The 70,784-nt window shown below is 49.1% G+C and overlaps 2 protein-coding genes across 4 annotated transcripts; one reads left to right on the top strand and one right to left on the bottom strand.

The window, feature by feature from the left end:
- Window positions 1-14,497: 14,497 nt before the first annotated feature.
- On the top strand, window positions 14,498-15,631 carry LOC133095331 (neuropeptide Y receptor type 4-2). Its single transcript, XM_061196542.1, has one exon. It carries the CDS (start codon window positions 14,498-14,500, stop codon window positions 15,629-15,631), a length of 1,134 nt encoding a protein of 377 aa, XP_061052525.1.
- A 39,779-nt stretch (window positions 15,632-55,410) lies between these two features.
- Window positions 55,411-65,129, bottom strand: LOC133095319 (annexin A8). 3 transcript variants are annotated; one of them, XM_061196520.1, is made up of 10 exons: window positions 64,960-65,129; window positions 62,824-62,914; window positions 61,970-62,049; window positions 61,466-61,525; window positions 60,812-60,905; window positions 60,460-60,555; window positions 58,465-58,523; window positions 57,162-57,284; window positions 56,134-56,226; window positions 55,411-55,709 (listed from the first exon to the last, which is right to left on the bottom strand). In XM_061196520.1, exons 1-9 carry the CDS (start codon window positions 65,008-65,010, stop codon window positions 56,167-56,169), a joined length of 714 nt encoding a protein of 237 aa, XP_061052503.1. In that variant the 5' UTR covers window positions 65,011-65,129; the 3' UTR covers window positions 55,411-55,709; window positions 56,134-56,166. The 3 variants fall into 3 exon arrangements, with proteins under 3 accessions (XP_061052503.1, XP_061052495.1, XP_061052513.1); XM_061196512.1 differs by having other exon boundaries at window positions 55,411-56,226; XM_061196530.1 differs by lacking the exon at window positions 57,162-57,284 and having other exon boundaries at window positions 55,411-56,226.
- Window positions 65,130-70,784: the final 5,655 nt, after the last annotated feature.

Raw genomic sequence — 70,784 nt, 5'->3', positions numbered from 1 at the left:
TTTAATTAACAATAATCTTTTGGGGCTTCCCTGGTGGCGCAGTGGTTGAGAATCTGCCTGCCAATGCAGGGGACACGGGTTCGAGCCCTGGTCTGGGAAGATCCCACATGCCGCGGAGCAACTGGGCCCGGGAGCCACAACTACTGAGCCTGCGCGTCTGGAGCCTGTTCTCCGCAACAACAGAGGCCGCGATGGTGAGAGGCCCGCGCACCGCGATGAAGAGTGGCCCCCGCTCGCCGCAACTAGAGAAAGCCCTCACACAGAAACGAAGACCCAACACAGCAAAAATAAATAAATTTATAAATTTATAAAGTTCCTACCAAAATTCTTTAAAAAAAAAACAAACCAATAATCTTTTGACGTTCTGACTACCTGCCCTTTGTTATAAAACTTCTACATAACCTGGCTCCGCTCCTCGCCTCCTCGGAGCAGTTTCTCAGAGTTCACTGAAACGCTGTCTACTGGGCTGCAGTCCTCATTTTGCCCCAAATAAAACTTAACTCGCAACTCTTACGTTGTGCTTTGTTTTTTTTTTTTAAGTCAACACCGCCATTTCTTGATTACAGATAATAGGCTTCATTCAGCCTCCATTACTTTCCCTGAGCTCCAACCAGCAGGTTCAAACAGTTGCTAATTAGGGAAGGGAGGGGGATGCGGAGACTAGGGAGGAACTGCCAAAAGAAACAATAGTGCAGCCTTGGGGTAGGGTCCTGGTTCCCCCTCAAGGGACACGCAAAACCATACCTTTGAGCTGTTTTGCAGAGACTGAAACCCCAACCAGGTGGGAGAAGTTAACTGCATGCTGCCCACAAGCACATAGACCTCAGGCCACCAGGTGGAACCAGAAGGTTGATGATGCTGACTCCCACTTACCTCACCACCAACCCAATCAGAAAAATGTCCACAAGCTGATCACGTCCTCTTCGAACCATTACTATAAAACTCTTCACTACCCCCTCCCTGTTGGGACGCACAGTTTTTGAGGGCATTAGGCGGCTCTGGCCCCCTTTGCCTGGCAAAGCAATAAAGCTATTCTTTTGTACTTCACCCAAAACTTTGTCTCCAAGATTTAATTCGGTGTCGGGGTACAGAGGCCGGATTCAGCTTCACTTACAGGGCACCCAGCACCTAGTTCCAGGCTGCCTGATTCACCTGCATAAAGATGTGCGTGAACCACCTCCAAGGCCAGTTTGCTTCACTGGTCAGCACCCACCATCTCCTTCGAGTGCCCCTGGTCCAGGGACGCCGGCTCCCACAAAGCTACGCCTCATGACCCAGGGCTTGGAGCTCTGGGGGACGTCTGGGCAAAAGCCTGGGCATTCCTGGTGCAGCGGGAGGCCATCACCTCTTACTTGTGACAAGGCAGCACATGACGCAGCCCACTGGCTTCCTGGGCAGCCCATTAGGGAATCAGGGATCCTGGGCTCCGAGGGGTCAGGGCGGGACACGCACTGGCGCGCATGCAATGCCTCCCTCACTGCCAACCACCGACCCCCCTGCAGCCCTCGCCCCCCCTGCACCCCCTCCTCCATGCACCCCCAAGGACCTGGAAGGCGGGAGCAAGGGGTGGGGGCAACTAGAGCCTTCAAGGGGAGGGAGGAACACATCTTCCTAACAGTACTTCTTTCAGGGATCAGCCTGAAAGCAAGGACCCTGTGGGGCCCTCCTGGACACAAAAGCCTTTCTGTGTCCCCCGTTTCTGGTTTCTAGGAAATAGGCGTCATTCAGCCTCCAAGACCTTCCCTGAGTTCCAAACAGCAGGTTCAAACCTTTGCAAATCAGGGAAGGGAGGGGGGGATGCGCAAACAAGGGAGAGGCAATCCAGAAACAATGTGCAGCCTTGGGGCAGGGTCCAGGTTCCTCCTCAAGGAAAATACAAACCAAGATCTTTGAGCTCTTCAAGGGACCTACGAGCCAATGGATGAGTTTCGAGCCCGTGGATGAGTTGTAAACCCGAGAGCCCAAGATTCAATTAAATACTGGAACCTACTGTAAGAGTGGGGGGGATGGTTAGGAGGCTGAGTCCCACTGCAGCGGCTCCAGCCCTGGGACACCGCACATCCCCTCGCTCAGGAGGTGGGGCGCTGCGACTGCAGCTGGGACGCTGAGACTCTGCGCCTCCCCCTCCCCATTCCTCTCAGGAGGCGCAGCTTGGACCTCTCCCCGCTCCCGCCGGCCCCGGTGAACCGGGTGGATGGCAGGAGCTAGACGGCGCACCAAAGTTCCCCTGGACCAAGACGCTGCCCCCAGCTAGCTCTTCCTAAACAGCAGGGGCGGCTCCGAGCGAACGCGAACACGTGGGACTCAAAAGTTGGTCTCCCGCAGCAGCCCGGGGACGCGCTACTGGGTCCGCCCCTACTTACCAGGCGCGGGGCTCCGAGGGCGGACTGGGCTTCGGCTGGCGGGGTCCAGCCCGAGTGCGGCGGCGGTGCGGCCGTGGGCGAGGTCGAGGGTCGCGCCGCCCTCCCGTCGGGCTCCGGGGCAGCGCATTGGCGGCAGAGAAAAGAGACGCCAAGCCGGGAGTTCGGGCTCCGCGGGGACCCGGGCTCCACTCCAGGCGTCGGGGGTGGGTCCGCTCGGCCCTAAGTCTCTAGGGGAGGGGGGCGGGGGCGGCGGAGAGTATGGGGAGCTGGAGGGAGGAAGCGGGGCCCGAGCGGGCAGCGAGGCACCAGGCCTCCGCAAAGACTTCCCATCTTCTGAAGATCCGCTGGCCACGCAGCCCACGCGTCGCCCACGCGCTGCCTGCTCCTATGCCTTGGCGCGAGCGCCCCCTGGGGGCCGGGAGGAGGGCGGGCCGGGAGCGGAGTGCACCGCCCTGCCCCTCCGTGCCCCGCCCCGCCGGGTGTCCCGAAGGGGGCGGTCCGGACTGGGGAAGGCTCGCCTTGGCAGCAGCCCTGGCTCCTGGCTAGGCCCCATCGCTCACCTCCAGCTCCTGGGGACACGTCTCCTCTCCACATCGGGGTAAAGCGGGGATATCTGGAAGCGGGTAGGAGTGATGCTTCTTTTCGCACGCATTCCAGGAAACTTCTTGGATGGATGTTCAACTGCCACAAAAAACGGTGAGGCTATCGCTCACCTCTGCATCCTCAAGGTCTACAGGAGCGCCTGGCCTATGGTAGGAGCCTGGTAATTATTTTTTAGTAAATAAGTGCATGAATAAATGAATGGACCATGAGGCTTTTTTTCATCCCATAATGTCTTCTGGAATACATCCACTTCACAAATAAGTAGAAGATAAAGAAATGCTTGGCGAGCACCAATGTTTAAAAATAAATATAAACAGGCTGTCTTATGTAAGGGGTAACCACTGCCACATGTTCTGAAGCACTTTAGAAAGGAAATGTGGCTTTCCTGTTCCAAACTTATTAAAAGTTGAATTCAGACAAATGAGCGCTGGAGGTGTATACTGTGCCTTAACGTCTGATTCTTTCTGCAACAACAGATAAACTAGACAGCTACAGTAATCAAAGAGGATTATTCCACATCCAGAAACGGAGCCAGCTGTCAGGTGGAGGAACACACAAGCCAAAGGAGGCCTGTTGGCGTTTTTGAGAGTGTCTGCTTCCAGCATAAGGTTTACTTTATTTATTTACATTTTGTTTTATTTTTTTTAATTTTATTTTTAAAAATCCATTAATTATGAAACCGTTCTCTTTGGTCAGATATATCCTGGTGTTGAAAACAGTTAAAACATGTAATGGTTATCTACAAAAAAATCATTTCTGATTGTTGTATTCCCTCAATAGCATATGCATCTACACAGGTGCAAGGATATTATATTCCCCAAATATTTTATATTCAGAATTAAATTTTAAAGGACCATGTTTTCCATAGTTTTGGTCTGGTGAACAAGTTATTTAAAAAAACCCATTAAAAGGGGCACAAGTCATCAGAATAGGCACCCAATATCACAATAGGCACCAACCATCAGAATAGGTGCCAACTGTCAGAACAAGGCATCAGCCATCAGAACAAGCACCAATGACCAGAAGAGGCATCAACCATCAGAATGCGTGACATACTGTGTATTCCCCGTTGAACTTTCACTTCACTTATTCATTTATTTATATTGGAAAGGACTCATAGCTTTCTGTTTGATTCAGTGGGTTATTATCCATTACTCTCATTGTTTATTTTAATCCTCACATTGTCCCAGATTTGACCAGTGAGGACCTCTTCAAACTGGATTCTGGGTCTTTTTAACATGCTCCATCATTCTTAGAGCACTTTGTTACTTCGTAGCCCCAAAGATCTTACAGGCTCATCTTGTATTTTCCCTGCCCCTTGGATTCTTTTAATGGAGAATGGCTTTGAGAAGTCAGACATGGGTGCTAGGTGTGCTCATTGCTATTGGGGTGTTCATTGCTCCTAGGCTGTCTCAGTGGACAGAACAAAAAGTGTGTGTGTGTATGTGTGTGTGTCTCACAATTACATTAATATTTATCTCTGTATATTGAAAACCATTAATTTACATAATACCTCTAACTCTAATTCAAAGCCACAGGGCTCATTCTGGTTTTCTCCCCTTCTGTATTTGTAACTGCCTTCTTAATCAGTGAGAAAACTGGCTCCCATCATTCTTAATATATTTGCTTTGCTTGCTTGATCCCCCTGCATGGAGCCAACTTCCCATAGTAGGACACCCTCCCACCAGCACCTCATTCTGCTTGGGCTTTGGCATTCCACCTTGGCTGTTCCCTTTTCTTGTGTGGACACCCTCTTCATTGTATTTGGGCTCTGACACTGTGCGTTGGGCTACTAAATCCCTGCTCCCCTGTATGGATACTCTCTTTGTCCTGTTCTGGCTCTGACATCCCATGCCAGACCCTCCCCACCATGGGGTGCTCTGCTCTCACAGTGCTGGGCTGCTCCAGTAGCTGCCCTACCCTGTGCAGATGTACTCCTCCCTACTCAGCTCCAACACCCACCTGGTCTGCCCCTTATGGGGACATCCTCTCATTCCACTTGGGCTCCAACACCCTGCTCTTAGCCTCTGAGACTCCCTAACCCTGGCCCATCGTCATGAATGCTGAGTCTCTGGTGATGGTGCCATGCCTCTAGACTATAGCAGCTAATCAGGTAGCCCTTCCTCCACAGTCCCCTGGTTCTGTGACTCGATTGTCTCCCCTGATTCCATTAGCTGTAGGGTGGTAACTTCTTTTGCTAGTCTTTGACTGCCTCACCATATCCTGTATTTTCCCTTAACTCTGCCCACACCTCTCTGTTACCTTCCCATTAAGATCTCTTCATGTGACTATCCGGGGGTGAACTCTCCTGCTTAGAGTACGACTGATATGCTACCTTTCATTTTCTTGGTTCTCCCTTCCTGGAAATTTTATTAATTGGATAATGGATCATTTGCATTAATCATCTATGCCTCTTATTTTTGCATAGGGTTTCCATCTTTTTGTGTTTTTGCTCTACATTATGAGACATTTCTTTACCTTCCCAATATTCCCATCCCTCCCAATAAAATATTTTTCAGTTTCAGCAATCATACGTTTAATTTTCAAGGGTTCTTTCTTGCTTTCTTGGTCTCATGTTTTCATAGCAATCTGCTCTTATTTGCTGGATTCAGCAACTTTGTTAATCTCCCTAAGGAATAATGGAAGTTTCTGGTCTCTTAACATTCTTTTCTATTTCCTGAGGTATTTCAGCTTCTTTTGAGGGCAATTATTTTGTTTATTTATCTTGACGTTTTTTTCTTTTGTGCTGTTGATTTTCTGAATGTTTGGCACTCTTTGGTTCTCTGTTCATAAGAATGGGAAAATAAATGGATTTTCCTGGATAGCTGATGAGGCTTTCCTTTGCTATGGGTTTTCCAGGGAAAAAGCAAGACAGCTACCCGGGAGCTCTCTGTATGGGCGACATACTTGTCAGCTTCCCTTTAGAATGAGCAGGTGGAAGGTCAGGGACATTTCGCAGAGGGCTATGTCTCCAAGAATGAGTAGGAGTTTTCCAAGTGCAAAATGAGCTCAATGAGTCCAGGTTGTGGAAGCAACATCTACACAAGCCTGGATGTGTAAAACACAATGATATTCCCTAAAAATGAAGAGTTTATGTGGAGAAGGAGTCTGGGGGAGGCACCTTACGAAACCTTAAGGAGAAATAGTGTCAGACTGATTCTATTTATTTATTTATTTATTTAATCATTTAGAATTTGTTTTTAAATTTTTACTAGGGTATAATTTATATATAGCCCAGTGCAGATATCTTAATTGATGAAGTTATGTGTATTTATACACTCAAGTGACAACCACCCAGATGGCGATATAAAACATTTCCATCACCCCAGAAAGAGTGTCAGGCTGACTTTACAGGCTCCCATGGCTGAGCACGTAGAGCCTGTTAGGACCCTGTTGGACTAATTCAGGAGAGAGGTGTGGATCGTGCTGTGTGGCTGGAGAGGTTTTCAACTAGAATTGGTAGGGACTGCTCATTAGCTGTGCGTAGGGAGCTCAGGGAGATGGACAGGCACATAGGACACAGGAATGATAACAGCAGCCACAGATCTCCAGGATGTGTTTCCTGCCAGGGACTGTACTAGGAGCTGTTTACATCTCATCTCATTTTTTCTCAAGCAAGATTTTATTACTGGCTCCATTTTACAAAAGAGAATCTGAGGCTTGGCGAGTTGGCTCCCACGCCCAGCTCCTGACCACTCACCACACTGGTTCTCAGGATGCTCAAAGTAACAGCAAATTGCCAGCAAGGAAGTGGATTGGGTCCATCTTCGCTTCCTGACCCTCAGCTTTCTCCATCAGACCAAGGACAGCATTGATTGACCTTGCAGTGGACTGAGAGTTCAAACTTTGAGCTGTCGAGGGCCAAACACACCTGTTTGACTCCAAGGTGATGCACGTGGAACATTCCTAAGGGGGCAAGAAGTGAGGTCTGTCACTAAGCTATTAAGGAAGGACAATGTCTAGGAGGTTGGACAAAGCCAGACACTTTTATGGTGCAGGGAAAACCCTACTGAGCCCCTTCCCCAGAGACTGCAGAATGCAGCCTGGCCACTGGCAGGACCTCCCAGACTGGGGTCCTGGCCCCAGATGCCAGCGAGTGGGGAAGTACAGCTCCCGGTTTCTTGCTCATGGGCTTTGCTTTCTTGGGGAGCTCCAGATATTCTTGCTCTGCTCTGTTCAGGGCTCAGCTGCCACCAGGGGTTGCTGTTTCCTTCCCCGGCTGAGCAAAGGGTCTGATAGTTAGCTCCTGCTGTGTTGGTTTAACTAGGAATGTCTGCTATCAGGCACTCCTTCCCCTTCTCGGGGGCTCTCCGGTGCTGAAGAAGGAGTTCGGACTTTGGGTTCAAACCCCAACCCAACCATCTACAATTTGGATGACTGAGACAAGTCATTCCACTTCTTCGAGCCTCAGTTTTCTCACCTGTGAAATGGGATGATCATACTTCACAAGGTGGGAGTGAGGATGGAATAAGAGAAAGTGCTGCTGCCTGGCGCGGAAGCTGGTCACTATTTTCACTGCTCCCTCAGCTGCTCTCTGATCCATGGGGGCTCGGGCTCAGGCCTGGGAGCCCTGGGCAGTTGCTCAAAGGGCTCACCTGTAAGACCTCAGCCCTCGGCCCCAAACAGCTTCCCCACGAGGAGGAGGTGTCAGTGTCTGAGTTCTTGCCCACACAGAGAACAGGTGTCTATAGGTGAATGGTTTCTGGACAGGAAAGACTCTTCACTTTATTATTTTTTTATTTTTTACTTTTTTGGCCGCACTGTGTGGCTTGTGGGATCCTAGTTCCCTGACCAGGGATCGAACCCCTGCCCCCTGCAGTGAAAACACAGAGTCCTAACCACTGGACCACCAGGGAAGTCCCAAATACTCTTCACTTTAGACTCCTGGAAGCCATCATTATGATTAAGTTCCGTCAAATGCATTCCTTCCTTCCTTTGTCGGATGCTGTCACTGTATATGGACCCATGCTGGGCTCTGAGGGCAGAGACAAGGAATAGTGCCCTAGACATGGGGAGTATGTTGTGTAAACATACAAGCAGGCTTTGCCACCTGCCTCTGCAGCAGAGCACAGAAGGCTGCAGGAATGCGTCATGGCACAGGGGACCTCGGAGCTGGGCTGCGAAGGAGGAGCAACATTTTCCCAGGCAATCAAGGCAGGGATGAGAGTGGTCCTGAAAGAAGACATGGCAGCTGCAAACCTGGAGGGGCCAGTGAGCAGAGGCGCGGGTGTTTGGCAGACTGGATCTGAGTGTTTCTTAGCTGAGTGACTTTGGGTAAGTTGCTCAATGCTTGAGTCTCAGTTGGCTTCATCAGTAAAACAGAAATAAAAATGCCCACCTCTCAGGGCTGTGGTGATGTTCCAATAGGGTAATGTCTGCAGAGCCCACATGGGCCATAAATGACAGCTGTCATTCTAGAAAGGGCCACTGCCCACAACTCTGGAAACATTTCCATAGTCGGCACCATGGATGGTGCCTCTGGGGTTACTTGGTGTGTGGGGAGGAGCGGCTGGGAGGTCTGGGCCGTGTCCTGTGGGTCATGGGGAGCCATGGAAGGTTTTTTTTCCCCCCAGCTTTATTGAGATATAGTTGACATATAACATTATGTACATTTAAGGTGTACAGTGAGTTGATTTGATACATTTATGTATGGCAAAAGGATTACCGCCATAGCATTAGCTAATACCTCCATCCCGTCACATAATTACCATTTCTTTTTTTCATGGTGAGGACATTTAAGATCTACTGTCTTAGCAACTTTCAAGTATATAATACAGTATCATTAGCTATAATCACCAAGCTGTACATTAGATCCCCAGAACTTGTTAATCTTATAACAGGAAGTTTGGACCCTTTGACCAATTATCTCCCCATTTCCTCAACCCCCTGGCCCCTGGTAACCGCTGCTTTACTCCGCTTCTGTGAGTTGGAGCCATGGAAGGTTTTAGAGAAGAGTTGTGCAGGTTGGATACTTAGGAAGTGCCCCAGAAGCAAAGCCTACTCTCAGGAGGTCCTCCAAGTACACACGTGATTTTTCCATGTGGCCTTCTGGAGGAAATTATAAGTTAGTGTATTCAAAATTGGAGCAGCCTTTGTAATAAACACTGTCCCGTTTCAGGCAAGTCATGTTTCACGTGGACTCCAATGGAGAAGTGCTTTCTCACTTGATTCTTGTTGCAACAATCTTGGAGGCCTTTCCAGGATCTACCAGGGCCTCCCTGACTGTTCCCACATGCACCTCTGAAAGCCCTGACATTCTCCAGCCACACCGCCCTTCCGTGATCTCCAGTGAGCAAATGCCTCCAGTCTCAGGGCCTTTGCCCTTACTGTGCCCTCTGCCTGGCCCACATATCTAAAGCTGACCCATTTCCCCACAGCATCTCACTCCCTGCAATAACTTATTAACTTATTTACTTTTTTCTTGTCCCTGATGGGCCTTCTCCCCCCAGGGCTGGGAACTCCAGGATAACACAAGGACGGGAACTCTGTTTTGCTCAGCTCTGTGTCTAGCAGGAGAGCCAGGTTCATAGGAGGCCTATAATTAATATTTGTGAACGAGTTTATGAAAGGCAGGTCTTCTTATGCGCATTTCATGGATGAGGACACTGGGGCTCAGAGAGAACACCAACAGGGCAGTTCCAGCCCGCTGGTGTGTAGGGTCGAGGTGGGCGTGGGGGAGGCCGGCGTGCGGGGCTGCAGCTCCTGGCGCACGGCGGACGGGAGGGCTCGCGGCCGCAGCTCCGGAGCAGGCGCCTGGATCGCCGGCGGCCGGCCGGAGCGTCCTCATGGGCGGCGCAGGCGGCAGACTGGGCGGGCACTGGCGGCGGCGGCGCGGGAGGGAGCCGAGCGGGCGGGGAGACGGGCAGGGCGGCTCCGCTCCGCACGCAGAGAGCGCCGGGCCGCCGGAGCAGGTGAGACCGGCGCGGGCCCCGCGATTTGCCCCGTGGATCCCAGGGGCAGAAGGGACCCGGGCCCGAGGGGTCCCCGGGAAGCCGCGCGCTGCCTCTGCCGGGCGCCTGGGGAGGGGTCGCCGGGTGGGCTTCGCAGGGGCTCAGAGCCGCGCAACCGGGGCGGTGCGGGGAACCCTGCTCCTCGAGCGGACTTGGGCTCCTTCAGTCTCACCTGTCCTCACCTGTGTGCTGCCGGGAGAGGAGGTAAGGGGTGCGTGGAAAATGTGGGCGCTGCGGGCTTTAGGAGACAGAAGCTGTTTGCTGAAATTTCAGGAAACAAAGCAGACATCCTTCTCTCCATTCTTACCTCATGGGAGAATTGATATTATTTGTATTATCCATTAGTTTTCCTCTGAGTGCTGGGAAGGCAGGCTGCAGTGGAGGCCTCCCCCCTTCCCCCCGGGTTGCAGGTGTTCCCACCTTGTCACGAGAGCTGCTTGGGAACTAAACCCGGAGACACTATTTCACTGACTTTGCACAATAGTCTGCCTTCCCGCTCCCAGAATCGCCACCCCCTGGGGTGTGCCTGGAGGACCTGAGGTCTCCTGGTCCTCACTGGGCATCTCTGAGGAATGCAGTGGGAAGTGAGGGACAGTCTTGGTGTGAGGGCCCTCGGGGGAACTCCAAATCACCCAGAAGGGTCTGAAGTGGTTGGAGTGGCCCCAGCTCAGCAGCCCTGGGGAGTGGATGCGATCACCTTGAGGTGATCCAGGTGAAGAGTTGCATTGCTGGAGGCTGCAAGGGACAGACACTCGCTTGTGATAGCCCTTCAAGCCCACGTCTCTCCCCTGGGAGCTGTGCTCTTGTGTCTGCCCCGGCGAGGGGCCTCTGGGGTTCCGAACTGTGTCGGGAAGGAGGCAGCTCTATCTAGGAGTGTCATTCCATTAGGGACTCCAAACCTGCATCTTCTTGGGAAGGATGAGGGGCTGGAGAGGCTGGGCTGTCCTCAGAGCTGCCCCGGGAGGAGGGGGGTCAGAGCCAGCATGCTGGGGCCCGAGGCCAGGGGACGCTGGGCAGCTGCCACCCCACCTGGGGCATCTTCTCACTTGGCCGAGCCACATCCCGGCACCCCCAGGTGCTCACCCAGTCACGCTTTGTTGGGGACCTTGGATGTCCATCTCCAACCCTGCCTCTACTGCTCCGCCTACCCCACATTAGTTCACCTCCTGCTTCAAGACAGGCCCCGCTCCTCTTTCCTCCTTTTCAAAATCTCTCTGTCTGGCAGGGCCTGGTGCAGGGGGCTTCAGAATCAGACTGACCAGGGTTCCAGTTCAGCTTTGCCACTTACTGACTGTGGGGACGTTGGCTAGGTCCCTTCATCTAACTGGGCCTCAGTGTTCTCCTCTTTGAAATGGGGCTGATATTAGATCCAACCATATGAATTTGCTGTCTTTGCAGGTTGAAAGTGGTTGGATACTGGCAATTTCATATGGTTCAGCCTAGTAATGCCTTCCTCCCAGGGCTGCGGTGTGCATTAATGCTCAGGGAGACGTCTTGTGCCCAAAGCTCAGTGAAGGCTAAAGTCCCTTCTGCCCTCTGTCTCCCAGCAAAGTGTGCGCTCTCCAGGGTGAGGCAAGACACCCCCCCTCCTTGGGCTCTCTGCAAGACTGGGCTCCCGCCTTCCCTCCTCTGCCTGTCTTTCCAAATTCCCCTTCCTGCTCCTCTGGGTATGGCAGGCTCAGTTGCTTCCATTCTCTCCCCAACCCCCGCCCAGGTACAGCCCCTGAGGCTGCTTGGGCCTCCCATGTGTCTGCGGGACCAAACTCAGACCAGAGTCACCTCTGCATGCGTGCTGCCACTGCCTTCTCCCTACTGCCCCTGTACACTTTCTACAGAAGGAAACCAGCTTTCGTGCTGACCTGGGGCTCAGGGGTTTGAATTATTACTGCCTTGCCCCTGGAGAATGCTTCTGGAAATGCTCAGTTCCTGTGTACAGAGGGCCTTTCTGGGGTAGGGGCTTATGGAGTGGTCCCCTCCCTGGTGTTCCCTTCCAGCATCTGCAGCTCTGGAGAAAGATGCAAGGGCCAGCTGGCAGTTCTGCTCCTTTCTTGGTCCCCCCAAAGATCTCCTTCCCATGTTGATGCTCTCCCAGCCCCAGCACTTCCCTCCTCTGCCCCAGTCCCAGAAGCTGCTGGGAAGGGCTGATTTGGGTTCAGGCATCTGTGTGGTCTAATCAGCAGGGACTGGTGTGGGGTTTCCTGGCTCACTGGTGACCATCCCTTGTGTTAGCTCTTTATGGATTCTCTGAGAAGAGGGCTACAAGCCAGGAAGATCCCCAGTGCTGCCTTCAGCCTTCCCCCTCCTCCTGTCTTGGCCCTTTCCCTCAATCTATTCTCTACATCCAAGTGACCTTTCTGGAATGAACTTGGGCTTGCTGGCAGCCTTTCAGCAGCTCACCCAGCATTCCTGGTCTGGCCCACCTCTCCAGCCCATCTTTTGCCACTCCCTTACACCTACTCTAGGCTCTAGTTATTCTGAACTGCTTACTGTTCTCTGAGGAGGCTTTCTTCTTTCCTGCCTCCTTGCCTTTGTACCCTGTTCCCTGTACCTTGAATTCCTTCCTCCACCTTGTCTATTTGGATAGTTAACTCCTCTTCATCCTTTGAGCCCTGGATCCATGTCCCCTCTTCTCTCATCTCCCTGCTTCCTTCCTTGATCTCCCAGTTCACAGGCATTCCATTCATACTGGTTTTGGCGATGGCAATGTGGCACTGAGGTTCATCTATGTTCCTGGTGGCTAGTTCCTCTGGTCTGGGAAGGACATGGCTGTATAAGTCATCTTTGCAGACCTTGTTTCTAGCGTGGGACTTGGTACATGCTTATTGAGTGAATGAATGAACAAAGCAGGGAGGATTTTCTGGAGCCCTCCCCATCTAGTAATGGCACTCTGATCATGCTGAGCTTGGCCAGTTTGGAACCAATGGTGTTGTTTCCCACTGTTGAACCAGCCCTGGCTGTTGGTCAACCAGAGTCTTGGGTTTCCATCTTACTTGCTGCTTCTGAGCACAGTGTATCTGCCACAGTTTCATGCAGCTATGGCTGTTTTTTCACTCAAATACTGGACCTTATATTTCACCCTGGTATATTTCATTTTGTCACATTCAATTCCAAATGACTCTTTTTGCCCGAAGACTGTGGTACCAGAAAAATCCTCTTGCCTCTGGGATTGGGTAGCTGAAATAACCAGACTATAAACTGTCATTCGAATTCATGACGATCTTGTACGTGGCAAAATGTGACTCATCTTTATAAGCCAAATTAAATGTACAGTGAGTGACATTTTTGACGGCTGACAAATAGGTTTTATTGATCTCTGGTTAATTTTGGCTATACCCTGTAAAAACTGTCTATAACTTAGCACTTGAACATAAAGAACATATATAATGTTCATAGTTCACAAATAGACACAACCATTATAAGGCCTTAAAGAATATCTGAAATAGGGTATTCCTCTATGAACAGTACCTATCAAAATGGGGTCCAAGGACCATGTGCATCGGAGACATATGGGTCAGTTGTTAAAATACAGATTCCTGGGCCCCATCCTGGACTCACTTAACTGCATCTCCTGGTGAGGGATTCCAGAATCTGCGCTTTCAGTCTGCTCCTAGAATGATTCCGATGTCTCCTGAAGGTTGAGAACTGCTTGTGGGATTAGTGATGACTAGAGAAGTCATGAGGAAGGTGAGCCCCAATGGTGTGTGATGATACAGTGGCGCTCCACGTCAAAATATCTGTCATTGGCATTACCACCTGGAGGCTCTGGAGTCCAAATTCCAATTAAGTCTTGGCAGAGGGTCCCTTGTGTTGAGGCACCAGAGGAAAACGGCCAGGCTGGGCCGGGACATGGAGGTATGGCCCAGGCTGGTGTCTGGGAGCTGCAAGCTGTGACTTGAGCATAAGCATGGAGGGGACCCATAGGGAAGGCAGTGGGCATCCCTTGACCTTGGCCTGGTGTGTATGTACACATAGGGGTCAGGAGGAGAGAGCTGGTGTGCTGATGACCCAGTCTTTGCATACCTGTCTTCAACTCTGCCATGTGTCACCTGAGAATCAAGGCTGGCAGGGCAAGTAGGGGCTGAGACCAGGAGGGCACACTGTGTGTCAAGCCCCGAGGTTTTTGTTCTGTCCTAAAGGGGGTGCCATGGAAGGACCTGAGCACATGGCAGAATGTGTTGCTGTCTCTATTTGCGTAGAATGTGATAAGGGGATTTCTACCCGTGTTCCCTAAATAATTCTGTCCCTGAACTCTGCATACAACAGTCCAACTTCTTTATCATCAAAATAGCCTCAAACTCTGAGATCAGAGGGAATTTGTGGAACAGGTGCTGACGTCAGACAGACCTGGGTTTGCATCTGGGCCCCATTACTTATTAGCTGTGTGACTATGGGCAAGTTGCTTTACATCTCTGAGTTTCAGATCCTCTAGGTCTCAGCCTTGGGAAGGAAGCAGCCATGAACCTCTCTACCTGGTCCCCACTCTTCCCTGGATTCCACACAGGAGGCACTATCCTTCAGTGCCATTTGTCTTTGCTTTGCAGATGTCATCATTGAATCTCCTGGAATCTTTTCACATCCACCATGAACATCTCTCACTTCCTGGCCTTGCTGTTCCCAGAATCCCCACAGGGTCAAAACAGGAGCAAGTCAAGTTCTCTGTACACTTCATACAACTTCTCTGACTACTGCCAGGATTCCATAGACCCAATGGTCTTCATTGTCACCTCCTACAGCATTGAGACCATTGTGGGAGTCCTGGGCAACCTCTGCCTGATATGTGTGACCATTAGGCAGAAGGAGAAGGCCAATGTGACCAACCTGCTTATTGCCAACCTGGCCTTCTCTGACTTCCTCATGTGCCTCATCTGCCAGCCACTCACGGCTATCTACACCATCATGGACTACTGGATCTTTGGCGAGGTCCTTTGCAAGATATCTGCCTTTATCCAGTGTATGTCGGTGACAGTCTCCATCCTCTCGCTTGTACTTGTGGCTCTGGAGAGGCATCAGCTCATCATCAATCCAACAGGCTGGAAACCCAGTGTCTCCCAGGCCTACCTGGGGATTGTGGTCATCTGGCTCATTGCGGGCTTCCTTTCCCTGCCCTTCCTGGCTAACAGCATCCTAGAGAATGTCTTTCATAAGAACCACTCCAAGGCTCTGGAGTTTCTGGTGGATAAGGTGGTCTGTACTGAGTCCTGGCCACTGGACCATCACCGCATCATCTACACCACCTTTCTGCTGCTCTTCCAGTACTGCATCCCACTGGCCTTCATCTTGGTCTGCTACGTTCGCATCTACCAGCGTCTGCGGAAGCGGGGGCGGGTATTCCGCAAGGGCACCTGCAGCTTTCGGGCTTGGCAGATGAAGCGGATCAATGTGATCCTTGTGGTAATGGTGGCTGCCTTTGCTGTGCTTTGGCTGCCCCTGCATGTGTTCAACAGCCTGGAAGACTGGTACCATGAGGCCATCCCCATCTGTCATGGCAACCTCATCTTCTTGGTGTGCCACCTGCTTGCCATGGCCTCTACCTGTGTCAACCCTTTCATCTATGGCTTTCTCAATACCAACTTCAAGAAGGAGGTCAAGGCCTTGGTGCTGACTTGCCAGCAGAGCGTCCCTGTGGAGGAGTCCGAGCATCTGCCTCTGTCCACAGTGCACACGGAAGTCTCCAAAGGGTCTCTGAGGCTCAGTGGCAGGTCCAACCCCATCTAGCCAGGTTTAGGGCTTCTCTCTGCCATGTTCATTACCAGCCTCCCTCACTTAGCTAAGTGGGCACGTTGCAAGCTGGGGGTGGCACTGGCTTTGTGGGGCCCAGATAGGGTAGCAAGAGCCTGTTTTTGCATCCATTTGCCTTGTGAAGCCGAGCATTCTGATGGTTCAGCTATTGTTCCTGGGAGAATTCTGAGTCTGGATTCTGCAGGTCACACACAGTATGTCGTGCATCCTGAGCAGATGCCAGAGCCGGAGATGGTCTGATTGATGGTCTGTAGTTCATTCTGACTCAGCAACAGATGCCCGGCCCAGGAGCCCAGGGATTTCACTTCCACCGGTGAGGCTGCAAGGCCATGGTGGGGTGAGGGGAAGAACACGTGGAGTCAGAGTTCTGGACCTTGGTAAACCCCTAACCTCTGTGGGAGACGATGTTTGTGGATGGGCTTTGTAAGTGGTAAAGAGTTCTATGGAGGCAAGACAGTGGGATTACTGTATATCATTAGCACATCCAGCTGCAGAGAAGGGACCCTGGCAGCCTGCTCACACTCCTCTGCAGTAGGAAAATCAGCCCTGAGCAGCAGGAATTCCAGGGTTCACATCCTACTCCATCCTTTTTCTCTTTCTTTGCATCTGCCACCTTGAATGGAAATAAGCCTGCAAGTATCTCTCCTTGATAAGACTGTGGGCCCCTTGAGGGTGACATCTGTATTGTCAAAGAGCTTGGGTCCCCTATGCCTGGGACAGTCCCTGGCACAGGGAGAGAGCTCCAGAAAGATTTACCATGGTGACAAGAAAGGTAGCAGGTGCCCCTGCTGAGTGCTCCGCTGAGGACAGCACCCTGCGCCCCAGTCCAGTGTAGGAAGGGCTCAGGCTGCTGCAGCCACACTCTCTCACCTGCCCTTCCTTGCCTCCCAGGACCTCTCTTGACAAGGCAGCTGGCCAAGGACTCTGCGACCCTCCCCAGTCCACCCACTGCAGAGACTTTCAGTACTTAAGGCCATGACTCCAGCCTCCTTCGTTCCACTCTGCCCCTGAGCTGACTTGCCCCAGGTGATGTGTCACCGTTCTTCCGAAGCCTCCCCAGGACTTTGGGCCTCCCAGCGGCTTTCAGTAATGGCTGGGCCAGGGAGGGAGTTCTTAAAGTCTGGGGCACGGGCTGGAAGGAGCAGAGTGTCCCCCTTCCTCCAGCCAGCCTGGGAAATGGAGAAAGGGCTACGATGAGTGTGAATATCTCACCCATGGAGGTCAAGGTTCAGGCTTCTGGATCCAAGGCTTCATCTGTGTGTGGACCAGACAGCTTGTCCTTGCAGAAAGGGAAATGTCAAGATTGCTTGTGGGCCACCTTGAATGGGATGTCCAGGCCTGGTTGCACCTGCTCAGACCTGCAGAGTGGCTAGTGGCTGGACCCACCATGGCCTCTTGGGGCAGGGTATTCAAGTGCCCAGACCCTTCAAGGGGCCTCACTGTGAGGCTCCTAGGGTTGGCTCTACACAGGGCATCTGGCAAAGGGCCAGGTAGCAGGAGATTGAACAGCCACATTTGATCACCTCTCTGGCCTGACCTCTGACCAAGAACCCGTACAGCTGACACCAAAGACAACTGCTCTTTGAGTCACCAGCTCCCTTCCTGGAACTGTTTGTTTTGTCCCAACTTTTGGTCACATCTCTCATTCCGTTCCTTTGCTCACCTTTATCCTGGTTTTTTGGACAGATTGTTGAGCCATTCTCTTGGTTGCAGCCTGTGCTTGTCCTCTGGTGCCACCTGCTGCTGGCTGCTCCAGGTAACCACCTGCCAGCAAAGCCCAGACCCTGGGACCCATTCCAGAAAGAAGTCATTGCTCAAGCTCCGCAAGGAACTGGGGGCCTCAGGCCCCTGCAGATCCCATACGATTGCCTTGAGTTTGTGTGTCATCACTCATCTCAGTGGTGCCAAGATGCTTGGGGACAAGGATGCTTTAGGGTGCTAGCATGCTTGAGGACTGGGGGACCAGGCTGAGCATCTGGTAAAGGTGCTTGGCATTGGGAATTCGGGTAGCGGATGGAAGCCTCACTGAGTATCTTCTGTGCTCCCCTCACCTTGCTGGGTTGGCACAACTTGCCTGGATGGCTGTCTCCTGCTCCTGGTTCCTAATGACCCTTGGGGTTTCCCATTTATCCAGCACCTTTGGCACTTGTATCTCAAAGTGTACTCAGAAGACCAGCAGCCTTAGCATCACTTGGAGCTTGTTTGGCATGTAGAATCTCTCTTCCCACCCCAGACCTATTGAATCAGAATCTGCATTTTATCAAGATCTCCGAGTTAATGGTGCAAACATTCGAGAAGCTCTCCTCTAGGAAACAGATTGCCCTGGAGCCTGGAGCCAGTCCGTGAGCACCTTTAGACACCCACGGTGGGATCTACAGTAGAGCCATAGGAATCCTAGTTCTAGAGATATGGCTGTAAAATGGTATTGCTGAAAAGGTAGATTCAGTTTTGATTGCATATCTGGCTGCATGTGGACATATTTCTTGTGGCCTTTTCCTTCCTTCAATAAATGTGAAATGAACAGTTTGCATGGTTATATTCTTGGCGGACATGCTCCTCTGTATTCTGCTCTGTTTCACTTAAAACTGTATCATCAACAGTTTTCCATCTCGCTGGATATTATTTTTGCCAGCTGGTTAAGAATCTAGAAAATGCTCCAGTGAAAGCTGGTACCTCTGAACAGCATCTCTCTTTAGCTCTTGGAGGGGCCTTCTCTCACCCAGAAAATAGACCTGTCCCTGATAGTAGTGGGAGGAACCCATCTTCATAGGAGCACCATGGCTGGAATTGGAGACTCACACCGACAAAGACTGCCCGGGGACACTCAGAGGGTGCAAAACCTTATTGAGTCCTGTCGATGAGAATGTAAATCCTGCCTAACTTTAGCCCTTCCTTATTATTTTTATTTCTTATTTTTTGGCTGCGCCACGTGGCTTGTGGGATCTTAGTTCCCCGACCAGGGGTTGAACCCGGCCCATGGTTGTGAAAGTCCTGAGTCTTAACCACTGGACCGCCAGAGAAGTCCCAAGCTTCCCTTTTTCAAGAAATGACCTTGACTTGTTTTTTCCATCATAAAAGTAATCATATTCATTTAAAAAAATATGCAAAATAAAAATAAAATGAAAAAGGAAATCATATTTCACCACCCAAAGATGATTACTGTTTACATTTTAGGGAGTTATTTCTTTAGTTTTTATATATACAATGTTAGGGTGTTTTTTTGTTTGTTTGTTTGTTTTTTTAAAACATGGTTGAGATCATACTGTGAGCATATGCAGATTTACATGTAAATTTAAGGATTATTTTATCTTTTTTTGCTTAACTTTATAAGAATTTTTATTCATTCATTCAACAAATATCAGTTACATGGTAGGTGCTGGGGGTAAGTGATAAATAAAATAGACACCATCTCTGTTCTCAGGGAGTTTATAATCCAGTCAGTGGGTCCATCCTGCGTCCTTAATCATTATCTATTGTGGCATATTTAGATGTTCCTAGACCTATTATAAATAATTCTGTGACAAATGTCTATGCAGAGAACTTTCTTCTGTATTTGGAATTATTTCTTGAGGAGAGATTTCCAGAAGTGGAATTAGTGGGTCAAAGGGCATGGACATCTTTCAAGGCTCTTGATGTGTATTGCTAAACTGATTTCCCAAGAGGCTGGAATGATTTCCACTCCCTGAATAGTGCCTGCTTCCCTGTACCCTGGACACTGTTGAAAAATTACCATTAATGAAAAGACCCCCATGTTCACTCGATCTTGTTTTCCTCTCATTCACTCACGAGCATCACTCCAACATCACCAGTTTTCTGGGCTCCCCTTCACACGAAACTCCTCCAGAGGCTTGTGGAATCTCGAAGTCTCTGCTTCTCCTCCTCCCATGCTCTTTTGTCCATCCAAGTAGCTCTTGCCAAGATCACTGGTGACCTCCGTGTTGCCAAATCCCATGGCCAATTCTCAGTCTTGTCTTACGTGGCAATCAGCATCATGCGGCGGTTGGTCAGTTTTTTCTCTTTGAAACTCCTTCTGCATGTGACTACTTCAGGATGCCATACTTGTCGTTCTCTCCTGACTCACCGGGCACTCCTTCTCAGGCTCCTTTCCTGGGCTCTCATCTCCCTGACCTTGGAACATTGGCCTGTCCCCAGGAAGCCATGGAGCCCATCTGCTCTCATTCCCTAGGTGGGCTCATCCAGGCTCCTGGCTTTCAGTACCACCAAATGTTTCAATGTCCAATGCTCCCAAATGGGGATCTCTAGTCTGGACTTCCCCCTGCTCTCCAGATTTGTTTATCCAGCCATTACTTTGTGTTTACTGGACATCCAATCAGCGTGTTCAAAAGCAGACTCCTGATTTGCCTCCTCACCTCTTCTTCCTTAATCTCCCCCTTTCAGTAAATGGCAACTCCCTCATTTCATTTCGTTGCATCCCAGTCTTGGGACCAACCTTCTGTTTACACCCCACTCCAATCCATCAACAAGTTCTGAAAGTTCTGCCTTCAAAATGTATTGAGAATGACCATTTCTCACCTCCCCCGTCTCTGCCACCTGGTCTAAGCCAACATCGCATCCACCAATGTTATTGCACTGGCCTTCTCTCTGGTCTCACTCAGTCAGAGCGATCCTTTGAAGCCTAAGTCAGGTCCCTCCACACCTCTGTTTAAAACCCTTCATTAGCTTTCTGCCACTCAGAGTAGAATTCACAGTCCATGACCTGCCCACGCCATCTGCCTGTCTCTGACGTCACTTCTTACCACCTTACCCTCGCCCGCCCCCTGCACCAGTGCTGGCCTCTGCTGTCTCTTGAACCCTCTAAGATTGCTCCTACCTCAGCCCTCTGTGCTCCCACTCGGGCTGCTTGGAATGCTACCCCTGATATCAATGGTTTCACTCCTTTGCTCCCTTTACCTTAAGTGAGCTTTTATCAGAAGATTGCTTCCTCAACCATGTTATAAAAATATAAGCCCCCTCACTCTGCATTCCTACTTTACGCCATAGGACCTAGCACCCTATGACATGCTTACACACATTCACTGCTTCACTGTGGAGTGTCTCATTTCCTCATTAGAATATAAACCCCATGAAGGCAGGGACCTTGTATGTTTCGTTCACTATCTAGCTCTCAAAAGAGTGTCTGCATATGGGAGGTGCAGAAGAAATATCTGTAGAGTAATACATTTAAACACTTTTATATTTGATCAGTGAGCATTGATAACTTCAGCCTCTTGTTTGTGGAGTCCAGTCTGGCTTTGTAGGATTTTGGTCCCAGGTTTGATAGCTATTGTGAGCCAACTGTGTGACCTTGAGTGGCTCCCTTTGCATATTGCTTTCCAATTCCTCACCTGTAATAATGCTGACTGCTATGTATTTAGTGTCCCAAACACTCTGCTAGACACTACATACATTGCCTCTCCTCAACCCTGGGATTGGGTAGATGAAGAAACTGAAGCTTAGAGAGGTGAAAAACCTTATCCAAGTTTTCAGAAAGAGCCAGGTTTAAAACCCAATCTGATCGATCCCAAAGCCCATGACTTGGACCGTTGCAGCATGAAAGAAGGCTGACCAGATGGCCTCTAAGCTGCCTTCCAGCTTTTAGCTAGAGAATTTGAACTTTAGGACAATGGAGAAGCATTGCAGGGCTTTCAGCCGGGGAATGGCGTGGTCAGGTTATACTGAGAGAGAGCGCTGTGGCTGAATTGGCCTGGGATCCCCTAAAAGCAGAAGCTGAGGCAGAGGCTTAAGGGCTTTTTCTTTATTAGAGACTCCAATCCCAGGAAACAGATTGAGGGACCTGGGGAATGAAACAGGGAAAAATAGAGAGCCAATTCCAAGGTATTTTATGAGCTGATTGTTTCTAAGAGGCAGATGATCACTTGATTTTTGGTATAACTATCTCAGGACAGTCTGTCTGGAAGGAGAAAGAAGTAAGAATGTATTCATTGGCTCCTTTTTTCCTTTTGTCAAAGGTTCCCCCCATGGAGTTGTGCACTCATAGACACTGAACACACCTTCCCGTGAACAGGACAGCTCCAGGAAGAGGTGAAGAGAAGTGTTGTGAGGGTATGAGGTGGGGCGGCATCAGGTCACACCTGTGGGAAGTTGGTTGGAGCCTTGCAGGGTTGGATGATGCAGCGGCCACTGGACCAAGAAGCAGGTGAAAACCAGAGGATCTCAAGTAGGGCAAAAGAGGCCTCTGATGCAGGCAGAGCTAAGTTGGGATGGGAGGTGTTATGGATTGAATTGTGTCCACCCACATTCATAAGTAGAAGTCCTAACCCCTGTACCTCAGAATGTGACTTTATTTGGAAGTAGGGGCATTGAAGATGTTCTTAGTTAAGATGAGCTCATAGTGGAGTATGGAGGGTCCCTAATCCAATATGACTGTGTCTTTACAAAAAGAGGAAATTTGGACACAGAGACACTCACACACAGGAAGAATGCCATGTGAGGATGAAGGCAGAGATCTGGGTGATGCTTCTACAAGCCAAGGAAGGCCAAAGATTGCTGGCAAACCACCAGAAGTTACTAGAAAGGCATAGACAGATTCTCCCTCACAGCCCTCAAAAGGAACCAACCCTGCTGGCCCTTTGATTTTGGACTTCCAGCCTCCAGAACTGTGAGACAATACATCTCCGTTGCTTAAGCCACCCAGTTTGTAATACTTTGTTATGGGAGCCCTAGCAGACTAATACAGGAGGTGAGATTGAAGGGAGGGAGACCCGTCCATGTGAGCTATTGAGTCAGCAGGTGTTCAGTAGTTGGAGATAGACCACAATTCAAACTTGTTATGATGAAATAAGGAATTTATAGACTCATGTCATGGGGCTGTCCAAAGGAAGTTCTTTGACTGTAGGCTGGATTCAGGGGTTAAAACAATGACATCAGAGCTCTCCTTTCCTAGCCCCTTGGTCTCTACCACTCTCTCTAATCCCTTGATCCTGCTGGTCTCTTCATGGCTTTACACTCTACATGTGATAGTAAGAGGCCCCACAGCTCCTGTCTTACCTTGGTCCTTGTGAGCCCAAGGAGAAACAGCATAGCTTTCTCGCCATGCCCAGTAAGAACTCCAGGGAGGATTCTGATAGTTCAGCCCTTAACTGATGACTGTGGCCAAGTGGCTGGAACACTTTCTGTAGCCAGGCCTGGATCCCTTGACCACTCCTAGATCAAGATGGTGGGGTCAGCCCCACTTGAATCACATGGATGTGCAGGGTTATCATACCAGGGCATAGAGGTAGTCCCCAAAGAAAGTAATGCCAGGCAAGCAACGAAAGCAGAAGTGGACTTGGAGAGGATAAATGGATTAGAAAGATACTTGGGTGTCAAATGGACAGGATGACTTGGGTGTGGGAGAGAGAAAGAAGATTCCCAGGTTCCAGACTTGGGAAAGCAGGTATATTTCTGGTGCATTTAGTGAGATGGAGAGGGTTTTTATTTTTTTGGTTTATCTTTGGACATGCTGTGTTTGGGGCCCTCTTGGGTGTGCAGATGGATGGCCAGATGCTTGAGTTTGGAGCTCTAGAGAGCTTTGGCCAAGGCCTGACCAAGTCATGCTGAGGGGTGGGGCTGGGTTGTGGCTAGACTGGGGTGTGAGCTGATCTGGAGCTGGATGTGGGCCAAAGGAATTCCAGTTTCCCAGAGCTGAATCTGCTGATAGGACACTGAGGTCAGCAGACAAGGTGGGGGCCTGGGATACGGGGTGGGGTAGTGCTCAGCAGGATGCCCTGGTGGACAGGGTAGAGTAAGCCAGGCACAGGAGCTGTTTTCCCAGAGGTGACACCAGGTAAGTTGCCCTTCATCTGTGACCTGTGGCCTCAGTTCTTTTGAGAATCAAGGACTGTTTCAAGGTCAAGCTTCTTGGCTAGAAGTTGGGAGTTGTTGCTGTGACTTACTGCTTTGTAGGGATAAAATGATGCCTGAGAAAATCCTGAAAAGACCTGGAAGTTCTTCAGAGAAGAAATCTGTGATTCTTACACCCTGTTGAGAGATGGTCTGGTGGTGGAGGAGTGAGCACAGCTGTCATCTCTGTATTAAAGAGGGTCATGCTCACTTGGACCGACATCTTTAGTGACAAGGCCCTTGGCCTGGCCTGGTCTGGTGGTGGGGCTTCTCCCCAGAGTACCTCTTCAAGGCTCTGATACATCTCACAACGGCTGCAAATATACAGACAGACAAGACTGGGGCTTCTGGGTCCTGAGAAGACACTGGGAAAGGATTCGCAGAGCATATTCAGGTGCCTTCTTAACCGACAGCAGCCAGGCCCTTCCTACCTCGGGCAGCTGGGAAGGCATCTGCAGGGTGAACTTGCCAGTGGATCATCGAGCAGGAGGGTGCTTGTGAAGGGGGCTGTGTAACCATGGCCCTTGAGGTTTCTAGTTGTTTAAATGTCACCCTTTATTTGAAACTGATTCTTGTCACACTTTGAAGAGTTTGAAGCTCTCTTAAAATACATTTCCTTTCATTCATGAAGCTGTTAATGGGCATTCGATTAGTCATTCAGTCGACTGCCAAGGAAACCATACTGAAAATGGGGCATGCATTCAGAACAAAGAACTTCCACTCACTGAGATAACCATATCTCCCTTAAAGATAGTGCGCTTTGTGATGGCCAGCAGCCTGTTGCCACCTTGTAAATGTCATTTGCAGCCCCTTCTGGGTTTAATAACTTTAAGGTGTGGGGGTGGATCTACAAAGGATTTCTTAAAGAGAGAGACCTCCTTTTCCTACCTTTACTTTTACAGACCCACGTACCTGGAGCTCGTGGGAGACCTGTGCCGTACCTGGGCAGGTGTGAGCACCAGCCTTTTCCGCAGACCCCTGGGCACTGTCAGGGTGTGCTGTCAGTTGACAGTGGGGCCTCAGTCACATCCTGGCGGAGGGAATACTGAGGTTCTCATTGGTATATTTAACTATTCAGAGGAAATGGCCAGCACCACATTTTGTCCAGTGTGTAGCTTTAAAACAGCGAAAGATAACATGATTTATATAAGAGAGTGGGTGTTTCAGCATCTGTGAGATCTGGGATCTATGGCTATGGGTAGGGCAGAAGGGCTTGGAGCCTGAGCTCTGGGGAGGGGTATATGCAGCTGATGCCCTTCATCCTTATTCATTGGCACCTTCTCTGCAGATGGCGTGACTGAGCCCCCTCCAGACAGGCAGGTATGAAAACAACTACGCAGTGCAATGACAAGGGTAATTGTAGAGTCAGGGTGTGGAGAAGGAGCCAGACATTCTCCATGAGGGCATTTGGGGTAACGTGTCTGCAAGTTCACGGGGCCGGCAGGATGGGAAAAGGCTCACTTTGCTGTGAGCAATGGTGGGAGGTAGCAGATCCAGTGCATTTAGGGATGGGGCTGCTGAGGGTAAGCCTGGACGGAGAGGTGAGATCCAGTGGAGGAGGCCTCGCCTCCCAGGCTAAGCAGTTTGACTATATCATGCCGGTGAAGGAAGACACTAACAGGTCTTAGCAAAGGGTTCCACGGTTAAGTTTGAGGTTAGGAAAGCTGCCTTTGACTGCAGTGAGAAGAAGGGGTTAGGGTAGTGAGAACTAATGCATTCAGCTGATTCCTGGTTTAGCTATTCTCTGCAGGCTGGCCTCACAGAGAGGCTGGTCTCCTGCAGAGCTCCAAGGAAGCTGGCTCCAGCTGAATCCTGAAGACGACCAATCTTGGTAGATCACTGCCATGTCATAGGCTGGAACCCCAAACCCTGGCCATGCCAGAGTGGGGCTGCGGCTCCCCAACTCTGAATGCTGAGCTGGAAGAGCCGGGCAGATGACCAGAGTTCTGCCAAACCACACTGTGATCAAATCCCGAGTCCTGCTCCAATCAGGAGAGGGGCTGCTGCTTCTCTAATCATAAAAGCCCAAGGCCTGGGGTCCCTCTGCTGGAGTCTGACACTAGCCCAGCTAGATCCCCATGCACGGCCCTGGAACGGGTCCATGCGCTCTTCCGGAGCTTACCTCTGAGGGTTTCCCCCACTGAACCCTGCTCCAACAGGCAGCGTGTGGGCCTCCAGGTACTTTTCCCTTGTTTGCTCAAGGAGTTTGCGACCCTAAGGCCATTTCCACAGCCTTTTGGTTCAGCTTGCCAGAGGGAGGCTGCTCTCATTTACAAGCACAGAGTCTTGACGAACGCGGGGACTTGGAGGATGATGGGGGTGTGCAGGGCACCTTGATGACGGGGCATGTATTGCTGTGCCCACCCACCTCCTCCTCAGCCTCCCCTCTGCTGTCCAAGTCTCTTTCCCACAGCGCGTTACCCAGGTTTGCCCCCCAGCCTAGAAATTATGAGGGCTCTGTGTCTAGTTCCGAGCCCCACAGGGTATGGTTTGTTGTCCAGAAGGGGTGACTGGACCTCATAGAAGCCTCGTCATCTCATGGTAGCCGTCTTCTCACTCTTCAATGGATTCTGTGTCACCCGCTCATTGAGAAAGGTCTGGAAAGTTGTTAACTCTGAGTCTCATTTCCATATTAGTCAAATGGGGGGTGGAGGTTGGGCTAGAATATATTCAGGATTCTGTGCTCTTTTAGGAGAGTCCATGATTTCTTTATCTTTGTAGGAAATAGAGTAATTCTGTAGCCCTCCCATCTTTCCATAGAATGAAGCAGAGGCGCAGCCACTGTGGAGAAGAGTATGGAGGCTCCTTAAAAAACTAAAAATAGAGTTACCATATGATCCAGCAATCCCACTCCTGGGCATATATCTGGAAAAGATGAAAACTCTAATTCAAAAAGATACATGCACCTTAATGTTCATAGCAGCACTGTTTACAATAGCCAAGACATGGAAGCAACCGAAGTGTCCATTGACAGATGAATGGGTAAAGAAGATGTGGTATATATATATACAATGGAATACTACTCAGCCATAAAAAGAATGAAATAATGCCATTTGCAGCAACATGGATGGACCTACCATACTAAGTGAAGTAAGCCAGACAAATATCATATGACATCGCTTATATGTGTAATCCAAAAAATAGTACAAGTGAACTTATTTACAAAACAAATAGACTCTCAGGCATAGAAAACAAACTTACGTTTACCAAAGGGGAAGTGGGGGAGAGATAAATTACGAGTTTTAGATTAACAGATACACACTAATATATATAAAATAGATAAATGACAAAGACCTACTGTATAGCACAGGGAACTATATTCAGTATCTTGTAATAACCTATAATGGAAAAGAATCTGAAAAAGAATATATATATAAATATACATATAATATATATAAATATTTTATATATATATATAGAAAATCTTACTTTGCTATATACCTGAGACTAACACAACATTGTACATCAACTATACTTCAATTTAAAAAAAAGAGAATGAAGCAGAGGCCCTCACTGGCAGAGCCAGTATCAGGACGAGTGAGTAGAATTCCCACTACATGGCGGGAGTTGTCTGACTTGTTAAATTCATACCCTCATTTTCATGAGGGCTGCGCTGATTTTTCTGGCCTGACCTACTCAGGCCAGAGCTTGATTCTATGGCTGGGCTAGTTAATTTAGTCATTTTGTAAACCTTAGCCGCGTCAGAGCTGTGCAATTGGCTATTAAAAGCCAGACAATAGCCTCATCCATCTGAATTATAACTGTGCACCGACAAGACACGTGGTGCTAGATAACACGCCATAAATGTCCAAAATGCTGAGAAAAAATGTGGGACGAGCAGGGTCAGAGGCCCACGTCACACTGTTGCCAGCTTGCCATGTGGCTCCAGAACTCGGGCCTGTGTCCAGCGCTGAGTTCCCGACACTCCGCTGACTCAGGATGTCAGCGTTTGAGCCTTGCCAGGCAGCTTCTCCACAGGGCCCTGAGCCTTCTCCTCCCTCCTGCCTCGCCTGAACTGGCCTGCAGCTCAGCACTAGGGAGTGTCAAAATATCTGAGCCCGTGGAGGGTGACAAATCCAAAGCCTGTGAGGGTGACTCCTTTTGGGAAAGTTTATCCCGCAATTAATGACATCACAATTCTCTAGTCTCCCAGCTTGGCATTGTCAAAGTCATCCTCGTAGTCTCTACCTCTACAGGCTGTGGCATCACAACCTACAAACTTGGTGAAGCCCCACGTAGGAAAAACCCTTCCCGTGGCTTTGCCAACCCCCTTTTTGGATCTTTTTCCCTTTCAAAGCCAAGCTCTTCTGAGAATATTCTACACTCATGGCCACCACTTTCTCACCTTCTCTTTGCTTCTCAGTTGTGGGTGTTTTGATACCCACTGCTGCTGAAATTGCTGTCCATAAAGTCACAGCAATGGGGTGGCGCACTCATCACCGTATGGCTTGGGTCCACACCCCACCTGAACTTTGTAGCATTTCGTTTTGACATTGTGTCCCTGAATTCCCCTCTTCTGTTGGCTTCCGTGACATGAACTCCAGCCTCGTTCTCTTAACACTGGCTCCTCCTTCTCAGCTCCTCTCTCCCTCACATGCCAGGCTTTTCCTGGTTCCGCTTTGGTGCTTGTGTCCCACCCGACACACTTCCCATGAGCAATTGCATTCTGTTCCTGTGGCTTCAGCTGCCACTTGCAAGTTGACAGTTCCCAAATGGACATCTCCTCCAGACTTTATCTACTTGCCACTGGACATTGTCTCCTGAGTGTTCCACACACACCTGAAGTGCAAGTCCAAAGCAAAATGGAGGCCCTTCTCTTGGATTCCCACTAGATTTTCCATCACAGTTACTCCTATCAGCAACCACTTGTTTGCCTAATTCACAGCATCTGATTCATCCCTGTGCCTTTGGACTGTTGCAAGAATTTCCTCATTCATATCTCTGCTTCCAGTCTTTCTGTCTTGTGGTCTCTTCTCTACTCCAGTCATAGATTTGACCTTGACCCTCCTATTTGGCAGTTCCCACCATCTACAAGATACAGTCCCAGTGCTTTTACATGGCCCTTGGGCCATTCATGGTCCACCACTAGCTGGCCCTCCCATCCTCTGTTCTAACCCCATCTGCATCCCCCATCCTGTTGCAGTCACCAGACTCCTTATTTTCTGTTCCTCAAACATGCCATACTTTGCCCAGATTGATGCCTATTGAATTCCTGTGCACTTTCCAAGTTTACCTTCTCTGAAAACTTTCCCTGGCTCCCTTGTCTCATTGTCTGCATGCCCAGAGCACTTTGTAATGTCTCTCTTGGGCACTTAGGGAGTCTTAGAACTGGAAAAAAGAAAGGGTGTCTCTCTCTTTCCTCATGTCTGTAGCCCCTCAAGCAAATGAATTGGGCCTTCATCTTCTGAGCCACCAGCACAGCACCTGGCCTTGAGTAAGTGCCCCATGAAAGGACAGTATGCTGGTGTCCACCGAGAAGAAAAGACAAATCAACTTGAAAGCTTAGAGGGGAGCTGGGCTTCAGGGAGGAGACCAGGAAGAGCTGGGTCAGCAACCTCTTCTCTCTGCAGTGCAGCTAATAGAGGCTACAGCATCTCTAGCAACAGTGCGTGCAGAGTGACTCTCCATATGGAACATTTAAACTCTGGGGTCTAAGGGAATGTAGCCTGTCTATTTTTTGTATTTGAGAAAGCAGGGCAGTATAATATAAATTAAGAGAGAGACCAAGGCAGAATACTGTCCTCTGTAAATTCCTTGGGCCTGATGGAGGCAAGCTTTCTATCTTGGGCTCGGTACTTGATCACCTAGTCATACTTCCTCCTCTCTTCCCCAGGCAGAACTACTGACACAGGAAACTACGTTTGTATATATTAACACAGAAACCAATGAACAAATGCTGTGTTCCTGTGCAAATAGGCAAACTTCCTTATGCAGACAGGGATCAGCGACATTTGGCTCAGAAACATTTGGTTTTTAGAAATATTTAACAGACACAGGTCCAGATGACGTGCCGGCTGCTGCACCCTCCTCTGACGACAGCCCCGTGCCTGGACCTACCTGCTTTCTTCAGTCTCCCTGCTGTGCTCTGAGCATTTCTGTGGTCACTGTCCTTACCTTCCTGGAAGCTAACATGTTCTTTAGTGAGTGTGTGTCAGATCCGTGCACTCTCACTTAACAGTGAGAGGGGATGGGTTATGCATGTGTCGTCAATGAATGAGGGTCATTCAGTCAACATCATCAGCCACCTAGGCACATGCCAGGCTCTGGAGCCATGGAAGGCGGGGCTACAAATGTGCATGAGGCAGCCTGGAGGAGCTCAGTGCTTATAAGGGAGACCTGTATTTGATGGTAAGATTATGTACAAAAAGGCCTTTCTCTGTGCTGTATCATGTAGTGAAATATAGGGAACAAGCAAATGTCCTACAATCAGAGAAAGCTAAATAACATGCTATGACAGGCTCCTGGGCTGCTATTTTAATAGTTTTGGGATTGCTCATGATCTGCTAAATACTGTGAAATCAGGATGTTGAACCATAGAGTATATGCTCCACTATTTGTAAGTGCACTTACCCAATCGTGGAAAAACAATAAACCAATATCCCTGGAAGGAAATATACCACTGATTATGGGATTATAGTGATATTTTTTTTTGTTCTTTTTATATTTTTCACATTTCCCAAGTTTTCTGTAATAAGCAGACATTGCATTTATAATCAGAAAAAGCTATTTTAAAAATCTCTTCATGCCTATGTGGAAAAGACTGTCCACAGAGGTCCTTAGGGGTCCCCTGGGTTCTGCTCTCCTGTCAGGGAAACCTGGTTCTAAGAATTCCTGTAGAAGAGCTACCTAAAAGCAAAATGAAGGGGAAACAGAATGTGCACATTCCTAAGCTTTTGATACATCTTGCAAAACCACTTTCCAGCAAGGCTGTGCTGACTGACCTTCTCCTCCAACATCGCGTGAGAGGTGCAAAGGGTTGGAGCAGACACCTGGGTCCTGAGGGGATGGGCGTTCTGACTGGTGACATTTAGTGGCAAGGCTACTTCCCTCCCACAGGACACTTGCTGATCTAGTCACCAGGGCTCCCGCTCAAATCCCATCTTATCTCCAAACACCCAGGCCTGGTTCAGAGATCAGAAATACATGCATTTTGACAGAAGACCTCCAAGTACTGTCTTCCAGAGCAAATAAGTGCTACCATTGCTATGGGCTTTCCTGTGTCTCGATCGGGAATGTTGGAGTCTGTCTGAACAGCTTGTTATCTCCAGAGTGATGATGTGACGTTTGTAGGAGGCTGGCTCTGTTGGCTGTCTGTCACTAGGACAGTGCTAAGAACTGAGGATGCAGGAAGCAAAGGGGTGCAGCAAAGAGAGCCCAGAGTGGGAAGCTGAGTGGCCTGGAGACCCTGGGCAGGTGACTGCCCCTTCCTGGGCTGCAGGTTCCTCACCTATGACATGTATTCTGAGGTCCTTCCTGCCTGAACATCCAGCCATTTTGCATGCTCTGGTACAAAGAGATGCTGTGTGAATTCTCAGGGCGCCCCCAGTGCCCAGATAAACTCCTCTGTGGGTTTGCTTGGTGTCATTCAAGTGTTCCAAGTTTTCATTGGCTTTGGACTTCAGATCATAGATTGTTTGAGCTCACAGTGTTAGGGGTGGGATCTGACTACGTCAAGGCTCTCAAATTACGGATGAGGAAACTGAGACCCAGAAGGATGGAGAGACTTGCCTGAAGTCCCAGGGCATTTGCAGGCCAGCTGAGAGGACGCCTGAGGCCCTCTCATCTGTGTGTGGAGCTCCTCACATCACCCTGCTTCCTCTCAACGTTGTATCTGAGCACTCCTCCTCGGGAGGAGCAGAGCCAGCTGGGACTCGAGCCCTGGGTTCCAAGTGTGATTTCCTTACACACGTGATGACCAGGATGCTGTCCTATGAGGCCGAGGCATGCACAGTGGGGCAAAATGCTTCCTAATACCGAGCACCTGTGCGGAGGTTGCGCAATCAAAAGCCACAGAGGAGAAACCCCAGGACTTTGCCAGAAAGGAGAGAAGGGGACTCTCCTCTCCCAGGCCCTGCCAGACTCTTAGCAGAAGGTGGAGAGTGGGAAGAGAGGGAGGGGCAGGGATGGTCTGCCCCAGCCCTCCTGTGTCGGTTGTGAGCTGGGCACTGAGGCCTTTGGCCCTGCCACCACGAAGCTCCCAGGATGTCACGGTAGAGGGGCGTGGGGCTAAGAGTGGGGTTTTGGCAATGGATTTCTCTCCATCATTTTCTCGCAAGTCGAGCTGCCTGAGTTAGAAGGCAGATCCCCCAGCCTTGCTGTCTGTTCTTGAGAATGTGAATTCCACCTTGAATCACACAATGGGCCGTGGGATGCAGCTTGGTGTGTTACACAAATTTCTCAAAAAAATTACCGAAGCCCATTCAAGAAAAAATAGACAACTGAATAGCTCTATTACTGTTAATGACATTAAAATTAAAAACTTCTCACAAAGAAGCTCCCAGGACGGAATGACTTCACTGGTGAATTCAATCAAATATTTAAGGAAGTAATAACATCAATCCTACAGTTGATTTTTGTATATGGTATGAGGTAGATTCCAACTTTAGTCTTTTTGCATGTGAATATCCAGTTTCCCAGCACCATTTGTTGAAGAGATTGTTCTTTCCCTTTTGAATGGACTTGGCAGCCTTATCAAAAATTAGTTCATCATAGATATATAAGCGTATTTCTGGATTCTCAATTCTATTGTCTTTCTTTATGCTAGTACCACACTGTTTGGGTTACTGTAGCTTTGTAGTGAGTTTTGAAATCAGGAAGTGTGACTCAGACTCACATTCTATTATTCCTGCCCATATCATGTGCTGGTGACCTGCTAGCCTCCAGGGTCCGCCTTGAACTTCTGGTCCTGAGCCTAAGATAGGCACAAGCCTAGGAGGCCTGCTTTTTCTTTCTTCCCTCAGGCTCCTCTCTGGGGTGTGTGTGTGGGTTGGGGGGGAGGGGGGAGAATATATTATGAAACTTGGATACTTTTGAAAGTGAAAGGGGATTTGTATCCATTTTACAGGGTTTATATAACAAACTACCACAAACTTGGTGGCTTGAAACAATAGATATTTATTCTCTCATAGTTCTGGAGACCAGACGTCTGGAAACAAAGTATTGGCAGAACTGTGTTTTCTCAGAAGGCTCTTGGGGAGGCTCCTTCCTTTACTTCTCTAGCTTCTGGTGGCTGCAGGCATTCTTGGCTTGTGGCCGCATGACTCCAATCTCTGCTGCTGTCTTCCCATGGTCTTCTCATCTGTGGTTCTTCTCTTCTGTCTCTTATAAGGGCACTTATCATTGGATTTAGGGCCCAGTGGATAATCCAGGATGATCTCATCTTGAGATCCTTAATTACATCTCCAGAGATGCTTTTTTCCAAACAAACTTATGGTTACCAAAGGAGAAAGCGGAAGGGGGTGGGTAATAAATTGGGAATTTGGGATTAACAGATACACACTACTATATATAAAATAAACAACAAGGACCTACTGTATAGCACAGGGAACTATATTCAATATCTTGTAATAACATATAATGGAAAAGAATCTGAAAAAGAATATATATATATGTAAAACTGAATCACTTTGCTCTATACCTGAAACATTGTAAATCAACTATACTTCAATAAAAAACAAAACAAAAACTCTTTTTCCAAATAAGTTCACATTTGCAGGTTACAGGGGTTAGGATGTGAGCACATTTTTTTTTGGAGGGGGGTTGCATAATTCAACCCACTCTAGGATTTTACTAATAATTATACCAGGACAAAAGATATAATACCAGGACTCTCCCCAGCAAAGTAGGGCATATGGTCACCTAGACTGAAGACCCTGGAGTTTACCTTATATGAAGGGACTGCTCTTTTCTTCCATAGCATAGGGCAGAAGCACCCTCCCTCTCACTCCACCCTACCATGCTTCCTTGTGCTAGGCCAGAGTCTGGCCCATGTGGCCTTCCAACCTAAGGATTCCTCTTACAGAGGTGGCATCTCAATCATTGTCTCTCCATATCACTGAGAGGCAGGGGGGAAAAGAACTCTGATCCCTTTTGTGCCTCCCATCTAAAGCTTCCCGTGCTCCTATAATAGGCACACCAGGTGTCAGAGAATCCATGTGGTTCCTGACCTGTGCCAGATGTGTTCCCTTGTCTTTCCCTAGAAGTCGGGGATGGATCCAGCCCTCCTGATGTTTGCTTCTCCTCTCAGAACTCAAGGGAGGGGTGAGAGTGGGGGAGGGCTGGGAGATAAGTCCATCTGGAGGCAGAGCAGGGGATACAGGTTTCAGAGGGAAAGCAGAGAGAGGTTCTAGGTTTGGTCTTCTGCAGAAGGAGACAAGGGAGGCCGAGAGGGTAGATGGCCCGGGAGGTCTGGGAGGATGGGGAGAAACGAGAGGGGTGGAGTGAAATCTGGGCACCTGGGGGTAGGGGCTGAAAAAGGGGACCTAGGAAATTCCAGAGGCACATTTCTCCTTGTCACCTAGATGCTGGTTTTGTGGTCCCTTACATGGCATTGCAGGGACTTCTGGTACAGTTTTACCTCTATGATGTCCTGCTTTAAGAAACCAACATTCTGTGATTCTGTGGGGGTAATAATAGAGGAACGCCCCTTCTCAACCACAGGTGGTCAGATGACACATGCTGGACAATTAGAGCATCTCATAACATTAGACGTGCTTATTAGCTCAGGGTCGGCATGTGACACAGCAGGGCCAACCAGAGCCCACTTTTCAGGAACTGAGGATGGATGTTGGGGAAGGAGTACTCTGTCTGTCTATGTGTACTGTGCGGGCTGTGTGAGCAGGGGCTTCTGTACAACCTCCTGCTGTCTCACGGAGAGAATGTGTCTGAAGCCGAAGCCAAGTGGGGGCCTGCAGAGTCTAGAGGTGACTAGGGAGTGTTGAAGACCTTATTTGAACTCCTGGGCCCAGCCACACCTCAAAGTCCTGGTCGTGGGCTTTGAGGGCGGCAAGCCCATAAGTTTGCTTTGAGTAGTGTGTCTTTTGATGGCCACAGAATCTTTGACAGGGCTCCCCTGGAGAGGTAGAGTGGACCCCAGGTGGTTGGCTAAGCCAGAGGCCTGTGGGCAAGAACTGGGTACCAAGGAGCACCATCAATGGGGCTGTGGGGTGTGGTGGAGCAGAGAGCAGAAATGGACCCTGAGGAACTGGAGGAGGAGATGCTTATTACCGCATGATCTCATTTCATACTCACTCAGCCTTAGAGGTGGGTACTGCTCCTATCCCAATGAGAAGACCAAGGCTGCAGAAGGTGAAGGCCAAGGCCACCCTGTAAGCAAGCAGCAGGACTGGAGTCCAGGCTCACTCCTCCCCGTGTCAATTTTCCTGTTAACGAGGCAGTGATCTCTGTGCCCTCACAGCCTCCTCCACCCAGCTGCCTCCTGAATTATCCTGCTGCACAGACCTCATTACCACCAGAGCAGGGAGCATGGCTCCAGCCTCAATGCACACCTCGGCTGCTAATGAGCACCCTAATTTGATTGGCTCCAAATGAATGTGACGCAAAATTACAAGATGCCAGAAGACACTGCCATAAATCGAATGAGTTGGCTTCAATTTATTATGTTTTGAATTCAATTAGATTTCTCCTCCAATCTGCTCTGAATATTAATCCAGCTGCTGGCTAGAGAGTGATACCTGGAAGGGGCTGTTATCATTGAATTCCAGCCTCAGCCATTCAGCTTGGGCTCGGGCCACAGCGCTGGACGGAACACCTCAGCCTGGGCGTGGGAAAGTCAAGGAAGTTCAAGGCCATCTGCCAAGCCTCCTGCCAGCGAGTCTGCATATTTCCTGTTGGGGAAGGGATTTAAAGCAATGTACCCGATTAAAATGGTTTTCAATTATTTTTAGTGCATAAACACTTCAAAAGGCTACATAGAAGGGAGTGTTGGAGTCATGGACTTTGTCATGTGACAGGCAGCAAGGGACATGGTGACCCGAGGTCTGGGCTCAGCCTGGCCACAAACTCTGTATGTGACCAGCGTAAATCTCCAACCTCTCCCAGCCTTGATTTCCCCATTTGCCAATTGAGGGAGTTGGACTCCAAGAACGATTTCGATAGCCTTAGATTCTGTGCTGCACACCCATGCACCCTGTCCCCCTCCCGCTGTCATTCTCTGGCCCATTTGCCCTGGGAACCTGACCTCTTCAGTCTGCCTCAGTGGCTCCCACATCTTGGTCCTAGTGCTGCCCCTTGGCTCATAGGGAAGCTGGGCAATGATTATTTACTTTCCTGGAGAAGGAGCAGCCACTAGGGAGGGATGGGGTCCCTGTCACTTCAGGTGGTTAAGACGGTCTGGAAAGCCCGGGACTGATAAAAAAGGGATGCCAATGACCTCAGGGACCTTCCCAAACTTGGACACCTAGGGGCTGTGACCTCTAAGTCAATAGAAAATTCGGGTATGAAGAAGCCAGGCCTGGATTCTGGGCAACTGGAGATGGGGATCTAGGCCAAGAGTCAGAGGACCAAGTCAGGCCCCAGGAAAGCAAAGGTGAATGGGATCCTGGCCAGCTGCTTTCAGGTGGCTTCCATTCATCTCCCAGGGCCAGAGCTGGCCGGAGCAGAGAGATGAGGGTGGTGTGGTCAGTGTTCCGGACAGACGCCGGAGACAGATGAGCCCTATGTCTGCGAAACAGATAAATGGGGGAGTGGCAGGTCTTCTTGTGAGAACTAAGGTACCTTGCTGTCTCCTGTAGAAAGGGGGTTGACAAGAGGTCCATCCATTTATTCCTTCATCTATTTGTAATTGCTTTCTTTTTTTGGCTGCATCAGGTCTTCGTTGCTGTATACGGGCTTCCTCTAGTTGCGGTGAGCGGGGGCTACTCTTCGTTGCGGTGCACAGGCTTCTCATTGCGGTGGCTTCTCTTGTTGCGGAGCACGGGCTCTAGGTGTGCGGGCTTCAGTAGTTGTGGCTCGCGGGCTTAGTTGCTCCGTGGCATGTGGGATCTTCCTGGACCAGGGCTCGAACCCGTGTCCCCTGCATTAGCAGGCGGATTCTTAACCACTGCGCCACCAGGGAAGCCCGGTTTGTTTTTAAAGCTTTGGGACATCTATCTTTTATTGAAACTTGTGACATAGCAGGTCAAACTCCTAGAGGTTCAGCCCAGCATATGAGAAACAAGGTAGTTTGCTTCTTAAAAAGTGTAACCTAAACGCTAATAAAGATGATTTCAAATCATCTTCATTGTATTTGACCCTAAAATTTCATCCCAAGTGGAGTCACAATACTAGCTTAGGCCGTTCATCCAAATATCAATATTTAATGATCTTTCACTACCACAGTATATCTTGTCATCGACGTAATGCATACAAATAGGAACAAATCAAGTAGGACAGAAGAGTTTATGATGAAAGAAAACAGTTGCCAACCTCACTTCTCCCCAGTCCTGGTCTCACTCTCCAGAAGCAGACTTCTTTTAAACATTTCCATTTTTAGTCCTTCTGGTGGATACCTCCATAACTCTAAATAGCATGCATGTGTAGTCTTATTTCTTGATCCATTATCTGTAGAAAATTTATTGACCCCTACAGTGGAAAAAAGAAATTGCTTCTTAGATATGCATCTCCTTCCTCCCTTCATTTTCCCAAGTTTAATGGTTTCCCATAATTTTTTTTAGTTCTTCTGTTATTTACTTTTATAACTACACTGTGTAATTATACCTTGATCCCGCATTTCATCAACCTCAGTCAGGATAATGGACCGTGGCAGCCAGTTTTGGTCTGTTCCCATACTCCCCACCCCTCTTTCTTTTGGGAGGGTATCTTCCTTTCTCTCCTGGGGCTAGGCTGGAGCGTGCTTCTGGCCGGCCAGTCAGTACACCCCATCTCTTTAGCCATGGCAACTGCCTCAATACTGGGCATGTTCCCTAACCCAGGCCATTAAGCATCTTCCCCAGGCCTTTTACTACTAAGACTTCTTTCTTTTTCTCTGGGACTACCTCTAGCAGGTAAATGGAACATTTACTCTTGTAGGGTCCTTCTGGGCCACCATGTGGAGAGATCCTGCCTGAGAAACACAACCCAGAGGCCAACAGTTGTGAGAGGGGGAGCTAACTAGAGAGAGAGATAGACTGAATTCTGATGATGGGAAAGACTGCTGGATCCATCTCACCTGAAGCCTAGTTTGCCTCTTGACCTTCACGGCTACATGAGCCTAAACATTTCATCATTAGCTCTAACCCAGTGTATTAGCTTTCTGACTAATACAGGGCTAATCACAGCATACTGAACACCCCATCGCATATAAGATGAGTATTAGCAACTATATTTCCTGTATTATTTGCCTACCACTGCTGTAACAAATTACCACAAATTTAGTGGCTTAAAATTTCACAAATTCTACAGTTCTACAGACTTCTACAGAAGTCTGAAATGGGTCTCACTGGGCTAAAGTGTTCACAGAGCTGTGTTCCTCCTTCTGGAGGCTCTGGTGGAGAATCTGTTTTCTTGCCCTTTCCAGCTTCTTATGACTGCCAGCCTTCCTTTGCTTGGTACCTCTCCATCCATCTCCATCGCTAGCGATGGTGGGTCCAGTCCTTCTCACATGACGTCACTCTGACCTCCTCTGCTGCCTCCATCTTCCCCGTTTAAAGATTGCTGGGATTCCACTGGATAATCCGGGATGCTCTTTTTCTACCTGAATTTCCCTTTGCCACTGTGATGTTCTTTCTGACACTGCTTCCGACACCCAATATGTGGTATCTTTTCCAACATCAATCAATTCTCCAGTTCTCCAAGATCAACACCAAATCTCTGATTCTGTGACACAACTCGGTGCCCTACGATTCAATTCAATTCTGACACTGACTACCCAAAGTAAGCACAGACCCCACAGTTTTAAGGGTTCCGTCCCTCAGGCTGACCTCAGTTCAGTTACCAGTCACAAGTACTGCGTCTCCAGGTTACCCACACTTCTGTCCAGATGCTACAAATTTGAAGTTGTTTGAAGTTACCAACTATAATTTTGGATTTCCGTGCTTCTCCTTCCAGCCCCATCAGTTTTTTCTTCACCTATTTTGAGGCTCTGTTGTTTGGTGTGTACACATATAGTATTGTTATGTCTTCCTACTGAATTGATCCTTTTATCATTTTATAACATCCCTCTTTGTTTCTAGTAATTTTCCTTGTTCTGAAGTTCCCTTTATCAGATATTGATATATATACACACCTAATTTTTATTTTTTTCCTTCTTTTTAAAAAAAAATTATTTATTTATTTATTTATTTATTTATTGGCTGCATCAGGTCTTAGTTGTGGTGTAGGGGCTTCTCTCTAGTTGTGGTGAGTGGACTCAGCAGTTGCACTGCATGGGCTTAGTTGCCTCATGGAATGTGGGATCTCAGTTCCCTGACCAGGGATCGAACCAGTGTCCCCTGCATTGCAAGATGGATTCTTAATCACTAGACCACCAGGGAAGTCCCCCCTAATTTTTAAATTCATGTTTGCATTGTTTTTTCCCATCATTTTATGTTCAGTCTACCTTTGTCATTGAATTTGAAGTGAGATTTTTGTAAATAGCATATAGTTGGGTCTTTTTTTTTTTCATTTAACATCCATTTTGCTAATTTCTGTCATGCTTGGTGCATTTAGACCATTTAAGGCAATTATTGAGATGTTAGGAATTAAATCTGCCATTTTATTATTTGTTTTATGTTTGTTTTCTGTGGTTCTTATGTTTCTGTTTTCTTGCCTTCTTATGGGTTACTTGAACACTTTTTAGGATTCTATATTGATTTGTTTATTGGGTTTAAGAGTGTATCTCTTTGTATAGTGGTTTCTCTGGATATTACAATACGTATATGTCTTATCAAAGTCTACTAGTATCAATATTTTACCATTCTGAATGAAGTGTTGAAACGTTACCTGTTTGCAGCCTCTGTCATGCCTGCTAAGTGTGTGAAGAGAACCTCTCCCACCTCCTCTGGAATCCTCATATACACTTGGCACTGCAGAAATGTGTTGAACTCCTTCATTCATTAATGGCACTCCCTTCTCTTTGCTTCTGCCCTATGGGCTTTATTCATTTTAAATTTGCAAGATTAAATTTCAGACTATCTTCAGAAGAATAGGAGGTGAAGGAATAAAAGAATGGAAAGCTCAAAGGGCCCTTTAAGAGGCATGCAGTGGGAGGATCCTGGACTTTGGTTCTGGGCAGATCCAATGCCTCATGAGTTGGCACTGCCCACTCACTCATCATGTGGCCTGGGTAAGTGCGTGATCACACCAAGCTCCAGTGTTGTCTCGGCAGCTCACATTGTTGCTGGGAGGATGAGTGAGAGGGAGTGTGTGAGGAGTCTGGTTCGGTGCCTGGCACAGAGAGATGCCCTATTCATGGCTCACTATCTTTACACCTGCACCACGGTCAAAAGCTGAGTGCTGGGAAGATGCAGCACATCCCTGTGGGGTGACCACGGGCCTCTTTCACTGGTGATTCCTGAAACAGTCTGACTAAACCACCTTTGGTGCCAAGGAATGTCCCAGGAAAGGAGGTGTGTCGCCCTTGGAGGGGACTGCTTCCTGATGGCTGAGCCAAGTAAGGGAGGGGGTCGGGGCCATTTTAAGAAAGTCACTGCCGGACTTCCCTGGTGGCACAGCGGTTAAGAATCCGCCTGCCAATTCAGGGGACACGGGTTCGAGCCCTGGTCCGGGAAGGTCCCACATGCCGCAGAGCAACCAAGCCCGTGAGCCACAACTACTGAGCCTGCGCTTTAGAGCCCATGAGCCACAACTACTGAAGCCCGTGCACCTAGAGCCCGTGCTCCGCAACAAGAGAAGCCACCGCAATGAGAAGCCCGCGCACCGCAACGAAGAGTAGCCCCCGCTCCACACAACTAGAGAAAGCCGGTGCGCAGCAACGAAGACCCAACACAGCCAAAAATAAATAAATTAATTAATTAATTAAAAAAAAAAAAAAAAAAAGAAAGTCACTGCCCACTACACTCTATCCCTTGGGGACTCCACCCGCCCCATTTCAAACAGTAAAACCACCACATCCACCCTCATTACATGCAGTTTATATATAACGACATGAGTTATATATAACTACTATAAAACAACAAGCTCCCTAGTTGACATAATGTTACATATTGTTAGCCTGGGATTAAAACACCTACATATTTCGTCAAAAGATGTTTTTCGTAGCATTTGAGAAGTTTGGAGCTCCTAATGGTTTCTTATGTCGCAAACATTTTTACAGGCCCTGGAAAAACTCACAGGACCTGCATCCTGGGCTTGCAACAGATGAAACAGCCCTGCCAGTGTTCTCAGGAGGATGGTGGGGACTGGGCTCGCTGGGGGAGGGTCAGCCGGATGCCCACCACGCAGGAGGCAGGGCATCATGCCACAAGGATCGGTTTGCTGAGCACACCAACAGCAGGACTGAGCCACAAACCCACAGTGAGTGGCCAGTGAGCAGGGCACAGCAGGCTACAGCATCTGGGGTATCAGTGGGGTGAAATCCTGGCTTTGTTGCCTTCTGGCTGTGTGACTTTGGTCACGTTACTTGCCCATCCTGATCCTCAAATGCTCTAAGGTCTTTTTACCTTTAGAACCTTTAGGACCAGAACAGCCACGAGGCTCTGGTTTGTTTGTTGCTGCCCCTTATTTAATTCCTTTTCTCAAATATGGGCGATTGGGTTGGCCTAAAATGGGACATTTCTGGGCACTCTCCTCACCCTGACTTGGAGGCTGTGAGGAAACCCACTGTGCGGAAGGAATGGGGGGAAACTTGCGGCTGGAACTGTGTTTTATTGGCAAAGGGAAGGGGAGATCATGTGCTTGAGTTATAGAGAATGAGGATCACACACCTTTTCTTAGATTGAAGCTATTCCTGAGCTCTTTATCTGCCCTGTTGCAACTCCTAAGTTGCTAAAGCCTTATGCCTCCAGGTTGGCCTGACGTGTGGTCTCCATGCTGGTGCGGGTGAGTGAGCCTGAAATGTTCCTCGGCTGAATGGAAAAGCGAGGCCATCTGGGACCTGCCCAGCATCTCACTGTGGGGACTGACAAGCGTGGGCATCGTCAGTGAGCACTTCCTGAGACCCAGCAGGGCAGCAGGGGAGGCATGGGAGCCTCTGCCTGCTTGGTACTGGGCTGGCCCAGTCGGGGCTTGGGAGGGCCGTGCCCAAGAGGGCTGCACCCTGGCCGGGAACACACCCAGCCTGCCAGCACTCGGCCCAGGGGAGAGGCCAGGCTGGCACAGGAGGGCAAGGTCATGGGGCGGTCATGGCCTGGGGGCCCTTCCTAGCAGGTGAGTCCAAGCCAGGGGTTATTTCTCTCCTGAAAATGAGGTCCAAATATGGGGTTACTATTGTTATTGCTGTCTTATTATTGCTAGTGTTGGAAATACACATTGAACAATGTTGTGGGCATCGGAGATTAAACATGAATGAGGCAAATTCCTCTCTTATGAGGCTCACATTCCAGAGGGGGAGACAGATACCCTTCCCCCTAATAAACAGACAATGGCTACAAAATGTAGTAATTTCCCTGAAGAGAAAAACCAAGGGACAGAGAGAAAATAATGGTGATGGGGTGGGTTAGACTTTAGGAGGGGAAATGAGGAGTGGTCCCTGCACAGGAGTGAGGGGGAGGAAGCTGAGGCTCAGAGAAGTAAAGTTACTTACCCCAAGGTCACTTCCTGGTAATGGCAGGGCTAGTGGGCTGTCCCTCTCCACTTTGTCCTGCTCATCATGTCGACCTGTTGGGACCAGGGTCTGAGCTGGGGCAGAAACTATGGCACTGCGGGTGTGTGGCCCCAGTGGAGAAGGTTAAGGGGCCCCATGCAGGCCGGAGCCTGAGCCTCCTGTGCTCAGCCTTCAGAGGAATAACTCAGAGTCCTGCATCCTGTCCCACTCCCAACTCTCCAGGCTTTTCCTGGCTCTCCTCTGGTGGGCTCAGGAGTTAAGACCTGCGCTTCACAAAATAATGACTGAGAAGTCAGATTTTAAAGGAGAACTTGGAGAACACCACCCTTATTTTATGAAGGAGAAACAGGTCCAGAGAGGGTGGGTGATTTGCCTAAGGTCACACAGCTGACCTGGAGTAGTCTCCCAAGAGGTCCCTCGGTGCTCTTTCCCCTTGTGTGGTTATATTCCCATCTAGGAAACTTACAAGGACCCAAAGGAATGCATCACTAATGGTGTGATTTTGTGGAAGGTGGGAGTGAGCTATAGGAGGCATGGACACAGCCTACTAATGGCATAATATGAAATTAGCCATAATATGAAATTAGCCATTATGATGTCTGAGTTCTGGGCCTTGCACATTGTTGGCACGCTACCAAAGTTTGCTAATTGACTGCATGAATGCTGAGGTGTGGGGATGTCTTCTTACTTTCTCATCCTCAGAGGACACTCTTTATATACTCAGGGTGGGGGAGGTGTAGGAGGAGTCAACTTTCACCTATTCATGCTGATTATATGCTCCTGCATGCACACGTGCACACACACGCACCAGCACACACACACACACACACACACACACACACACACACACCCCGGACTTCTCAAGCTTTTGAAGCCAGCAAGGAACATAGCCAGGCCTAAGATAATATTTGTTGGCCTCTTTTTCTCGTGCTTTAACAGAAAAAACCTATCCTCCAAGCCCAGAGCTGTGGAGATCCTCCTGGGCAGTGCTCAGTCTTTAATCACGTTCTGGAGGACAGGATGATCCGTGACTCAGGAATCTGCTTGGTTGATAACTCAATTCTGCCACTGGGCCACATTTATAAGCAGTGATCGTGCACCTCACGGAAACCCAGAATCCAATTAGGGCTAAGGGCTGCATCATTTCTCATCCCTCACTCTGCCTTCCATAGCCCCTGACCATCCATCTTCCTTGGCTGAAGGCTCCCTGTGGTCTGCAGGGCAAACTTCTGACCCTCCCACTGGCTGCTCATCAGGCTGCTCTCCTGATGCTCACAGCAGCCACAGGTATTGGAGTCAAATCTTGAGGGGACAGGCTTTTTTTGATCTCTGGGACTGGGGCACACAGGACAATTCTGGGCTTTCAGTGAGTGGAGACATTTCATTACCTCTATCCGTTCTAGTCTTGGAGGTCCTGGGTATTTTCAAAAGCTCACCCAGCCTGAGAGCCGTTTGCGTGAAGCTGCGTGGATTGCTTCTTGGCAACAAATGTTGAAGCAGAGACTGCTAGAAAATCAGACGTTAGGATTTTAGCAATACAGAAAGCAGACCCCAAAGAATTTTAATCAGCTTCATTTATACAAAAATGCAAATGTGCCGTTAGATAAGGGCTACATGGCTTTGCATCAGGCCATAAGATCAAAAGTTTATGAATTTTTCTGAGATTCATACTCACTTCTCAATTCTAGGACTATTAAGGTCCTGCCACCCCCCACCTCCACCCCCCCGGAAATGTCTGAAGGACTACATTTGTCCCAAGGGCTCAGCCTCCTCATTTTATGAACTATTTAGATAAGGAACAGCAAATATCTTTCAACTTGCCTGTCCGCTCCAATAGATTGGTGGTGGCTGCTCTAAAAGTTGAGTCTAGAAGGATTCTGAGTCCTAATTGGGCACAGAGGGGAAGAATGCCACGTTCAATTAGCAAAGCCCTTTCTGCCTGCTGGAGGGTGAGAGGTGGCACATGCGTCACATGATTTGCTATCTTCCCACTGAACCACTCTAAATTCTGAAAGGGGTTTTTAAATAAGATAAATAGATCCGGCCCTCAAGTTCTTCTCAGGATAACAGGGCTGAAGAGTGGCAAGTACTCCCAGTCAACAGACGATGCCTTCGTTGAGGCAGATGTAAGCATCAGCGTGCCATACTAGCCAAGCACATGGACTTGGACAAAGCCTGCTTCTGACACTTAACTGCTGGGTGGCAGTGGGCTAGTCATCTCAATGCTCTGAGCCACAGTATCTGTAAAAAGAAGATAATACCTATCTCACAGGGTAGTTGTGGTCACTAAATGACATCAGATTTTGAAGCATTAGATGCTTACCTTATAATTATCATTGGTGTAGAAACACAGGCAGGTCTCTAAACTTTGCCTTGGGTACAGAGAAGATTCCACAGAGAGGCCCTGTTCTGAATTGCAAGTGGTGCACGGCAGCCTTCAGTAGAAGAAGACAGAGGCCATTCAGCACAGAGGAGGACATTCTGCCCCTTTGGTTAGGGAAATCTGAACTAGGGGTTAGAAAAAAAATTAGGGTCAACATTCAAAACAACTTTCCTGAAATAAAGGAAGACTTGAATGTACTGACTGAAAGGGGAATTGATACAGAGTGGTCAACACTGAGACAGATCCTAATAAATGAATGTTTGACTTTAAAGAAAAAAAATTCTAAGGGTATCCAGTGAAAAACCATCCCTTTAAAAGCCAAGTTAAAAAAATCCCCAAAACAAACAAATGAAAAATCACATAAAAATTCAAACCAAGAGGACTTCCAGAATGGCAAAATAAGACCTCTGAAAATATGCTCCTCCATTAAAGCAATGAAGATGCTGGCAAAAATTGTTGAAATCAACTTCTTCAGAGCTCTTGGAAAAAACCAAAGGTTTTCAACAATCTGAGTGTCATTTATTGAAGTGAAATGGCTGAATCATAATAAGAATAGCAAATTTTATGGTGTTTTAACTTGCCTTATTTCCATCCGCCTCTCAAGCTCCATTGTAGACTTGAAAACCAAAGGCCTCACAACCCTGGTAGCCGTGGAAACCAGCAGCCTGGCAGCCCCTGAAGAGGACAGAATGGTTTGGAACTTTCCAAAAAAACCCCATCCCCAAAGAATTGTCACTATTTGATCTGACAGCTCCCTGGAAAAGCTCCCTTCTTAGGGATTACTTTTATTTGACATGGCTCAGAGCTTACTCTGTGCAAACAGCCCTAATCTGAGGACATTTGTCAAAAACAATCAGCGGCCTGGGGTGGCAATACCAGCTGGGGATAACAAGAAACTGATCAAAACGCTTAAAAGGAAAAACTGGGGAATGAGGTATTCATAGGGGCTTGGAAAAGCTGTGGCATATTCCCGGAATTCTAGAAGGCCGCATGAATGTGCTGTGTTGTATGCATGCCCAAGACCTGCACAGGGCTTAACCTCCAACTGACCTTGAGGCACAGAGAAAGCAGGAAGTAAAGACGGAGGCAGAGTTGTAAGTGCAAGACTAGTATACTGAAAACCATAAAACACCATTAAAAGAAATTAAAGAAGACATAAATAAATAGAAAGACTGCCTATGTTCATGGATTTGGATGGGTTAATATTGTTAAGACGGCAATACTTCCCAGCTGGTCTACAGATTCAGTGCAATCCCAATAAAAATCTCACCTGCCTTTTTCTCAGAAATTTGCAAGCTAATGCTAAAATTCATATGGGAATGCAAGGGACCCAGAATAGCCAATATAATCTTGAAACAGAAAAACAATGTTGCACACTTGCTTTTGCTAATTTCAAAACTTACTACAAAGCTATAATAATCAAGACAGTGTGATACTGGAAATGGAATAGAATGAGGATCCAGAAACAAAACCCTCACATGTATGGTTAATTGATTTTTGCCAAGACAATTCAATGGGGAAAAAAAGTCTTCAATAAGTAATGCTGGGACAACTGGATGTCCACATGCAAAAGAATGAAGTTGGACCATTACCTCACACTATATACAAAAATTAACTCAAAATGGATCAAAATTCTAAATGTAAGAGCTATTAGAAGAAATTATAGGAGTAAATTTTCATGGCCTTGAACTTGGCAAAGGATTCTTACATATGACACCTAATGCAAGAGCAAGAAAACAAAAGCTAAGTAGACTGGATATCATCAAAATTAAAAACTTTTGCTTTTCAAAGGACCTTGTCAAGAAAGTCAAAAGATAATCCACAGAATAGGAGACAATATTTGCAAATCATAAATATGATAAGGGACTTGCATATAGAATATATAAACAATTTTACAACTCAACAGGAAATGACAAATAACCTAATGAAAACATAGGCAGAGGATTTGAATAAACATTTATCTAAAGAAGATATACACATGGCCAAAAAGCGCATGAAAAAATGTTCAACATCATTAATCAGTAGGTAAATGCAAATCAAAACCACAATAAGATACCACTATACACTGGCTAGGATGGCTTTAATAAAAGAGACAGATAATAATAAGTGTTTATGATGATGTGGAGAAACTGGAAACCTTATACATTGCTGGTGGGAATATAAAATGGTTCAGTCATTTTGGAAAACAGTTTGGCAGTTCCTCAAAAAGTGAAATGAAGAATTACCATATGACCAAGTACTTCCACTCCTAGGTATATATCCAAGAATTTGAAAATATACGCCCTCACAAAATCTCTTATCGGTATATCCATAACAGTATTACTCATAACAGCCAGAAAGTAGAAACAATCCAAATGTCCATCAACTGATGAATGGATAAACAACTGTGGTATTCCATTCCGGTAGTGGGAGAGAGAATTAACCAGGGAAACATGGCTAATTCACTAAGCTCACTAAAAGGAAGAAAGGACATGGGCTGACAATTCATAAGAAAACAAGTACAAAAGGCTTTTTATATGCAAAAAGCATCACGTGTTCAAAACCACTCGTAGTAGGAAGACAAATTGAAATGTCAATTTATTACTTTACTCATCAGATTAGCAATGATCAAATTTTGAAAATTTACTGTGTTAGTGAGAGGGTTAGGAAACTGGTACTTTGCTTCTTTATTGATGAGAATGTCAGTTGGGGGCAATTTGGCAAAATTTATCCCAGGTACCATTCCACATGCCCTTTGATCCATGCACTATATTTTAGGAGTCTATCCTATGACTGTACTGTATGAAGTCATATGAGGATGTTTATTGCAGCATATTTTCAATAACAAACAACCCCAAACATCCTAAATGTCCATTGAGCAGTGACTTGCATTTATCATATTACCCAACCACTGCATTCCTGGAAATTTATTAGGGAAATTAAAATTTAAGTCCACACACAAACTGCATTCAAATGTTCACAGCAGCTTTATTTATAATATTTCTATTGATGACTAATTCACATACAATTAAATGCACAAATTATAAGTTTTACAATTCATTATGTTTGGCAAATGCATGCACTCCTGTAATCCACTCTTTATAAGATTTAGAACATTGCTAACATCCCAGAGAGTTCCTTTGTTCCCCTTCCAGTTAATCTCTGCTACATCACAGCATCCCCAAATCCCGGGGCAATTAGTAGTCTGATTTCTTTCATCATATATTAGTTTTCAACCATAATTCAAAAAGAGTCATGTGCCACAATGTTCATTGCAGCTCTATTTACAATAGCCAGGACATGGAAGCAACCTAAGTGTCCATCGACAGATGAATGGATAAAGAAGATGTGGCACATATATACAATGGAATATTACTCAGCCATAAAAAGAAACGAAATTGAGTTATTTGTAGTGAGGTGGATGGACCTAGAGTCTGTCATACAGAGGGAAGTAAGTCAGAAAGAGAAAAACAAATACCTTATGCTAACACATATATATGGAATCTAAAAAAAAAAAAAAAAAAAAGGTTCTGAAGAACCTAGGAGCAGGGCAGGAATAAAGATGCAGACGTAGAGAATGGACTTGAGGACACGGGGAGGGGGAAGGGTAAGCTGGGACGAAGTGAGAGAGTGGCATGGACTAATATATACTACCAAATGTAAAATAGCTAGCTAGTGGGAAGCAGCCACATAACACAGGGAGATCAGCTCAGTGCTTTGTGACCGCCTAGAGGGGTGCGATAGGGAGGGTGGGAGGGAGACGCAAGAGGGAGGAAATATGGGGATATATGTATATGTATAGCTGATTCACTTTGTTGTACAGCAGAAACTAACACACCATTGTAAAGCAATTATACTTCAATAAAGATGTTAAAAAAAAGTATATTAGTTTTCATATACATGGAATCACACACCGTATATTCCTTTATGTCTGGCTTCTTTTAGTCAGGAACATGTTTCTGAGATTCTTCTGTGTTGTAACGTGCATCAGTAGTTCATTTCCTTTTTATCGCCTGTTAGTGTTCCATTGTATGGATACACCACAATTTGTTTATTTATTCCTCTGTGGATAGATGTTTGGATTGTTTCTCATTTTCTTCTTTTATGAATAAGGCTTCTGTGAACATTGTCTCTAAGTCTTTTTGTTAGAGATGAGTTTTCACTCCTTTTGGATAAAAACCTAAAAATAGAATTGCTGGATCATACAATAGGGAATATATTTAAATTTATAAGAAACAACCAACTATTTTCAAAAGTCTTTGCATCGTTTACTTTTTCACTAGCAAAATAGATGAGCCTATTTGAAATTTTTGATGATTATGCAGTTTTTATGTGAGTATTGGCTATATTCCTTTGTGAAGTGTTTTCTCAAGACTTTTGCCCATTTTTAAATTGGGCTTTTTATTATTGAGTTGTAGAAATTCTTTTTCTCCAGCTTTATCAAGATATAATTGACGTATAACATTGTGTAAGTTGGAAGTATACAATTACGTATTGTAAAATGCTTATCACCATAGCATTAGTTAACACCTGTATCACATCACATAATTACCGTTTGTTTTGTTTTGAGAACATTTAAGATCTACTCTCTAATCGGCTTTCAAGTATATAATACAGCATTAAAACCACAATCACTCTGCCGTACATTAGATCTCCAGAGCTTATTCATCTTATAACTGGAAGTTTGTACTCTTTGACTAAGAGTTGTACGAATTCTTAAATATTCTGGCATCAAGTACCTTGTTTGGTATGTTTTGTGAATACTTTCTCCCAGTCTAACTGGGAGATGGATCATTTTTTAAAAAAAATTATTTATTTTATTTATTTATTTTTGGCTGTGTTGGGTCTTTGTTGCTGCGTGCGGGCTTTCTCTAGTTGTGGCTTCTCTTGTTGCGGAGCACAGGCTCTAGGTGCGCGGGCTTCAGTAGTTGTGGCTTGCGGGCCCTAGAGCACAGGCTCAGTAGTTGTGGCGCTCGAGCTTAGTTGCTCCGCAGCACGTGGGATCTTCCTGGACTAGGGATCAAACCCGTGTCTCCTGCATTGACAGGTGGATTCTCAACCACTGCGCCACCAGGGAAGTCCTCTATTCATTTTTTTACTGGCAAAGTTTAAAATTTTGGTGAGATTCAATTTATCAATGTTTTTCTATTGTAGTTACTGCTTTCTCTGTCTTGTCTAAGAAATATTTTCTTATCCTAAGGTGGTGAAGATATTCTGTCTATTCGAGAAGCTTTTAAGTTTATTTCTATGATTTATCTCTAATTTTTTTTTACCAGATGCACATTACATTTAATATTTAAAAAATAACTAATTAAGAAAAACATGTAGGAGTCAGGAGGAACATCAGTGGCCTTGAAGTCCAAGGTGTATCTTTATTGTGTCCAGCCAGGTGGGCTTGGGCATTTCCCTCCCCAGGGAACAAAGTGGGCTAAGGAGGTGAGTGCAACAGTGACCCACTGAAGGTCAGTACAGGTAAGTGTTTTTTTTTTTTTAACATCTTTATTGGAGTATAATTGCTTTACAATGGTGTGTTAGTTTCTGCTGTATAACAAAGTGAATCAGCTATACGTATACATATATCCCCATATCCCCTCCGTCTTGCATCTCCCTCCCACCCTCCCTATCCCACCCCTCTAGGTGGTCACAAAGCACCGAGCTGATCTTGTGCTATTTGGCTGCTTCCCACTAGCTATCTATTTTACATTTGGTAGTGTATATATGTCCATGCCACTCTCTCACTTTGTCCCAGCTTACCCTTCGCCCTCCCTGTGTCCTCAAGTCCATTCTCTACGTCTGCATCTTTATTCCTGTCCTGCTCCTAGGATCTTCAGAACCAAGTGTTTTTGAAATCTAATTGGAGAAGGTTACTGCTCCACAGTGAGGACACTCCAGAGAGCTGATATATAAGAAAACGTGGAACTCCCTGTACCCAGTGCTGACGAGGGCCAGGGATCCCCCTCCACGGCGCCTCAGCCCTCTCTGCCTGGGCAGTGGGTGTCCACCCCTTTCTGCTAATTCGAGTCTAGGCCAGCTTGGGGCTCCCTGCTGCATCCATGCAAGGCTGGGCTCTGCCTGCTTGTGCGAGGGTGGTATTGGCTCTCTGGGGGGCAGAGGAGGCTTTACAATTCACATACGGTCACACAGGGAGCTGGGGAGGAGGGCAGAGCAGTGACTTCACCTAAGGTGTGGAAATGTCTGCCCCCGCTGGTGTGTTCCTTCAGAACACAGATCTAGGAATGGGAACAGAGGAATAAAGGCAGCCTAGGAAGGGGAGGAGGGGCTGAAACGAAGGGCAACATGGGGCAATGGGCCCCAGTCAGACTGGCACAGGGAGACCCAGGGAACACGGCAGAGTCTGGCGTTTGTGGTGAGTCAGTTCACCCTAGGTTAGGCAGTGATGGCCTATGTCCCACCAGGCCAGGGGCAGAGCTTAGATGACTGACTTCTGTTTCAATTAGGATCAATTTATGACAGGGTGGGATGGAGGTGAGGGAGGGGAAACTTATCTGTGAGGAGCTGCAAACAGCAGACACAGGGGCAGTGGGATAGGGCAGTCATGGCTCACCCATGGCTAATCTGGTCACTCTGGCAGCAAGGCATTCTGGGAGTAAGAGAAATACTGAATTCTGGAGAGGAAGGCTTGGCTGTAAAGCTGTGGTCCTGGGTCGGAGCTGACTGGCCCAGACAGAGTGAGGCGAGCGTGTCCAGTCAAAACTGAGTGTCAGGCACCCCCAGGTTTTGGGTCTCGGAGACGCTGATGGGAGTCTAGCTCCAGAGCACATCACGGAGGTGGTGTAAGCCCTAATCTCCAAGCTGGTAGCCCCAGAATTCCATCACAGCACAGCCCCAGGGCCAGGCCCAGAGCCAGGAGCAGGCTGGCAGGGGAACAAAGGTATCCCAGGCCACCGGGGTATCAGACAGGTCCACTTCAGCCCAATCCCATGAGGGAACCTGGACATCTACTCGGGGCCATGGAAGTCCCCAGAACCTCACACTCAGGCTCAGGGCTCACAGAGCTATTTCAGAATTTATGGGCTGATGGTGAGAGCTATGGAAATCAGCATTCGCTCCTCACTACGGGGGGCAGAGATGCAGTGGCCTGGGGCTACATCACAACTACATAGAAAGATTTCACTTCCCAGGATCAGGACAGAGAGTGTCCAAGCTCAGCTTCCTCCTTGGGAATTATCTCCAGGACCACAAATCACTAGGCAGGAAGGGTGGTGGGAGTTGCTGTCGGTAGCTGCAATAGCTTCAGCTCTGGGCTCCCCTCCTCCAGACTCATGCAGGCACGCTCACCTTTGTAGCGCTGCCGGAAATCTTACTAAGATCCATCCCAGATGCCCCTTGCCTGAGCCCTGAAAGGCTCCGGTTGCCCTGGAAATAGTTTGAGCTTCTCAGCCTGATACCTCCCTGACTTGACCGCTGACATTTTTATCTTTTGACTTTCCCACCATTTCTGCAGTCTGATAGAGACCAGACTTCTTGGATGTTTGCATTCCTCCCTCTGCCTGGAATGTTCTTCCCTGTCCTGTCTAACTGATAAGCACTGAGCCATCCTTTGAGACCCTGCTCAAGCATTGCCTTTTTTACGAAGACGTACCTGGCCAGCTCCAACCTGGTTGCAGTTAGAATGCTTGGCCGTAGTGACAGACAACGTAAGGTGTTGACCACAAATCTATTCCTCCTTTTGTTCCTTACCAAAGTATCCTGATTTTGTCCAAGTAGTCAACCCTCAGCAAAATGACCCCCTGCTCGAGGAGAAAGTAGAAAGAGTCCAGGCCCAGCATGCTAGCCCTGTCCCCCTGGTGGCAAGAAGCCCACACTGGTGGGCGTGTGCTCGGTTCTGGCTACTGCCCGAGTGCCCCATGGGATGGTGGTCAAAGGGGCTCAATCAGGGATTGATTCTGCTGGGCTTGTTTGTCACTGTAGTGTCAGAATCTGAAACAGGGCCTGGTGCCAAGTAGCTGCCAAAAGAGTTGCAAGAAGCTGCCTTCCCCGTTAGATCCTTTTCAGGACTGTTTTCATTGGGTTGGCTGAGCAGGCATCCCTCCTCGGGGGAGTTCAGAAGGCCCAGAGTGTCTTCTCAGAATCAGAGACGATGAAGGACTGGCTCAGGCTCGATGGCTATTGGGTCTTCTGTCCTCCCAAAGTCCATGCTCTTGTTTGTTGTTGTTTGTTCAAAAATATTCACGGAATGCTGGCTATGTACCAGCCACTGCATGTTCACAAATGAACAAAACCAAGTTACTGCCCTCAAGGGGCTCGCTCACAGCTTTTTGGAAGGAGACAGATGAACAGATAATTATCCTCTGATGTCATAAAGGCAGTGATTCTATGCAATAGAGAGACTTCTTGGTTGTTAACAAGAACATTCTCTCTGGATAGTATAAGCAGAAAAGGAATTTATGAAAGGTCATTTGATAGCTCACAGAATCCAGTACCCAATGAAAACGATGTCTCAATCACGTAGTAGGACAAACTCTGAACTCAGTTGACTAGAGCAGCTTCTGCCCTTCCCCACCAGGCATTGCAATGGAAGAACATGAATCCAGTTTCAGAGAATGAGAAACTTTGGATCTGAGGATATCGAGGAAGTCCATGAATATATAATGTATCATAGAGAGTTAGAAAACAAAACAACATTTTTCGTTATAGAACCACGAGCAGGGCACACATACCCTCTCATTTTCCTTCTTTGCTGAAATCAAACTGACCAGACCTCCAATTGCAAAAGTATTGTACCTTAGGAAAGGGTCTGTTTCATCAGAAGTACCCCAAAGCTTATTCCAGCAAAAATGATTTGGAGGTAGAGGACACTATCAGTGTCCTGGCCAGGTTCCTTTGCCAGTCGGTGCCCCTTTCCTCAGTGGCCACAAGAGTCAGCTAGTAACACCTAGCTGGCCCCTTCTCTGGAGAATGCCCTCAGCTAGACAGGAGCCATCTCACAGGGAGGCCACATGACCCCCCCAAGCTGCTCTAGCTGTGACCCCGGGAGGAGAGAGCATCTCTCCAATCTGAGGAGACCTGCTGCTTCCACCCTGTGGGGATGGGGGGAGCTCCATCGGGAGTGACAATGAACTGCACGGTTCTGCTAAACAGATTTCCTTGCTAGGCACAGAGTTGGACACCACCATGTTTCCTAGGCTGTCTCCTTGGCTGTAGCTTTCTTGAGGTTCCTGCTTGGACATGTCAAGCCAGTTTTGGGGTGGGCCGCAAGGGAATCCTTTGCCCAGAGAATCAGCATTCCAAAGGATTGCAGGGTGGAGGGATCCTCTAAGTCCTTTCTAAAGGGCTTTGGCTGAAAGTGACTCAGTGACTCAGCACTAGAAGAAAGTCCAGGGGGGGACTTGAACAAAAAAAGAAAAAAGAATCATTACCACCCGAGAGCCTCGCCCGAGGCCTAACAGACAGCCCTGAAACCCAGCAGTAAGGATTGAGGCCTGGCCCTGCAGGGGTCCCTTAGACCCTGCTCCAGCCCTACAGACAAGCACATGGGGCAGTTGTGCTGCATGAATTGTTCAATATTTTAAACTACTTGTTCAGAGTTTAAGAGAATGGCCACCAAATTCTTTGACATTTGTCCCATTGACAGATGGGGACTGTGTTTCCTTCCCTTGAAGCTGGGCTGGATTGTGATGACTTTGACCAATAGGGCATGACGGAAGTGATCTGCGTGAGGTTTTGTCACAGAAGGAAATGCAGCCCTGAGCCGCCACATAAGGGCTTCCACTACCCTGGGCCCCAACCCTGGTGACATCACATGTAGGAGTGTTAGGGGACAGTCCCAGCTGAGCCCAGCCTTCCAGCCGTCTCACCAGCACCCAGCATGTGAGTGAAGAAGCCTCCAGATGATTCCAGCATCTGTCCTAGAGTTCTATTGACATTTGGGTCTTCCCGACAGAGTCTCCAGACTTGCTGGAGCAGAGACAAGTTATCCGCACTGGGCAACAGGTCTGAATTCCTGACCTACAGAACCCAGGAGCATCATAAAATGATGGTTTTCTACCACTACCTTTGAGGTGGTTTGAAAACAGCAACTGCAGCAGGGTTTCCACCCCTGCAGTTAAAGGTAGGGAATCTGAGGCTCAGACACACACACACACACACACACACACACACACACACACACGAAGTGATTAGGTCAGAGTCACAAGAGCCAGTGCAGCACAGAGCCAGAATCTACCTCTCCTCTGTGTGAGCTCAAAGCCCCACTGATCTGCCTCACTCTTTGCTCCCAGGTATTTCCTCCCCAAAGCTGCATATTACTCTGCTCTTTAATAAAGCATCATTGTTATGTGATGACCTGCATGGGGAAAGCCTGGTCCTGCCCTACAGACCCCTGGCAGGCGCTGTGATGAGATGCTTGTAAATGAATTGAAGTCCCGCCGATGTGGCATGACACCTGGACCTGACATGGACATGTATAAACATATTGTCTAGCCCTGAAAACAAACAAACGATTCCCAGGGTTGCACTCTATAAAAGTTTCTAGTTTGCAAACTAGAAAATGTTTGGAGGAGTTGGCCCCAAACCGGGCTTTAAGAGGGACAGTTGAAGGGACTGGGGACATTTAGCTTTGACAGAGGAAGTCTTGGAAGAATATGTGGGCTGTCTTCAGAGATCAGAAATGTTGTTAATGGGAAAGGGTAAGCTTTGTGGCCCTAGATGGCATAGTCTGGAGAGTAGGCTCTATGGGGTAGAATTTGGCTAATCAAAGTGGTCCTACTTTGGTCACCTCTAAAAATCCAAAGACACTTACGTTCCAATGTACAAATCTTTATTCTGAAAAGCACAACACAGGTATCTCAGCTTCTCCTGTAACCAGTTCCCATTGCCATTTGGTCAGGATTAGAGATTCTCCAGGCTTGCGTCATGGGAGGAAGGAGCAGCTAATTTGATCAAGGACTAGAGAAGCCCAAGCCTCTTAGAACACAGTGTCCTTGTGTCAGGCCATTAATTTTCAGCTTTCTCTGTTGGTAGGATGATGAGAGAATTTTTCTTCTACTTATAGCCTAGTATTTTAAAATGAAGCTGGTGAATGAATGTTGGTGATAGCCCACTTGGCCTGGATATATGTGTTCCTTTCTCAGCTGCCCACAAGCATGTGCTCCAAAACAAACAGGCTCTCATGGCCTTTCTCTGGTTGCCTGAAAGAGAAGCATATCAGCTGAGACACTTACTAAAATTCCATATTGTCTGGTCTATTCTCTGCAGATCTCAGATTAGTAGATGGGAGTGGGCTGAGAGCCTAGGGGACTCTGTGACCAGTCAGGCTTGGGAAGCTCCTGTGTTGGGAGAAAGAAATCATCACGAGCCCCTGTAGACCCCTTCATGCTGAGGTATTTGTCAGATCAGATATATGCTAAGGTTGGCAATATGCTCACACCTGAAAATGACTTGGGAAGACAGTGGAAGTAGGAGCCCCAGGCTGATCCTTACTTCTGGGTCAGAGAAACTGGCTGGAAAGCACTGGAAGCTGGGAGATAGAGGACTGAAAGCTGTGCTGTGGCTCCCCCCACCCCCATCCCCATCCATGGCCAAGGTTGAGCAAGCAGGACCCAATGGCTCCACCTTCTTGGCCTTTGCTCTTGTCCTTCTGAGCCTTCAGGGGTCACTGCCCACCAGGTTCAGCAGGGCATTCTTGTAGTCGCTGCTTGTGTCTTCCTGAGGACAGGAGGGACGTGAGAATTAGAAGGGGGGGTGGTGGTTTGTGACATTGGCTTGACTTGGAGTCACCTCCATCAGGAGCAGCTGCTCTTATTACTAGGAGTTGTGCTTCTCTGGGGGAGACCTGGCACATTCCTCTACAGGTTCCTATGCCACAGGCCCCTCACTGTCACCCGTCTTTCTTTGTTTTCCATTTCAGGCTGTTTCTATTGCCACCGCCAATCCCCCACCACCTACCGCCCCATTCTGAAACATCTTAAAGCAGAAATGTCTTTTTAACATATTGTAAGCTATGTGTGTCTTGGAAAGTGTAGTGAACAATAGGCACTTGTAGAATAACTAGAGGCTTGACTTAATAGCCAATGAAGACTTAGGGATATATTTCTCATGACTTGACTTCTGTTAATGACGCTGTCAAGGCCTCATTTGGTATTAATGGCTAGAAGAGCTATTTCTCTTGAAGTTATAGCAGTGTGATAATCACTGTGTTTTCTCAGCTCTAGAACGTTCACTAATTGGAATCAGGTTAGGCAGCCCACTGGAGCTCATATGATTTATGTCCTTAAATTTTTGCTGTCAGGACTACCTATATCTGTATTTGAATGCTACGCCTCGACTCCTACTAAACTATTTACTCTCACTGACTCTTCAGATATGGTTCCTTCTGTAAGGATTCGGTGTGTCATTTTCATAGGGGCAACCATAACTCAAATGCAAAGCTAACTTTCTGGGTGAAACATACAGGGGCCTCCACTAGCTACACCGACCTCCTTGCTGATCCCTGTACATAGCACACAGCAATGAATGCAAGAGTGTGATACCCACTGAGGAGGGACGGACACGTGTGACTTATGACATTGGTCACAGCATTCAGGTTTCCCAGTAAGGTCTCTGTTTAAAACTGCTGTTAGAAATGGGAACTCATGGCTCACCATGATCATGCTGCTGAGGGTCTTGCCGTACATCTCCTTGAACTGACACTTGATGAGATTTAAGTCAATCTCACTCCTCGAAACTATGTTTCTTATCAGGGTCCCATCGTGAGTTCCTGCTCCCTGGATAAGACACAGCAGTCAACCATCACTTCTTGCCTTCCTGGTCTACCTCTGTGATAATGGACAAATCTATGTTGGGTTCAGGGGGCTTTCGTAGGGGATGGAGGTACAGGAATGAGCCTCCGCTTTAGCAGTGAAGCACTGAGAGGGATGCGCTAATGGATCCCTTGATCTCTTCTCACACACTGCTCATGTTTGTCTCTTATTAGATGCCAAACGCCCCAGATTGCAGTGTGTGTTTGATTTGCTACATCAGATTCTAGACACAAAATGTTCACTGCTCCAGGAATAAGGCCTCTTCCTAGGGCAGCAACATCATGAAATCAGCTTAACTGGCCAATTCACATGCAGGACCCTCCTGCTCACTTTCATCCTTGATCACTCTCATGTCAGAGGGAGCCACATGGCCAAGGGAATCCCATGCCCTCTCTCATTTCCTGGCCAGATGTAGCCAGAGAGCTTGGGGTTCTTGCTTCAGGTGATGTTAGCAACCATCAATCAGAGAAGGTGGGCTGACTTTAATCTCCAGGAATTATTTTCACTATCTATCTTCCAGTGTGGTTCCAGATACCAGAGCCTCCCCTGATATGAGTGTCTTGAACATCTGAGTGGCCAGTGCCGCCTTTTGGACAACAGGCAAACCCAGACGGGCACCCTGGCACACGCAGAGTTGTTGAACTGCTGTGTGTGGCAATCTCCCTCTTAAACATGCCCGTTCAAAGGATGCCTTGACCTCCTGGCAATCCTGACCTGTGCTTTGTCCAGGAGGCCACGTGGACAATGATGCATAAATAAAATCATGAATAAAAAAGACAACTGCACTGGCTTGGACTCAAATCAACACTTTGCCACCTACTAGCTGTGTGACCTTGACCACAAGCCTTGGTTTCACCCCCTCTGGGAGGGCAGATTACTACATAAGTTTCACAGGATTGTGGTGAAAGTTCAGTACCATGAACACCTGTTGAATGCACCTACTCAAATTCAGCCTTCAGGAGCTGTGGTTTCCCTTCCCTAGCTTGGTTTGCCCTCTGAGAACTAAAACCATTCTGGTCCACAAGAGGCTGGGATAAGAGGAGACCCAAGTGTCGAAGACTTGGGTGGTGGCTCTGAGCTCCTTGGCTTTGCAGTTGTGCCGTGCAGGACTGAGGGTCAGGCGCACAGAAGACAGAACAGTTACCTTCATGGCATAGTAAAGGCGCTCTGCAAAGTAGCTGTGGAGGTTCCGGGTGCATTTCACTGGCAAACAGGAAAGTTCTGTTAGCAACCAGAGGTTGTAGGCGACATTGTATACATGTTTATTTATTTATGTCTTGCTTTGGGTCTTAAGGGTTAGTGTTGTGCAAGTCTTGGCCTATTTATCTGTGCTCTGCCTAGTCCTAAAATGAGAGGCTTTGTGTCAGGAGGGGTGGGGCAGGGAAGGAAGCCCAGGGCACTGGGCACAGGTGCAAAGGCCGAGAGTAGGCAGACAAAACGGCGAGGTGTGAAATGCACTGGGACCCACAGGGCTGGTCTGGCTCATCAGAGCACAGCTCCACCAAGGGAGTCCCTGGGCTCTTACATTCCAGACACAGCTTCACCAAGAATCCAGCCACACAGTTCCATGGAGGAGCCACTGTTGTGGTGACCACTGGCCTCTGAGTGCCTGCTTTACATGTCACTTCTCAGAGGGCCCCTGCAGATTGAATTCCCCTGTGACAGATGGGTTTTGGACCCAGAGCAAGAAGGCACCCAGGGCATCTGGCCCTATCCTCACTTTCATGGATGCTGTTTCAGAGACTTGGTGTCTGGGTGGGGAGGTTGGTGTTTTAATCCAAGGTGGCAGAAAGAGCGAGGGCTTTGAGGGAGGTAGGCATGAGTTTGAACCCTGCTTGATGACACCAGGTGCCTAGTGACTTGATCTCCCTGCCTTGCACCATCCTCACGTGTGAAGTGAGTGATGTGAGTCTTCAAGGATAAACAAACAGGAAGTGCGCAGCATACCAGGGCCCGGCATAGCCTTGCTTTTCCCTGCTTGTAGATTTTATTCAGGAGTTGTTTAAATCGGATCCAGGGGCTGCCTTTGGAAGCTGAGACTGGAGCAGGAGGCATGCTTAGATGCTCCGACATAGATTGGATTTATCACAGCAGTCAAAGGCAGCTGGGAGTGTCAGATGCCCCAGTTTACCCCCGGGGCCCAGGACACACTGTGCAGCTCCCCTGGCTGCTCGGCACCCAATGGGCACAGCCTGGTGTGGAGGTGACCTTGGCTCCATCATGGGAGGGAGGAGGGAAGTCCCTCTGCCCTGGGCCTCAGTTCTTCACTCTGCAATGACTCCTCTCCCTGTCACTTTGGCTCTGGACCCCAGGATGTGCTCTGGAACCTGTCCTCCTACATGAATCTGACCTCATGCTTGGTGGAAGGTTCTCAGTGTTCCCCTAGTGTCAGACCACCGATCACTCAGTTTGGATTCCAACTACACATCATCATTTCTTCAATCAGCAACTGAGGCAGGGACCAAACCCCTGGCTAAAGTCCAGCTAGGTGATTTCTTCAGGGCTTCACAGTCAGAACCAGAATGTTCCTTGTGTGGCTGCTGTGGGTGAGCACAGGCCCTGGGTCCAGCACAATCCTGCAAATGTGTGCATACACACACACGCCCACGCTCACACGCACAACTCTCACGCACACACTCACCCGCACACACTCTCGCGTGAGCACACGCACACACTCACACACTTACACGTGCACACACGCACACACGCACATGCATACACACACTCACGCGCACACACACTCACATGTACACACGCACCCACTCGCGCACGCACACGCACTTGCATGCACGCACACACTCACACTCACACGCAAGCACACACGCACACACTCATGCACACACACATACATCATGACACACTCACACGGCGCTGGGCACTCTGTGGCAGCACAGAGAACAATCTCTGGCAGGACACAGCACATTGAGGACACGAGGGTCTCCCCTAGTAGCTCCAGTGTCCTGGGTGAAGGGTACATGCTGAGAGTGGGGGCTGGTGTGGAGGTTGGCTTTGAAGGTGAACATAGGGACCCAGCACTTGCTATTGTGCCCTTCGCCCTTCGCCCTTTGGTGCTGCCCCACTTCTGAGCCCCAGGGCCAGCGGACACATGTGAGCCGGAGCACGGAGCTCTGTCTCTTACCCACTGTGAGCATGGCCTCCTCCAGTGAGCCGTGGGTCTCACTCTTGATGCTGTCCTCAATGCTCTTGCTGGCGATTTTCTCATATTCCTCAAACACTGTGGAGAGAGGCCTTCTCTTAGGGGACACGTGCATCTCAGCATGACGCCCCCCAGCATCTCAGATAGGAGACTGCACATCAGTGCACCACCCCTGACCTCCACTTGGTTGCTGGGGAAAGGGTCCAGGGCTCCCTGGCTCTTTCCCCAAGTCCATGATTTGACAAGGCCACACACTGGGTATTCAGTGTGAAGGGAGAGGACCTAGAGCCAGGGTGCCTCCCTGTCCCCCAGGACCTCCCTACCTCCCCGGTACCTCTCATCAGGTGTGTGGCACTGCGTGTGCACAGGATGGTGATGAATTTCATCTCATCAGTCCCACAAATCTTCTCACCCGCTGTGTATAGATCCTGGCATTGGGACACCAACGACAACCAGTGAAGGCGAGCAAGGTGGGTGAAGAACAGCCCTCCATCCACCCTGCCAGGTCGGCATTCTCCTCTGCTTGATCATCTTTTTGACTGGGAGCCTGCTATCCCCGTGGTTAAATTCTCTTCTCGATACCAGGCTGCTCTAGGAACTGTCCCGCCTCCCCTCTGGGGCTTTGCTCTGCCTCTGGGCACCTTCAAGCACTCTGCCAGCAGGCAGACCTATAGAGAGCTGAATGCACACATCTGGGCCTCGGAGGCCCAGTGTCCCCGGGTTTGTAGGCTGTTCCTACCCGGGCAGAGCTTCAGTGAACCCCACCCAAATCAGTCTCCTTCCTCCCCTCCACCCTCACTTCTCTCTGCAGACACCAGAGGGTAAAGGCCTGCAGACAGCTGAGCCAGGTCCCAGCCTAGCATCAGAGAAAACCCCCGCGGGCAGAGGGGCTGGGTGAGGCTTTTAGGCTTCAGCACCCTGGAGTCTAGATGGCAGAGGGTGGGACCGGGTGGCCTGCAGGGCAGAAGCTGCTGAGGGGTAGCCTTACCTGTGCATCTTGCAGGGCCAGTGCTGGGTCCACGAAGCCACCCAAGTCATCTCTGCTGCCCTAGGAACAGAAGAGGCGGCTCTGTAAGGCAGGCTGGCTGAGCAGAGCAGCCGGGACAGAGGGGACAGCCAGGTAGGAAGGCAGGCAGTTATCCTCTCCAGGCCTTGGCCTCTCATCCGGAAAGGGAGAGTCATAAGGAATGCCCCATAAGGAGCTGCGGGATTCAGTGAGCAAAAGTAAGCAACGTGCCTGGCATGGGGCCTGGTGGGAGGGACCTGCTCAGTGACGGGCCCTCTCCTCCTACTTTCTGGAGAGGTGCAGGGGCTCTGCCATGAGGACACTCCGAGCCCGCTGGGCTGTACCCAGTGAGCCCAGGCCCCAGTGGCTGTACCACACCCTTGCCCCCCACCCTACCCCAGTAGCTTTGCCCAAGAGCCACTCTCTGAGGGGGGATCTGTGGGGATCCCCCAGACAAGGGGCTCCCAGGAGCCTGGGCTGTGATACCTGCAGGAGGCACACCAGGATCCTCTCCAGGTAGCCGCTGGTGTCTGCTTGGATGTCTTCCTCCAGGCTGGACCCATAGTCTGCAGGGGATCAGGACCATGAGGCTCAGACCTGCTTTCCTCCTCCTCGCCCCGTTTCTCACCCTTTTCCTGACTAAAGCCTTCCAGGAGAGATGAGTCCTTGGCACAGGGAGAGTTTGCTCTGTCCAGGTGTCTGAGTGGCAGAGGCTCCCCGCTGGTGGTTGTTCAGAACTAGGAAGCAACATGGGTTGCCAGCCAAGCTCAAAGCACAAAGATGGGCCAGGCCAGAGAGCCAGGGGCTGCTGATTGAGCCTTATTTCATCACGTGGTTCGGCAAAGCCAGGAACTTCTGGCGGACTCCCCATCAGGCAGACATTGTGGAGGATGGGCTTTGCCTTGCAGCCCATGAGAGCTGGCTAGGGCTCCACACCCGCCACTGCAATGGGGCCCTGCATGGTCCCCAGAGTCAGCCTGTGCCTGGCCAGGAAGGTGTCAGCCCCGCCCACTGCTGACACAGCTGGCGGCCCGCAGTGCTGCCATACTGTCAAGGGGCAGAGAATTTAATGGGTGCATGCCCTCCCCCGCAGCAGCCCATGCGCTTAGGGAGCTCAGAGATGGATCCCGACTCATATCCAATCTCACTGTCAGGCACGGGATTTGGCACACAGAAGGTGCTCAGCATCTGTGTGTGGAAAAGCCCAGAAAGAACCCTTTCCAATGTGGCCCAGTACACGGCTTGTCTCTTATTTGCTGCTAGGCTGCCAAAGCTCATGGTCATTCCCAAGCTAGCCTTTAACTCAGGGCCCACATCCTCCCTCTTAGCAGGCCCCTTACCCTCCTCATACGCCTTCATTATCTCCTGCAGCTGGTTCTTGGTCCGAGAAGCCAGGATTTCGATGATGACGCCCTCTCTGGTTCCTAAGCCCTGTGGATAAAAACCTCTGCCTGCTGGAGAGCTCTGTCCGCACCCTCTTTTGTCAAGAGGCAAAAGGAAGAGTCCTAGGAAGAACCAGTCACTGCTCTGCTGGGGGGCCTCCACTGGAGGATGTTACTGGGGGAGATCACGTGCAGTTGTCTCCAGTGGTGGATACTTGTGGGCAAGTGATGTGATGGGAAAGCTGTGTCTCAGCTCAGCCCTCTATAGCTGGGTGGTCCCAAACAGGTCACTCCTCCTCCCTGAGCCTAAGGATCCTCATCAGGACACAGGGATAATAAGCCACCCCCACCCCGAAGGTGGAGTGGAGATAATAGATGTAAAATGCCTGGCATGTCCACACAGTAATGCCCTTTCAATTTTTTTTTTTTCTGGCTGCACCGTGCAGCATGCGGGATCTTAGTTCCCCAACCAGGGATCGAACCCGTGCCCCCTGAATTGGGAGCATGGAGTCTTAACCACTGGACCACCAAGGAAGTCCCTTTTCAATTTTTTTTGTTTTTTTTGAGTAAGTGCCCTTTTTTTTTTAAATTAAATTAAATTAAATTAAATTTTTTTATACAGCAGGTTCTTATTAGTTATAAGTGCCCTTTCAATGGAGATGATTATTATTACTTGGTCCTGACTCCTTCTTAATCATCTTCGAATGCAAAAGGAGCAGTGGGAAGTAATGGGAAATTGGGGGACCAGGCACGAGACAGCAGAGGCTGGTTCCTAATTCCTGCACACCTGGTCTAGCAATGTCCTGAGAAGGACGAATTTTGGCTCCATCAAGGCCAGGTGATGGCAGAGGCCAGTCTGTGTTTGGTGGCAGTCTGAGTGATAGGGACAGAGTAAAGGGACAAAGAAGGTGATTAAATAGTTAATCCCACTAGGGCATTGTCAGCAGAGAAAAAAAGTATGCGAGACCCCTGTAAGTTAATGATCACTCAAGAAACCAGGTTTGCTTAACCAGAAAACCAAGCAGGCTTGCTTAGCAACACCGTGCAACAGAAGCATGGCCCCCAAACAGTAAAACAATGGTGGAATGAGACCCACATCCTGCCCAGTGAGCTCGGTAAGTTAATGATTCCTAGGACATGCTCCTCTGGGCACACTAAAAACAAAAGTATAAGGGAAAGGTGATATTATACTGAAACCTGAGATGATTGACCATATTTTAGTATATGTCACAGCCTTTTTGCTCATTTCCATTGCGCCACGACAGTCCCGGTTTGACCATGAAACAAGAAACAAGGGACAAGAAAACTCCCCTGCCCGACATGGAGGAGGAAACTGATGATAGAAGCAGGAAGTCTACTCAAGAACGAGGAAGAAGGTGGTCTTCTCCCCCTCCCCACTTTTCCTTTGATTATAAAACAATAGGGCTTCCATGGTGGCACAGTGGTTAAGAGTCTGCCTGCCAGTGCAGGGGACGTGGGTTCGAGCCCTGGTTTGGGAAGATCCCACATGCCGCGGAGCAACTAAGCCCGTGAGCCACAACTACTGAGCCTGCGTGCCACAACTAATGAAGCCCACGTGCCTGGAGCCTGTGCTCCGCAGCAAGAGAAGCCACCGCAATGAGAAGCCCGCGCACCGCAACGAAGAGTAGCCCCCGCTCGCCTCAACTAGAGAAAGCCCATGTGCAGCAACGAAGACCCAACGCAGCCAAAAATAAATAAAAACAAAAAAACAAAAAACAAACAAAAAAAACTGTAGCCCACTAAGTTCTTGGGGTGGCACCCTCTTGCCCTCCTACTTGTAAGCCCCACAAGCGTCCTACTCTAATAAATCACTTCTTATCTATCACTTTGCCTCTCACTGAATTCTTTCCATGCTGAGATAGAAGAACCTATGCTCTACCAAGTCCCAAAACATGTTGTATGATTTCACGAGCAGCAGGCTGCAAGCTCGCTGGGCTTGTTCCAAACAGTGGCTCAAGGGGAGCTCAGAGCTCCCTGTGCCAGGCTCTCTGGGGAAAGCAGTCCCGGGCATTGTTCCCCCACCCAGTCCTTGTAAGTGTTTCTGCACCTCCCTCACCCCACTTGCTTGGTTACCTTCATGGCGTCGTACAGCTCCTTGGCTTCATATCTGTATGGAGGGTACATGAGGGCTATGATGAGCCTCTCGAAATTGCTGCTCAGCTCCGACTTCAGCGTCTCGGTGAGATCCTAAGGCAGGAGCAGGGAAGGGTGGTGCTCTGTGTGCTGTGTCCACTGGAGTGCAGGCAGTGGGTGCTGGCTGGGCCCAGGGGCTCTGGCTGGATTCTCACGTGGGCTCTGCCACGCGCTGGTGCTGGCTGGGGCTTCTTGGGCCAGCAACTCAGCCTCTCTAAGCATCATTACCCTTTTCTGTGAAATAGAGACCTTGGTGTTCCTGCTTCATACCGTTGCTTAGGGGATTGGCGGAGAGATGTCGAAATCACTCTCAGCGCAGTGCCGGGCACACCATGAGCCCGAAATACAAGTCTGTCATTAAGCTCATCAAGTCCCTGTCACTTAGCCCATAGACACTCAATGAATGAGTGAAATGAATTAAGGAATCTATCTCACGTGTGTCTCCTTCTAAGGGCACTTGTATTTGCAAGAAACCACAAGGCTACACCCAGCTGATCTCCCCTCACAGCACAGCGAAGGACCAAGGGCCTTGTCAGACCTGGATTTAAATCCCAGCCTTGTTGCTTACAGGCTCTGGGATCCTGGGCAACATCCTCCACCTCTCAGAACATCAGTTTCCTCTGACGTCGAATGCAGAGAATAAAGCATAGTTGTGAAGGTTAAGAGAGAGAAATTATTTTTTAGGAGAGCGCATTGGTTTCTCCCATGGAGTGTTTGGGCTTCATCATTCATCTTCCTGGGTTAAGTGTCCACATTAACAATGTGTGCTAATGGAGGCTTCCGGCCACCACGGCTCTGTGTGCATTTATTCCTGTGTTTAGCTAGGATGCCGATGCCTGGCTCTGTCCTGGGGGCGGCGGGAGGAGGGATAAAGGGTCCAGGCGGCGTGCTCCCTGCCCTTGGATTTCGCCTGTGGCAGGAGGGAGGGGGCACGGGAACAGCAGCTCCAACACGAGGAGACAGCCCTGCAGCACAGCACAGAGCAGAGCCCGGCCTGCATCTCTGGCATGTGGGAAAGAGAAGGGCCTTCCAGGCTTGGGGAATAGGACAAGCAAAGCATAGAGGCAGGGAAACAGCTCAGGGATGGGGCCATGGAGCAATTGTAAAGGAGCAAGTGAGAGAGAAGGTGGGAAAGGAGGTTGGGGCCAGACATCAGAAGGCTGGACCAAGCCAGGGCGGTGGGGAGCCATCAGTAAGTTTTCAGAGTTAAATCTGATTTTCAGAGAAACAATGCATCATGTTTTTAGTGTATGTCCCAAATGCCCCATGTTGCCAGTGGGCTGGGCTCTAGACCAGCTGGACCTCATCCAGCAAGGCCCTGCCTGCAAGGCTGTCTCTGGCAGCAGTGGTCCCTACAGCCCCCCGAGTACAAGTGCCCCCCTTTACCTTGCCAAACTGAGCGTTGAAGGACTTGGCGATCTGCTGCCTCTGTGCGTTGCTTCTCTGCGTGAGCACATCGATGATGGCCTGCTCGTTGGTCCCTGCAGGGGGCACAGTATGAGCACCCTCATTGCCCCTGGGGGACTGATGAGGGCTGGGAAGGAGGGAAGGCAGCTGCTTGGTGGCCAAGCAGTGGGGACGCACCACCTGGAAACTCCCAAACCTGATGATTTTCATGGTGTAGACAAGACAGAAAATCCATCTGTGCACCCCCCCATCCACACGATGTTGGGGTGCAGCCAGGCCCAGCCTCACAGCGATAGAATCTGAGGCCCCTCTGGTTATCTGATCTGCTCTGGACATCAGCTGGAAACTCTGGAGCTCAGGCAGTGAGACCTCCTGCCCTGACCTCCCTTGTGCTGGTGGTCATGGGGGAGGATGGGGACAGAGGGTCCAGAAAACTGGATCTGAGTCCTGGCCCAGCAGCTGGGTGAGTAGAAGCCTCACCTCCCCAAGCCTCCACATTTTTCTTTGGGAAGTGGAGATAATAATAAAGATTTCACAGGAAGCAGAAGACGGAACATGATTTCTCAGCTTGTCTGGGAATGGCAGTTTTTGTTAATGCCCCAATTCACCAGTCAGAGCCAGTTAGAGGGTAAATCCTGCCTGGGTGACAGCATGAGGGCTGTCTGGGCCGGGTTATCCAAATCCCAGCGGGCCTCCGGCCAGCCCTTTCCTGCTCACAGGAAAGCAGGCGCTGGAGACAGGACGGTCAGCCCTGCACAGCTCCCAACATAGTCCCATCCGAAATTCACAGTGACACGCAGGGTCCAGAGTTCTCGGGGCCATTTTATGAGGGAGAAAGTGCAGACTGAATGGGGGGGAGGTCTCTTGCACAAGGACTTGCAGGAACACACAGCAGATGGCCTCCCCCTCCCCACCCCCATGACTCCCAACTGCCCTCCCCCCCTCCAGTCTTGGGAGTCTGTGTAGACCTGTGCTGGGGAAGGTGGGCCCTGTGTGATTCTCTGGGTGCCAGAGGATTATGGGGAGACGCTCACTCCCAGGGCTGTGAGCAGAGGGGTCTTGAGCAGAGTGGGCAGAGCCCCAGAGAGTCACGGGGTTCCCGGGTCAAGGCCACTCACCGATCCCCTTCATAGCTTTGTAGAGGGTCTCTGCGTCGGGGTCTGGGTTGAAGTGGGGACTGCTCTTCACCGAGACACCCTTCTGTTCAATCTGCAAGAGAAGCCACGCCTGCTCAAAGCGGGAATGTGGGGAAGGCAGCGCCCCTTGCAGCCAGCCCAGCAGGGTGAGCATCAGCTCGGCCCCTGCAGACCAGCGGCTGAGCCTCCATCCGTCCTGGCCCTGCCCATCCATCCAGGGTGAGGGGAGGCCCAGGAGAGGCCGCAGCTTCTGGACATGCTAGTTTCCAGCAGGTCGTGCTGAGGAAGGGGCACCTTTGTCCACTTTGCACTAGGTTGCCATATGGTCCTCTCAGGTCAGGGCTGCAGAAGACCCACGTGCCTATTAGCCCCTTGGCCAAGGGGAGGCCTGGCCTGCCAGCTCGGCCCTCAGGCTGGAAGGAGGGGCCTCCTGAGGAGGAGTGGGTCGGCGCCACCTGGCCACCCTAAGAGATGGAATCCCAGCTCTCAGCCCCAGTGCCAGCCCTGGGGAGTTGGGGCTTGCAGGCTCAGACGGTGTAGGGAAAGACCTCAAAGGTGGCTGGCACTGTGGCCACTGCCAGAGCCTCCGTGCTGACTGTGGGGCAGCAAGAAGAGGCTCTAGAGACTGGACTCCAGCCTTCGGTGCTGGGAGCCTCATCTGTCTCCTGAGTCTCCCACGGCCAGCTGCCCTGTGGGGACCACACCTCCACCCCCTCCTACACACCCAGCAGCCCCGTGCCACGTCTCCTCTGTAGCTCTGGGTCCTTAGATCCTCAGCTGGCCATTTGTTTTCTCCTTACTTGCACTTCCTGGGGTTTTGTGACGATCAATGGACTTTAAGGAAAAAAATAAAAACAACCAAAAAATTTGGAGAGATAGAGTTGGGGTAGGGGGCCTGGCCTGAAAAAAGATCAGCAGGGGTTTGGGGGGCCGCTAAAGAGGGAGAATCCTTCAGAGTCCAGTGATGGTTTTACTGCGGTGACAGGACACAACAATGGAATCTCCTAGGAGATCTGTGAGGCCAGATGACCCAGGGGCTGTTCACTCAGAGGCGTTAGCTGTGTAGGGAAGGGTACCCCCAGAGACAGTGGCCTGACCGTGAGGGATTGCTGGTTCCCCCTGGGGCTCCGTGGGACTGCCTTGACTCCTGTGCAGAATGGCCCCTTGTTTTAACAGGCTGGTGCCAGCCAGAGCCACAAAACCTCTCCCATCCCTGCCCCGTCCTGGGGCGTGGGCTCTGAATCAGGCTGCATCTCTCCCAGGCAGTGCCATCTGAGGGCAGGCAGCAGGAAGGGACAACCCTGCTCAAAGCTACAAGGACAACGATCAAGTAAGGAAAGGCTTAGTGGAGCTGAACACGCTGCCTCCCTACTCCTTCTATCCACCCCTCGTCCACTCATCTACTCTTCCACTTACCCACCTACCAATCCACTCATCCATCCATCCATCCATCCATCCACTCATCCATCCAGCCAGCCAGCCAGCCATCCATCCATCCAGCCAGCCAGCCAGTCAGCCAGCCAGCCATCCACCCATCCAATCACCACATCCATCCTTTTTTCCTCCCTTTTCCTTCCTTCCTTCCTTCCTGGCCCTGGTCAGATCCTGAAAATACAGAGCAGCTTCCCATCCATGGTATATCTGTAAGGATATTTCTTTTGAGTAAAAAGTAAAAAGTCTTTCCATATCCTTTGCTTGAATTTCAAATATCTGGTGACAGATTTTCCTACTTTATTTCTTAGCACCATGTTTCACAGAAGAAATTACGAGAAGTAATTCCCTATGCAAATTTCATCCAGAGAGCCTGTGTGGTCCCAGATGTTGCCCAGCTGCATGCATGCATCTAGTGCATCCCTTTTTTGTGGAGTCATGAGCAGCTGTCACTACTGTTAGTGATTTGAGCACCTCCTATGTGCCAGGCCTTGTGTGTTAGAGGCTTTAGGTGCTTTAGATGCAATGCTCTTCTCCTTGCTGTCTCTGCCAGTCACACTAGGTAGCTATGAATGCCCCATTTTACAGACTGGGCTCGGAGTGCCTGGCAAGGTTATGCACCTAGTAAATGGTGGTGCTGGATTTAACCCACAGCCTGACTCAGAAGCTAAGCTCTGTCTGCCACCCCCCTGCTCTCAATGACTCAACCTTTCCCAGACATTGAGTTTTCCCGGTACCCTTCGCTGAAGGAAACCTCGCCCACAGGAATTCAGGTCGTTTGTGAGCGTGGGGTCATCTCAGATCTCAGTGCTAAGCTCTGGAGGCCACCCAGGAGGGGCTCTCCCCCGTCCCTTGCCCCAGGCTGGCACTCAGGGGGCTGTGCAGCAGTGACTGACCAGGCCGTGTGTGCCAGTCACCATGGAGTGGCCTATTCAGCGGGTCTGAGGTTGGGCTCTGGTGGCAATGTTTGTAACTAACTCCCTGGGGGTTTTGATTTCATTGCATTGAGGAGCCCCAGCCTTACCTCCCACGCTAAGGTGTTAGGGGGAAAAAAGACAAATTTCTGGGAATCAGACCCCTGGATGTCAGCATAGGGTGGTGGAGCTCCAGATTTTCTATCTACCCACTCCCCACCCCATGTTGGAGGAGGGGTCTGCCTAGGCTCTTGCTGGGTCTTGCACAGAGCAGGCTAGTCCAGACAGGAACATTTTCACTGAAAAGGTGACTCAGCCTGGCTTGTGACTCTGTTACGTGTCTGTGAAGGTCTCAGGGGAGCTGCCACGCCTTTGCCTTCTCCCATCACAGGGCTGCCCCGGAGAACTTGGGAGGCACAACTTCATCTCCACAAGAGAGGCACAGACGGGCCCCCCTCAAGCTGATCTTCCACGCCCCTTGGCTGCCCTTGGCTTGTGGGTGGCCGAACCCCATAGAGTTTGAGCTCTGGCGTCAGGTTGCTCAGAGCCTAACCCAGACTCCAACACTTCGTAGTGTGGCAACCTTGGGCACCGTCTTAGTCTCCTTGTGGCTCCGTTTCTTCATCTGTGGATAAGGATATTGGCATCTATATTGTACTGCAGAGGTGTACAGAGGCTCAAGTGAGATATTGACAGAGGAAGGTCCAGGGCACAGTAGGTGCTCAAGGAATGTCATTGTTATCCTTCCAAGTTGTCATCCAGCCTCCCTGCAAGGAGGCTTCTGCCTGCCTGGCTGGGTGGGCCCCAAGGATGGGCCTTTTCCCCGCCCCACTGGGAGCAAGGCCCAAAGTCAGGCCACCTTGGGCAGCAGCTGACC

The sequence above is a fragment of the Eubalaena glacialis genome, chromosome 1 (assembly GCF_028564815.1).
Source record: "Eubalaena glacialis isolate mEubGla1 chromosome 1, mEubGla1.1.hap2.+ XY, whole genome shotgun sequence".
In the NCBI taxonomy this organism is placed as follows: Eukaryota; Metazoa; Chordata; class Mammalia; order Artiodactyla; family Balaenidae; genus Eubalaena; species Eubalaena glacialis.
Note: the sequence above shows the minus strand (reverse complement) of the source record. Positions and strands in the feature narration are given on the sequence as shown.

What these genes read in the sequence shown, in the direction of transcription:
- LOC133095331 (XM_061196542.1), top strand. Translation starts at nt 14,498, where the DNA reads ATGAACATCTCTCACTTCCTGGCCTTGCTGTTCCCAGAATCCCCACAG.
- LOC133095319 (XM_061196512.1), bottom strand. Translation starts at nt 65,010, where the DNA reads ATGTACCCTCCATACAGATATGAAGCCAAGGAGCTGTACGACGCCATG. An exon ending in TCCTGGTGTGCCTCCTGCAG is followed by an intron (nt 61,526 to 61,969) that starts GTATCACAGCCC and finishes TTCTGTTCCTAG; the next exon opens with GGCAGCAGAGATGACTTGGG. An exon ending in GGAGGCCATGCTCACAGTGG is followed by an intron (nt 58,524 to 60,459) that starts GTAAGAGACAGA and finishes CCTGTTTGCCAG; the next exon opens with TGAAATGCACCCGGAACCTC.